Here is a 66,842-nt window from a genome sequence, read left to right on the forward strand (position 1 = left end):
CTGGATGAAATGATTCAAACATATTTTAGGGGATATTTAGTGATCAAATTTATTCAAGATATTAATTTGTGTCTTATAAATAGTCATACTTATAAATTAGGACCATTTCAGAGCCGATTCGCCCCATAAATGTTTCAATTAATGTTTCACAGGTCATATTTTCCTATTTACATAATATGGCCATTCAAAAACTCTTTAACCCCTCCTCCTGTCTTAAAGGATTATCTTTGATGATCAAGAATATAAGGGCTAACTGTATCAGGATTACGTCATTCCAATGGCATGACAACAGTCAAATCAGGTGGCATTTTGTCTTGACTGAGACCACAGAAAAAAGAAAAAATGTCTCTTAGCCAATGGCTCAGGGTCAGCATTAAAGCAATGAAGGTCACACGCTTTCCTTGCTCACAATTATTTTATTTGATCAAACAGATGCACAACCAAAATATGCAGCCATACAAACAATGGTAGATGACTAGAAACTGGAGCATCAAAAATGACAATTTCTGAATATATTCAAAATATAGACAAAACTTTGTGATTCTATAACTGAACAGCCTGCGCATGCTACCCATGCATTTATAGTTGGTTATAAAATATAGTCACAGTATACATTTTATGTTATAGTAGTATGAATGCAGTCCATTTGTTGAATTAACTTCACAACTTCAACTAACTTCAATTAACTTCAATTGACTTGTTGTAGTGAGGTTGGCATTTTCGTTATGCACTCAGAAATACATGAGGATCACTTTGATTTTTCATGTGTACCACAGGACCTTCAAGTATTTCTAGTTAAACAGTTTAATGTCATATAGAAATCTGTACAAAACATTATAATGGCTTCATCTCTGATGGATGCCACGTTGTGGTTCTTGTTACGGCCATTTTTATACATAACTGATGTAAATGCTATGACAAACGACTTCCTATAGTTGGTCCGGTAATGACCGCAAACACTACAATCAAGACTCACTTATTGTTATTAATCAAATGTATGTTTTGGAAAGCATTTGATGTAGTGACATGTACATAAGTGGCTCATTCCAAAGATTAGTCACACTATCAAAATTGTGTGACTCCTGTTACTGCCTCTCTGCTGTGCAGGACAAAGTGTGTGTGAACTGTAATATCACAGACTCTGTGGATCCAGAGTAGCCAACATATTGTCAATAAGAGAAGGCCTGGCCTCTTTCCACTTTAGCAGGACTAAGTGTTTCTGATCTCCCAGTCAATGGTAGCCAACTCAGACGACGTCTCACAAGTCACTGCTGCATCCTCTTCTCCATCCTCCGACAACTGAAGGAACTCCTGACGAAGCACTAAAAATAAAGAAACTCTGCCACAAAGTGAACTAAATACTGTAGGTGATATGGCTTAGGACTGCACAACAGCCTGTACACTTCTGCCTAATTCAACTATAACAACAACTATAAATGTCAACTTAAAAAATGAAATCAACGTATCAATGTAGGTAAAGTACCTTTTGTTGGGTTGACACTGGCAACATCACAACTAGGTCCTTCACCTGGACATTGATGCTGATTAGTTGACACTAAAAAAAAAAAAAGAGATTGAATATTTACTTATTGAAAATCTTTGGTGAGCATGAATACTGACCATGTGCCACGCCACTAGTACTTCAACTGGATGAGGCCTTGAGGAGTAACATCTCCCGTCTGTTGCGTTTTTCCAGCGCACTGGTCTTGTCTGAGGTTCACCCTGTGCCTCATTCTACACAATTAACAAGAAAAAATTGCAACACTTAAATTACAGTCCATGATTAAAGCAAAGATTATCAAACATCTTAAGTTAATTTCACAGAAATTGTATGTATACACATATGGTAGCTGTAGAGTATGCAGAAAACAATTTGATTCTTTTGTTAATTAAGTTTTATAAATCTGACTATGCAGAAATGAGTTGGATTCTGACTTGGCTTCAATAATTTTGTTCTATCATTTAGTTTCAATCATTAAATAGAATGTAGTAAAATAACAACAAAGTAATGACTGATATATGTATTTCAACAAATGAAAATAAGAAGAAAAATGTAGACTTCCGAGTTTACGGGATGTACTTGAATGCACCATAAAACCGCTCAAACGGGCACTCGATTTTCAAGTGTAGATAGCGCGACCGTGCCTCGCCGAAGCGCAGATGCGTGACTGTAGTCTATAACTGAATCAGAATCAGCCTTATTGGCCAGGTATGTGAACACATACAAGGAATTTGACTCCGGTCACTTTGTTCAATGGTGCAACAATAATAATAATAATAATAATAATAATAATAATAATAATAATAATAATAATAAACAATAACAACACTGTAAGCATAAAAATAGAACGTATGAAAAAAGAATAGAAAAACTGTACAACATAAATAGACTTTCAGAATTAAAAAATAGAATATACATCTATGCATCTGTATATAGTAGTCTATATACAGGGAGTATGAGCATGAATCATGTTGTCAAAATGTAATGAGAGTTATTATGAGAATGGTCACGTGCTCTGTGACCGCTCAGAGTTCATCAGAGCGACAAGAAACTGTTTTTGTGCTGGGTGGTTTTGGCATACAGTGCTCTGTAACGCCGGCCTGAGGGGAGGAGTCTGAATAGATAGCCTATATATCCTTTTAAATCTACATCCGTTTAAAAAACAATAAATAAAAGTACATAGTCTAAGCCCAACTTCATATATGACAAAATATCAAATAAAACTTGACATTCAATTGTAAATTAGTTTTACTGATGTATTTTCCCAGTTTGATAAGAAAGCCAGACGAATTCAAATCATGCTATACAGGAACTCATCTCAAGTAAAAAAAAAAAATAAATTAAAAAAATTAAAAAAAATTAACTGCTTTCCTCTATCTGGGCTTACAAAGTTGTGTAATAAGTATGATTGTAATGTTGCTTTATCTTCCCCTGCATTATCTAAATTAAAATGTGTGCTGTTCCTTCTTCTAGCAAATGAACTTTTCAAGGTGAGGGGGAGGTTTGTGGAAAGTGTGTCCAGCGCACTTATCAGCCAGCTCCTGGATGACGTTTTAGAAGACGGCATCTTGAATGATGGGGAGAAAGAGTGGATAATCGAGGAGAACCGGTCCCGGACAGAGAGAGCTCGCGGTCTCATTGACACTGTGAGAAGGAAAGGAGAAGCCTCTATGAAGTTCATCACTCGCCTTCAAAGCAGAGATCTTACTCTTTCCTCTGAGTTGGGTCTGTCCTCTGATTAACCAGGTGAGCTGCTGTACTTGTGTGGAGCTACCAGGTGACCTTAATCCAGATTTTGTTCAGCAGGGTGACAGCCCAATGTTGTGCTTTGACACCGTCGTAGTGCACCTTTTTTTTTTTTTATTCAAGTGACAAAGCTTTTCAGGAAGTCCGTGACATAGAAGCAAAGTGATCATATCGTCTTTTCAAATTCCCATATATATTAAATAATTTTTTTTTATTATTATTTGATTTATTTATTTGCTGTGCAACGGCACAATGAGATTTGGAGAAAACTGAAGATATGCAAAATCCACTTACTGTCAACGGACTCCGTGAAACAATAAATTAACAATGTCAGTGGGTCAGAGCATGTGCACTGCAGTTTTAATTAAACTACTTTCAACTGCGGATCCGGCAAGGGAAGGTGCGATGTCAGCTGTTGAGAAGGAAAGTTTCACCCACAACAGTGCGGCACTTTTTTTTTTTTTTTTACCAGTGGTTGGACCGCCATGGAGCACAGAGAAACAGCAGTAGACCGTGGTCTCATTAGAAAGCGCCGGATCATTTCATTGTTGGGTTGAGTTATTACATGGGATGAGTTCACAACAAGAAAAATGCAGGACAGAATAGTTCTGAACAGAAACCTGAAGTGATTTTGTGCATTGCTGTTTTTATCCACAGTGATTCCACAGGAGGAACGCAGCTGCTGATCCACATTCAACCCAGTCGAAGAAATGAAAAAAGGCCTCAAGTTTTCCGTCATGCAATTTTAAAACCAGATGCAAAACTACTACCATTGTATTGTGTGTCCTCATTTCTAGTCCAGATGTCATAACTTCTCCTGGCTGGTGATTGTGAGTGATATGTAATTTTTCACTTGAATGATCTCATTACATTTTTAATATGATTTGATTAAATCTTTTTCAACAAACAAATACGTGTGTCAATTAGTCCTTCTTTTTGCCAGGCTATGAACCCCTTTATTCCTTTTACAGCCAGTGGGTAAACATTAAATTATTACCTCCGGTGATATAAGTGGCATATATATAGCCTCTAGTCAAATGATTGAATGATTGGCCAAGTTGAATAATGCGATGTAGACGGGCACTCGATTTTCAAGAGTAGATAGCGCGACCGTGCCTCGCCGAAGCGCAGATGGCGTGACTGCAGTGAAGGTTTCGAGTCTCCAAGAGCTCTGATGTCCTGTGGTCATGTCCCATGGCTAATTTCCAACTATTTGCTTTTTCATATTTTAATAAAGGGTAAAAGCAGATTTGTGTGTGGCCAGATGAATTGTGAGGTGGAGTGGTCTTATGAGGAAGTTTGTAAAATGGCTCTTCTGACCCCTGAAGAAAAGAAGTACTTTGAAAAAACCATGGCCTCCAATTCTCTCAGGACTTACTTTGATACCAAAAAAGTAAGTGCCTCATTTCTAAACCACTTACTTACTGTATGTGGCATTGTGTTACTTACAATGTGTTATTTGCGTTGCATCAAATAGGGACATTAAACGATGTCTCTCTGTTATGATTAATTTAGTGTCCTGGCTGCAAGTCTTCTGTTGTGAGAAAGAATGAAAATAACCTGAATGTCTGCTGCAAAGTGTGCGAAGCAAACAAGGGAAAGACTTATGAATTCTGCTGGCAATGTCTGAAGGAATGGAAAGGTCCACGACCCCGGTCAGACCGCTGTGACAATGATGGCTGCGACAACGAGGCTTTAAAAATATTAAAGAACTGTCCAGTTATGGTCTTTGAGTCTGTGAAAGGAGTCAATGATTGTCCGTCTATCCGTGCCTGTCCAACTTGTGGCACATTAGTGAAACACAGCACAAAAAAATGTAAAAATATTGTCTGTCAAGGATGTAAAGTGGAGTTCTGTTTTGTGTGCCTGAAGACCACTAAAGAGTGTTTGGAATTAAAACCAAGTGGTTATTTTACACAGTGCTCCAGTGATGTTGCACCGAGACAGACCTCTATACCTGTGCAGAAGAAGTGAGAAGAACACGTGCTGTATGTGCTTCAGTTTCTTTTGATAATTTATTGTGATTTTGTTTTTCATTGAACTCCAGTGCCCATTGTTGTGTTTTCCGTCTGTCTGTGTTTGAACATTTGAAATCAAATTTCTTCATACAACTTTATGTCTACAAATATTACACATATTAGTATCAGAATCGCCAAATATTATCTGTGTACGACGGTGTAAAGGAATGACAATAAATGTGAATCATTTAATCGATTCATGAATTTGAATGAGAGCATATTTGTGCCATTCTTTCTTCGCATCCACCAATATATAATCATTTTATGTAAAAAGCCTCAAACAGGCAACAACCTACACCACGAGCAAGTTAAATCAGAATGATCATACTTTATTAACACTCATAATACTTTATCGATCATTACAGGAACTTGTGGTTAAAAAACATCAAATTAAAATTTTGGGATGATGCAGGCCACAGATTACTATTATTGGAAGATTATTTTTATTTGCCGAAAGGAACAGACATGAATTCTGGAGATATTTCACACTGCACAAAAAATAAATAAATGAATAAATAAAAAACCTACAGATATACACCATGAACAATTAAATAAATAAATACCTTAACATATGACATAAATGCTATTTATTTATTGACGCACTACTTCACACGCACAACGAAATGTTATACAGATGAGGGGGCTGTCCACACTGGCTGAACTATCTCCAATTGGTTGATTGATGAATGCACAGATCGACTGCACATGCCTTGCATTTCACAGCCACGTAGTTTGATTTGAAGTGGCGCAGCAACGGTAGGCAGGAGCTAAGATAGACATACTGGTAATAAAGAGTAGATGCCACATTCATGAACATGATGAAGACTAGATACAGCATTGACTGCTCCAGTGTGAGAAATGTTTTCTATCTTGGACCCGTCTGACTCCTTGAATATATTGAATGAAACCCTGAATATATTGCATGAAACTTTGAATATATTAAATGAAACCTTGAATATATTGAATGAAACTTTGAGTATATGGAATGAAACTTTGAATATATTAAATGAAACCTTGAATATATTGAATGAAACTTTGAATATATTAAATGAAACCTTGAATATATTGAATGAAACTTTGAGTATATGGAATGAAACTCTGAATATATTGAATGAAACTTTGAATATATTGAATGAATCCCTGAATATATTGAATGAAACTTTGAATATATTGTAGCGACCCTGCATTAATGTGTGGTGTTATAATGTGTTATAATGTTCTGTTATAATGTTCAAGAGTAAAGAAGATTTCGGACTGTCCATGAATGTGTATAGTACGAGCCTGTATGTGGTTGGATGAGAAACCGAGGGGGTGGAGATGAGTGTGAGGGGATTGAGACCGGTGTGTGCGAGGGGGTGAGAAAGAAAAGGGAGACGTGAAGGCAGTCAGATAAATTTGTGTTGTTTTTTTTGGTGTGGTTGCGGTCGACAGTAACCTATCTTATCTATTCCTTGGTGAAAAGGTTTGAACTCATTGAACCATTGAAAGAGGACAGTTCTGAGTAGCATATTTCTTTTACTGCCACTCTGAAATGTAAGCGTGGTGAGTTTGGTGACGTGGTGAAGCCTTTTTTTAAGGAACATGGACAATCATCCCCTCTGTAGGGAAAATACACACAAAACATACAGTACATGAAAAAAATAAGAAATATATTTGAAGAATTCATCGTAATTAGAAAAGCATGAACTCTACCTGAGGATTGATTGAATTCAACATCAGCTCCAAGTGATCCTGGCTGCACCTGTATCATATAGCATAGCATATTTACTCTGAACCAACAAAAAACTTAATGTTATTGTATATGAAAGTAGGTTGACGTGGTATGTGTAGAATGGAAATTGTCTCAAGACACTTAACAAAAACTGGCCTGAAACCTCCAGAGTAGCCTGAAGGTGAAGGTGTAACTCCCTTCTGGTCACACTAGGCTTTTTTCTTTAATGACATTCATAATGTCAGCTGTAATCGACATTTTTGTTATAGATACATGGTTTATAAAGTTTCATAGATTTAACTTTCATAGCATAACTTTTATAACTAGCACTAAACGAGAGTTAGCTACAGTTAGCTAGCCATGGTTGAACAGATTATTACAGAACAGTAACTATGGAAACGACTAAATACAACCAATAGAGATGTTCAATCTGATGTGTGAAAAGTAATTCCTCATGTCCTGTTTTGTTCGATCCGCTGATTTTACAGGAGAAGCTGCATAGTGCTCCGGTTTAGTGCTTTAGTACCGTAGCAGCTGCAGCTGGAGACCGATCCAAGATAGCAGCAACGTTTCTCACACTGGAGCAGTCACTGCTGTATCTAGTCTTTATTATGTCCATGAATGTGGCGTCTACTCATTATTGTCCATGAATGCGCTGGCCTCTAGTCTTTATTACCAGTATGTCTATCTTAGCTCCTGACGTCCGTTGCTGCACTATTTCAAATCAAACTACCTGGCTGACTGTGAAATGCAAGAAATGTGCAGTCGATCTGTGCATTATTCCGAATAATCAATAGGAGAATGTTCAGCCAGTGTGGACAGCCCCCTCATCTGAATAACATTGCATTGTGCATGTGAACTGTGTGCATCAATAAATAAATAGAATCTATGTCATAGATTTAGATATGTATTTATTTAATTAATTATTTCTGGCATATATTTAGGTATTTATTATTTATTTATTCATGTATTTTTTATTGTCAGAATTGGTCCTCCATAACTATCATGCAATGTTCCAAAGAAATTTCTCTTACTTCCAGTTTCTCTCCAGCTTTTTACTAGAAGTCATGTGACTGCAGAAGGACAGCCTGTTTTCCCCTCATCTATTTCCGTATTGTTCAGTCTGGGGTACTTGCATTATTAGCAACTATTGTGATTGATTGTGAGTTTGTGTATTGCTTTGAGTGACATAAAACAAAAGAATGTGCAGTTTCAAGTTGAGTTCTTTTACTGACAATAATAACATTTGTACAAAAACACATTTGTGTACTGAGCTCATCACAATGTACAGATTTCAGGTTCACTTGAAAATGTGTTCTGTGTGAAGTTTTCAAATCTCCAAGATGTTGGACCCAGGACCCTGATATATCTCACCATGCAGTGTGGCAAGTTTAAGTATGTATGTTCCACACAATTAAGCAAAAAATAAGATGTAATATGTGATCTGATTTACACACATTAATCATATCAGGCACAGTGTTGTTAAAACAGTGGCAGTGGTGCTCATGTTTTGCAAAACCTCCGGTGTCCCACAAAGGTGCACTTTGTGATCTCCATAGGCATTGGGTTTGAAGTTGACACAGATATTTCTTAGATGCTAAGCATTCAGATAGTTTGAAAATATGATAATCTGTCAAGTGGTTGGAGACACTGCTTTATATACAATTTAATGAAGTGTTCTGTAAACTCTGAAAGAATGAGATGTAATTTTATTTATTTATTTAAAAAAAGCATGAATCTAGTGTAGGAAAAAGGTATCATGCATCTACATGCTGGAGTGCTTCTCAAAAACTTTGGGCTCCTGAAGCTGGCTCCCTCCCTCACTTGAATGGAATTACAAGTTATACCTCATTCCTTTTTATGGACTGAAAGCGATAGCTATATAAGAGAATGACCATGGTCCCTACTGTAAAACTCTGGGTTTATTGTCTGCAAGATAAGTATATCTGTGAAAGGTACAGTCAATAGATGGAGTGGGAAGAAGAATGACTAAGAGTAGGCTATAGACTAATGTAACCTGATTACAGATGTCCCACTTTCAAATGATCCTACTGTGAAAACGAAAGCATCGTCTCATTCTTTGACATTCATTAGATCGCCTTAAACTCTCATCACACCCTCAGAGCTAGTGAGCATCAGACAAACAAAGCAGAAATGAATAAGATCATTCAGGTGCAGATGTATGGGATAAATCACGAGATGAAGACGGTGGACCTGTGCAACACAGAGGAGCAGCTGAAGACAATGACTGTCCAGCAATTAAAGAAGAAGGCATCAGAGAAGTTCTCTATGAGTGCAGGTAAACGTAAAATACACTTTAGGCTACATTAACCCATTTACTTTGCAATACGTTTCGGTTTTCTTCTGTAGCCTATGCTGTGATGATCCAATGTGCCTCATACACTGCCAGTTAAGGGAAACACTGCAGATATCAAGGAAAGGATGGGTGTGGTACGCTGCTTTTATGTGATGCCTTTAGTATTTATTAACGTACTAATTTTAAAAGGAAGTTCTCTGACAGTAGTTTACAGCTGGCTGTGACCACAGGTGAAAGCTGCTGCTTGGTCTCTGTGATCTCTGAAGCATGTGGCTGGACATGGTTATTATTTGACCCTCGGCTGCTGATTGTTCAGCCTATAGAGCTATGTATATGTTCAGCTGTATACTATACTATCCTGACAGAGCCAGTGCAGCCTGTGTTATTGGTAAAATAGTCCTGAGCAAAATAAATTCTATTTTGATGTCGCCTCATTTTTGAACATCCTGACTCTTTAATTTATAAATATATGGCCAATATGCAACTTTCCTCATGTAACTTTAAACAACTTCTTTTTCAGAACAATTACAATTAATACCATGAATTAAGGTTCAAATACATTCTTAGGTATTATGAACAATGTCTTCGGATATTATGAACAAATCTTTACTGTTTTCATCTTGTTTCTCCACTCTGTTTGTGTGTGTGTGTGCGTGTGTGTGTGTGTGTGTGTGTGTGTGTGTGTGTGTGTGTGTGTGTGTGTGTGTGTGTGTGTGTGTGTGTGTGTGTGTAACATGATGCAGATGAGCTGGAGATGATCTTCACAGACCGGAGGCTGGATGAGGACAACGCCCTTCTGTGTTCATATGGAATAAAGCACATGTCCGTTATCTATCTGGTGTTAGTAGTTCATGGAGGATTGACAGCTTGACAGAGAGGACCAGAAACCAACACCCTCCTCCTTCTTCTTCACTTGATGCCACATCTCATGACCTTTTATTGCTCTCTCTGGGTTATAGGGTTCTATGACACAGAAAGCACTTTTCCAAGATCTCTTCTACTAGATCGTCTAACAAGTGGAAAACTGAAATTTATTTTGAATGTTTGAAATAGAATCTCTTCTTTCAAGCATATACCCTACAAATATAAAAACTTGATGTTCAGTTGTTTTCTAAATTTGCACTGAATGTTATTTGTATAAACCGATGTAAAAGGATGACATCTGAAGCATTTAAGGGATTCATGAATTTGAATGAGTAAGAGCATACATACAATATTTGTACCATACTTTCTGTACTGTCTGTCCAATTATCATCTTTGAGTGTGTGAAAGGAGTCAGTGTTTGTCCCTCCATTTGGGCCTTTTGATGAACTTGTGGCATTTTGGGGAGAAATAACACAAAATATTGTATTTTCCATCTGTCTCTGATTTTAAAAGTTTGAAATCATATTTCTTCAAGCAACTATATATCCCACAAATCTAATATGGTGCTAAATAGTATCTGTTCACAATGGTGTAAAGGGATGACAATATATCTGGAGGTTTTTAATTGATTCATTAAATTGACTGAGAGCACATTTGTACCATTCTTTCTCAGCATCCACCAACACATAATTATTTTCTGTTAAATGCTTAATCAGAATCAGAATACTGTATTAATCCTTATAGGAACTTGTTAAAAACATAAAATGAAAGTTTTGGGATGATGCAGGCCACAGATTATTATAATTTGAAGATTGGTTTTATTTGCAGAAAAGAACAGACATAAACTCTGGAGATATTTCACACTGCAACAACATCTAAAGCTGTACAGTGCAAACTGCTTTGAAAGTTGTTTTGACAAATGAGTTCTGTCTCTCTTCTTGTCCTGGGCCTGTGTTGTAAACCTGTGTTGTAAAGTCAACCTTTGGCTCTACCTTCATGGAATTCCCCAAACATTTTTATTTATCTCTTATTACTTCAGTTTCTCCCAGCAGTTATAAGAATTCACGTAACTCACACTATAAATAATTATTGCATCTATAACAAGTACCTGGTGTTCCTGTACTGCTTTTAAAGCCTAAGGAGTGGAAGGGCACTTTATTGTTCCATGATCTCAATAAGATGCAGGAAAGTACATCATCCACCACTCTGGGCTGAGGCCACTGTTACTATGGGTGACCGGTTGCCCTCAATTATTTGCTAGTGTCTATTCAGTCACTTCTCCAGGCATTAGTCATAAAGCTGACATGACAATCATAACATTTCACTAACAGACACCTTTAACAGACTCGGTTGGTGTTTTCATGCACAAACACAAACTAATGAAGTGCACCTTCTTAAATCACGTACTGCAGACTGGAGACAAACTACAGCTGCATTTTTATTTTATTTTTTTTATCATTATTTTTCTTATTATTATTGTTATTATTCTCATCATTATTATTGTTTTGGTCAATTTGACTATTTCCACCTTTTCTTCTTCATCCCCTTGTAGCATGTGCTGTCTGATGGGTCGGGCTGGAGGATCTTGTGTCAGGTCTTGTACTGTCTGTGTGTTTAGAACACGCTGTGCTTACTTTACAGTAAATGACTGCATGATGTCATCTATTGCACTGAGATTGTTTTAAACACTCATTTCATATCTATGATGAAAGGAGAGCAACAGAAGAGTATAGAGGAGAAGGAAGGAGTGCAGGTAACCCCAAAACAAATACACTATAGGCACCATTGAGCAACTGTCTTAACATACCAATTGCTAACAGACTGTAACTGGTTTGATATTATTAATTACAGAATTAGCTGTACATGATCAATCCAAGGACCAGAATCAGCTTCATAGCACCGAGGCGACCCATTTTGTATCATTTACGCCACACAGCATCATTCATCTTCTACGAATGTTTTTCTTGAAGTGACTTTGTAAGATCTGGAAACCTGGGAACCTCCTCCTTCTTATTCACTTGATACCCTATCTATGACCTTATATTATTGGAAACAAACTTTGTGTCTGTATCAAGGAGTAGGTCTCCTAGTGCAGATAAAATCACTCAGTACCATAACCCACAGCTTTGCAGCAATCCGTCTCATCTGGAATGACTGCAGCTCTCTGACAAATCTAATATGAGGGACTTGAGCAGCACAGTCTCTGGTTTATGTACAATATGAGGACCAACAACAGGCTTTCTGTGGGCCTGTAAAACCAAACAACTATTCTCTTGTTTGTTTGAAGGGATCTGTGATATTTAATCTTCTGGCAAAAGAAGAAACAGGCTTTCTATGGGCCTTATAGATCTCAGGCTGCATGACAGAAAAAAATAAGTTAAATCTTAAAAAAATATATAAATGTGTTTTCCATCTGTCTCTAATTTTAAAAATTTGAAATCATATTTCTTCAAGCAACTATATATCCCACAAATCTAACATGATGCCAAATATTATCTGTTTACAATGGTGTAAAGTGATGACAATAAATCTGGCGGTTTTTAATTGATTCATTAAATTGACTGAGAGCACATTAGTACCATTCTTTCTCAGCATCCACCAACACATAATTATTTTATGTTAAATGCTTAATCAGAATCAGAATACTGTATTAATCCTTATAGGAACTTGTTGTTAAAAACATAAAATGAAAGTTTTGGGATGATGCAGGCCACAGATTATTATAATTTGAAGATTAACTTCATTTGCAGAAAAGAACAGACATAAATTCTGGAGATATTTCACACTGCAACAACATCTAAGTTTGGTATTGAATATAATAAAATACAATACAATAAGATACTGAGGTAAAAAAATAAAAGCAGAAATAAAAACAAAAACAGAGAATAGGACAAGGACACTTATATACAATATACCTAAGTAGATGCAGGTGCAGTGGAAAGATGAAGGCAGTTGTACATATGATACAATGGTAATGTTATTGTAACTAAACAGTATATAATAGTAGTATAGTACATAATAATAATAATAATAATGTAGGGGAGACCGGGGATGGTTGTAACAAAGGGATAGTTGTCACGCTCTCAGTTTGACCAATCAGAAACAAGCTGTGGTGATGTCATCAATACAGTCCTTGCCCACTTACAAATTGCCCTCACTGGCGACGTCTCATGTAGTTGAAAACTACCTGTTCTGGAGCCAAAAAACGATTTTTCAGGTAAGAAAGTAAAAATTTCCATCACAACTATTTTTTGTATTGTGTCCATTGTGTTGTAGATACAGTTGTTTCACTTACATATGATCAAGTAGTAGTTTCTCTAATTTGGTGTGTTGCATTAGTGCCAGCTTTGAAGCTAAATGCTAAAAAAAGGTTAGCTTTTTAATGGCTACCTGGCATGGGGAGGTTTGTAACTGTTCTTAAAAAGTGTTACAACCTTCCCCTCATGTTGACATTTTGTACTGGTCTCCTTTTTACAGCATGCCCGCAGTGGTAGCGGAAAACAGACAGGGGTGTCCCTGCAGAAGTTCTCCAGAAAAAAAGCTGCAAAGAAGCTAAGAGAAGAGGGTAGCGGTGAGAAACCCCATGTAGGCTATCATAGTAGCCAGAAGGTCTTCAGTGAGGAACATGGCATGTACTATGGCATAAACCCTCGAGAGGTAACAAGTGCTTGCACTTTGCAAAAGGATTCACGAAAGTGCAACAGTAATAAATAATAGCAAATAAAGAGTTGATAACGTGTATTTCTGATGTGTGACTTAGGTCAGGAAGTTTGCCTACCGGTTGGCAGTTCGATATAACTGTAAGCACCCCCCCCCTCCTGGGATGAGAACTCCATGGCAGGACCAGACTGGTTTTCAAGCTTCACGAAACGTCAACCCAATCTGGCCATCAGAAGGGCAGAACCAACTTGTCTCGGGCCACAAGCTTTAATCGCACAAATGTAGAGAGATTCTTCAAGAAGCTTAGAGATGTCATTGAGAAGCATAGGCTGGATGGAAATGATATCTGGAATGTAATTGAGACAGGTGTCACAGTGGTCCAGGCTCCTGAAAGTGTCATTAAACACCATGGTGTCAAGCAAGTTGGGGACATGACGTCAGGAGAAACAGTTGTTCTGGTGTCAGTAGTCTGGGCTGTGAATGCGCTGGGAAATGCCATTCCTCCAGCCCTTGTCTTCCTATGTAAAAGGTGCAATGAGCACTTCCTAGATGGCAGACCACCAGGTAGTGTTGGATGTGGCAATGCCTCAGGATGGATGCAGGAAGAAGAGTTTATTGTCTTTTTGAAACACTTTGTGAAGCATACAAAGGTCACTCCTCAAAGGAAGGTGTTACTGTTGTTAGACAACCACAGCTCACATATCTCAGTGCAGGCAGTCAGCTACTCCAAAGAAAATGGCATTATCCTTTTTACATTTCCACCGCACTGTAGTCATAAGCGTGTATGGTCCATTTAAAAAAATTATCAACACAGCTGGTGACACATGAATAAGAATGAATCCTGCTAAAACAACGAGCATCTACAACATCCCAAGTCTGGTTAATACTACATTCCCCCTCGCTGACAACTCCAAACAACATACAAGCTGGATTTAGATGTACAGGAATCTGGCCTTTTAATCCAGACATCTTTCAGGAGTACGACTACGCACCTTCGCAGGTTACAGACCGCCCAGATCTATCTGCCTTTCCTGCCACCTCAACTCAACAACCAGGCCATGCCTCCACCTCAACTACCCTGGCAGCTGAAGCTTCAGCCTCAGCTAACCTGAAAGCTCAAGGCTTCAGTCCAGCTGCTGTCCATCCATTTCCTAAAGCAGGAGCCAGGACGAATCCTGCTGGGAAAAGAAAGAAATTACAGTCAGAAGTCCTCACAGACACACCAATAAAACAGGCACGGGAAGAGGAAGAAAAGAAGAGAAGCAGTGCAAAAATGAAGTATCAGGGGCAAAAGAAGAAAATGACAAGCAAGAAGAAAGCGGCAAAGAAAAGGCCCAAGCCTGAGGACACTGAAGATGCCGACTCCTCAGACAATGAAAATGTCTGCATTGTGTGCTTGGAGCACTTTGACAACTCACAGCCAAGGGAAGTTGCTACAACTGTCTATCTAATAATTAATTATTTCCTATTTAGTGCAGCTTTGCATCACGCTGTTCAAAAGTGGTTTGTTCCACAGAAATTCAAGTGTTCAATACTTTTTCTCATGAACCTGTTTCATGTTACAAGACACACACACAACACACACCACTTTATACTTTATTATTCTTTATTTTATTTTATTTTATCTATGTTTATTTATTTTATTGTATTTATTTTTAGTTTATGGTTACTTATTTATTATTCATTAAAGTGCTTGCATACATTTTAAGTGTGGATCCTTTTTTAGGTATAATAATTTAATTGTTACATCCATCCTCAAATAGTGTTACAATTCACCCCGGTATTGGGGTAGGTTGTAACAACAGACCTCTTTGTGTTGACATTAATTTACATAATGCAGACAAATATGGGTACCACATGTCAAAGTTTGAGATCACTAGCACCCCTCTCAACACCACCCTTTTAACTCTGACTGTATATGAAACGACTGTACACGAAACTATCAACCCTCATTTCAGGGTTAATACTAAACCTGCTTTGTGAAATGGACCCCATGTGTTTCATTACTCTAAATCTGCTTTAAAAAATATTCAATATGTCCGTGTTGAAAATGTGTGCTTGTTTGACATTTCAGTTTTGATACTGAACACCAAACTTTGTGAGATGTGTTTTATTTTGGTCATAGGTACCTCAGCTAAAACATTCTGCAAGTAATTCTATAAATCTAAAGTATCTACAACACAATGGACCTAAATGTTAGCTAAAGCTAGCTAGTTAGTGATACCATAATGTGAAACGTGTTTTGCTGTCAATTTAATTTCTTACCTTCATAGTTGTCAATAAAACTCAAAAGGTACATCTTCTCCCCGTTTCCTGTGATATGAAACCAAAGCATTTTGACCATAACTCACACAGCAGTGTTCACTGCAGTTAGGAGCTTGTTCATAGCTCATCAGACATGGATGTGAAAGGATTACGCTCTAAAAGCTCCTTCTGTCACCGCTATTTCACAATCCGTTTAGGAATCAGGTCACATTTGTTTGAACCCATAAGGTTCAACTTTCATGATTTCAACAATCATATCTGGACCAGTTATACAGTCATTTCATTTGTTTATGTTTCACATAAGTCATCCTTTAATTCAAGTGAATAAATGAACAAAATCCGACACACCCTGAACGCAGCATTCCAGTACCAAGTGAAAGGAAAAGTATTCGAGGGGCTGTACTTCGCAGGAGACAGATGGATATAAAGCGGTTTCTCGACAACGACCTGAACTGTTTCCCACGAACCTGTGGACATTTGAAGGCGTATATTTGACTGAAAGTAGTCAAACAATTCTTTTGTCTTGTAAGGCCTCTTCAAATGATTTTTTTTTTACACCTGTCAGCAGAAGGAGACATATCGCTGAACGGGACTTCAATGATCGAAAGAAGAATAGAATACCTCTCCGGGTAATTATGCAGGGAATTTATTCCCTTTCAACCTTTTCACACTTTTGGGTTATTTGGTGCCAGCTCAAGCGTCCATAAATCATATTTCATTACTTTGAAAGTCATTTTTTAATCAGAACGACAGAGGTTTGAATGCTCGGATATCGTTAAATGCAGATTGAGCTGTCATCACCTGACCTGACCACAAGGGGACATCATCTCATCTTCTAACGTTTATTCTCACTAGGGTCGCTGTCAGATGCTGATCGCCAGTCTATCACAAGGGTAACAGAGACAAACTAGTATTGACACACACACCTACGATCAATTTAGAATCAACATGCTGAAAGGAATAAGTAAGAGAAAAGGTGAGAGATCTTTATTTTATTTTAGACTCATTAGAGAAAATGATTAACTAATGAAGACAATTCTGTATTATACATAAAGAAGAAAAAAAAGAGCTGCATTTTATTTCGAATGACCACATCAAGCTGTTCAGTACTTGACCTTATTGTAAACTTAATTTTGTTGCAATGCAAATGCTGATACTCAAGATGATCAGGAGGAGTCCCAGGACCAGGGTCAAAATGCTGACAATTCAGGATTAGGCACTGTTAGACATGGAACTGAAGATACAGGTGATAAAGTGAAAACAGGACACGTTAACACAACCAAGGGAAATAAGAAAACAAACAGAGATGGTGAGTCAGAGAGAGAGACCCAAACCAGTAAAGTTGGCTCTGGGGTAAAAAATATTGACAAAATATGATCTATGCAAGTGACTGTGAGTGTGAATGGTTGTTTGTCTTAGTGTTAGCCCTGCGATAGTCTGGCGACATTCTGGGAGACCACATGAAAGACAGACAAATGTCAGAGAAAAGCAACAGATCAACGAGGAAGAAAAGAAAGAACACAGTCACAGCAAAGAACATTTTCTGGGAGTAATGTCAAGATATATCTCATTAACAATCTCCTCTCTGCAGATGAAGTTCAGTACCACGGCTTGATGAACCAAGGATCAACATGTTACTTGAACAGTGTGCTGCAGGTGCTGTTCATGACCAAAGACTTCAGAGAAGCAGTGAAAAGGTTTGTTATTGTCCAAAGTCTTTAAATTAAACTTATGTTCATAGTGTGCTTTGCGTCACTCGTGGCCAATGTGTCTGTTTGTTTATTTTTTCCAAGGAAAAGTGACGAAAGCACTGAGTTTATACATCATCATCTTCAGAAACTGTTTGATGACCTTAAAAAAAACACAAAGTATTCATAATTTGCAGAGGGAGGATGATCACAAATAAATGACAACAGTCTAAAATGTTAAGAGTGTTATGAGTGACCAACACTCAGAGAGGAGTGGTTAAGTTTGAAGGCCACAACTGAACGTTATCACCATAATGTACAGTTAAAATCCAAAACTACATCATTCATTTTTTACATTGTGTTAAAGAAATCCATGTACATCTATCTCCACCCAGTGTATGAACAGCAGGATGCTGCTGTGTGCTTGGAGAAGATTTTAAAACTCACTGATCCTGAGGCATCAAAGGTAAAGACTTTATCAGTAACAAATGGAATCAACAGGTTGACTTTATTTATTTATTTCTTCAGAGATCACTGTGTATTTATGTTTCAGATCTTTAATGGAAAGTTGGCATACAAGACCAACTGTGCTGGTTGTGACAACAGCACTGAGAGAGTTGGGTCATTTTGGCATCTTCCTCTTGCATTGGTGGATTCTGGCAGAAGAACCTACAGTGCGGTAAAAATCATTTTTAATTTTAATTAACTAATTAGCAGAGTGAAATACGTAAGCAACATTAACAATAACACACACACGCATAATAAGAAATGTTCTAAGAGCTACTATCAGAAACATATTATTTCAGGAGGACGGCATCAAAGCTTATTTCAAGGCTTCACATCTCAGTAAAGAAAACCAGCTGTACTGTGACAACTGTAAAGACAAAAAGGATGCTACTACTGTGAGTAAAGAGAAAAATAGTTCTGATTTGGTAATGAATAGTTGTAGAATAGTAAAATGTCCATCATATAAACTAATTAACAACACACATTTGGGGGGAACCATGTTTTTTTCAGACACCTGTGATAAAGCATCATCCAGATGTTCTGGTGTTGCTACTGAAGAGGTTCAAGTATGACACCTACTACAGGTCATATGTGAAAATCAACTGTGCTGTGGATGTTCCCTACAGCCTACAGATACCAGAGGTATATTTACAGTAGGTCTCACTATTTGATCACTGACCCCGTCTTGTTCTTTCCTGATTCCTCCTTTTTTTACTTTGATCAGAATCAGACGTATGAACTGTATGCTGTTGTGGATCATGTTGGTGATATGAGAAGTGGACATTACACTGCAACAATCAAAGAAGAGAATGACCATGGAGACAGATGGTACAAGTTCAATGATAGCTGGGTCTCACTGGTAAGACGTGTCACTTTTCCTGTTGCTGAAAGTTGTTCCAGAACCACTGTTGCACAGTTAAGTTGTTCCAAATCATGCTGTTGATGTTTTTTCCATTTACTGTGTTATTACCAGCCATCCAAGAGGGACACCATTGAGAGGTAGGTTTAAGTCTTTTTCTTATCATATATTTTTGTGATTTTGCCTTAACTGAAATGTCATAATTGTAGGATTGTTATGCACACTGGTAATAATAATAACAATATTATTAACAATGAATGACTTTTTAAAAGTGTATTTGACAAACCTTATGTTTGAAACAACAATCCAGACCTCTAAAATAAATCAGAAACAGCAGGAACTGGACATGAGTTTTCTTGGAGACATTACACCTCATCCAAGTTACTACTACTGTTCTGATGACTGGTGGGAGTTTAGTTAAATACAGGAAAATACAAGTCCTTTGTGGAGAAAGGGGGTCAGAACAAACTTTGTGTCATTACAAATAGTGTCTGAAAATAATGTGAAGCCAGTTAAACTGGACGTGGACCTTTCAACAAGATAATGATCCTAAACACATTAATGACCCAGTAAAATTCCAAAACTATATCTCACTGAAATGTTTTGAGGCAATTTGAATCAAACAGTACATACAGTAATCTTATGTGAGTGTCCTGAAGAATATTACTTTTATTTTAGTTGTATTAATATTTTGGTGGAATAAATGATTCCCTTATATAATATCTTTAGGTCTATGCATTGTTTCAAAGAGCATCAATTGTTTGTTCCAATGACGTTAACTCCAGAAAAACCCCTGTTTACAATGTAAGCCATACACTCCAGCTACAGCTGAACATGACCTCTTTTCATGTTTCTCCTACTAGATCCCAGAGGGCTTATCTTCTATTTTACAGAAAGGAGAAAAGTAAGAGATGCATATTCATTTGAATGACCACATCAAGCTGTTCAGTACTTGACCTTATTGTAAACTTACTTTTGTTGCATTGCAGATGCTGATACTCAAGATAGTCAGGAGGTGCCCCATAGTGAAGTCCAACCCACTATTAGTAACAACAATGACCAGGATGAAGATGCTGAAAAGATCAGAGATAGAGACAAGAGTAATGATGCTGCAGAAGATGGTAACACCACTGGAGCATCTGTTTCCATCGACAGAGCAGAAGAAACGGAGCAGAACCGTGCAGTTCCTAAAGGAGCGTCATCTCAGGGCTACGGATGCTGACAATGCAGGATTAGGCACTGTTAGAATAAGATACAGAAGATACAGATGATAAAGTGAAAAGAGGACATGTTAACACAACCAAGAGAAATGAGAAAACAAACAGAGATCGTGAGTCAGAGAGAGAGACCCAAACCAGAAAAGTTGGATCTGGGGTAAAAAAAAAAAAAAAAAAAAATATTGACAAAATATGATCTATGCAAGTGACTGTGAGTGTGAATGGTTGTTTGTCTTAGTGTTAGCCCTGCAATAGTCTGGCGACTTGTCCAGCGTGTACCCCGCCTCTCGCCCAATGCCAGCTGGGATAGGCTCCAGCAACCGCCGCGACCCTAGTGCAGGATTAAGTAGTAGAAGAAGATTAGATGAGATGTATACAAACTGCTAAAGATCATAATAATAGAGGAGTTGATAAAAAAATGACGTGTCAAAAGGTGGACTGGAATGTAAATAGGGAAGAAACAGCAGGTGAAATATAGAAAACAAGCAACAGAGAGAGGAGGAGAGAAATGTAACAGGAGACAAAGAACAGACGAGAAGAAATGATGAACATGCAAGAGGAGAGAAGTCCACATTAAAACAGTACAGTTCAGTCAGCAGTCAGGCACCATGGAAGTACTAAAACATGGTTGATTGTCCCTTTGGTCTCTTTTCTGTGCAGTTTTCTGTTAAATTCTTGTTGCATGCACAGCCATTGTGTAATACAAATCAACTAAAATGAAATGTGTAGAATTTTTCTTCAAATTATTCAAATTGTTCAGAGACACATTACTAGATAGCACACAATGTAACAAGGTTTCAGAAAAGAAGCTGGGTGAATTGGTAATTCATTTTAAATGAATATCTTGGTACAAATGTTTATCTCCTTTGTTGTCTGGATGTTAATTATGGTTTCAAATTAATTAGGCTTTTGGTGTTGGTTTACTGTAACAATGTCCTACACGTGTAAATTATTGTCATCATGTTTATGATTTTGAACTACTGTGTCATCATTTATCTTTGTCTGACCTAAAGAATCTTGATTTTTGTTTGCAACAGTTTGCTGATATGATTAATCATTTTTCAAGCTAATGTTAAGGATGGGATTCTGTGGCCTTTCACACATATAAACCATCTTTCGTGCTTTGCCCATTGACAGCCGTATAAGCACTAGTTTTTAATTCATTATGGACAGATCATGTTGACAGTGTGCTTTTGAATATATCTGCAGCAGATTATGGGTTAGAATATATTCCAGTAAAATGTCATTTTACAGTAGTATGTACAGTGTGTATGTACAAACAACAATATTAAACATAAATAAAATGGTAAGCTGATTTTTGTGGGAAAAAAGGAGTTGTGTGATGTCTGAGCTACTAATCACATACTATATATAATAGAACGTGGCCAAGCTGGTAAGAAAAATAAGGAATGTAATGGTCATTGCACACAAGTTACAACGGAATTTTGTTTGGCAGCAATCTCTAGTAAAAGCTTGATGTCAAGTGTTTAAAGGTAATATATTCATTAGATATATAAATATATATTATCCTGGGTGAGTGGGGTCCCTAAGGATCTTTGTGGCCTGCAGGAGGCTCGAGTAGACCTTGTCTAGATGTGGAAGTGGGGACCCTATAATCCACTCACTCCACCGCCTCTCTTTTGATATATATACTCTACTTTCTATTGATTTCCATTTAAGAGGTGAACGGCAAGATATGTGCTATTGATTCACTCTATAAAAACACTTTCTATAATCTACAACTTTAGTCAATCATGACACAAGATGTTCTTCCAGTCACAGACACTTATTTCTCTTGCAATACGCTGAAGGGAATGTTGTAAGAACTAAATAAAAAACATAAACATAAATTAGATTCAGGTAACACAGAATGAGTTAAAAGCACAGTATAAACAATAATAATTTATTGACCTTAACTAAAAGGAGTTAAGGAAACTTAATTCTTCAACTCTCAACTGCTTCTTTCATACTGAACTTGCTACTGACCACCACTCTGCTAGTGATGCGTTGATCATGAATGAGCCTGCTCTAAGTATCTGTGAAGGTTCTCAGTCATCCAGGTCATAGTAACCAAGAAATCTTCAAGAAATTTCTATAAGTCTAGTTGCCTTTTGGAGTTTGAAGTGAACGGCTGGAGCTAGGATTCATTTTTTCTTGTCTTTTTTTCTCATCAGTTGAAAAATTGACTCGTGCCCGTCAAGAACAATTACTGCTAAGTTGATGAATAACCGGCATTTTAAAATTTTTTTGCATTTTTAAGCATTAGCTATCAGAGGTACACTCTTACACATTGTTATTTTTACATTTGGTTTGCATGAAATGTCGATGTTGATGTTAAAAATGTCATGGATTTAGGGACCTAATTGAAAGCTTGGTAACGGAGGCTAACGTGAGGTAATTAATTAAAGTCCGTTAACCTTTTGTTGTCAGGTGACATTATGTAAAGTTGTTTTGATCGTTTTAAAACATTACCAAAATACTACCACTACTGCTAATACTAAAATGCTACTGCTATTATTGCTACTATTACTTAAATGCTAGCTATTTTACTCCTGCTGCTGCTAGAACTACTACTACAATAATAATAACTTATAATAAGGTTTTGTATCCTGTTGTGCCTGCTGTAAATCGAATTTGAATTGCCTTTCTGATGGTGTCATTGCCCCACAGAATCACCCCTTTTTTCTTTTGGCTGAGTGCATGAATCTGGTCCTGATTGAAAGTAAACCTTTGTTGAAGGTTGTTGTTTCTCCTCCTAAGTGCCAAATTGATTCTTTTTTGTCGTGCTAGAGCGCTCTCTGCTTTTATCCTCATATTTCTTTCCTTTTTTAATTCCCTCAGCAGGTCCTCCACACTTGCCCTGTCATGACTGGCCCCTGGCACACTGGTTCCTGGATGAGTGGCCCCTGGACTGACTGGCACCTGGCTGTCTGCTGACCTCTGCTTCATTGTCACCTGGTACATCCCTCTCACTCGCCTCTAACTGCACCTCAATTTCTCCCTCAATATCTGTAATAACATTGCATTGTTGGTGTTATATGTATTTATGCCACCTACACTACATCCCTAGAGGAAGTGAACCTGTAGCTTGTTTTTGAAATACATGAAATGGGAAAAACTGTGGAAAGACTGTTCACTGGTATCATACCAAGGTTTGATTTTGTGCAGTAAGTGTGGTCATCAGGTGTTTTATCTTCTGCAGAAGCCATCATCCTCAAAGGTGTTTTCCTTCTCTTGGGCTTGGGGCGCTGGATAAAGAGGGTTGGAACAGCATCTGGTCTCAACTTCCATGTGCCTCTTTTTGTTTCCATGAACTGGTTGTCCTCAAAGTGTAACTACCGGGAGGTAATGATGTCATAAGTCCTAGGCTAAGTTCAGTTTCCCCCGCATACTTCACATTTTCTGTTGCACTATACTTGTAATGTTCTTTACATTCAGGTGTACAATGCCCTTTGAAATTTTAGTAAATGTATCCTAAAACCTCTGTGGCCATTACTTACTTCACAAAGTTTTCTGTTGTTGTTGTCACCTTTAATCTGAAAGTTTTGCCTGCTGACCATCGCCAACCACCTTTTCCGGTGGTCAGTGTCCTTGAGGAAGCCATACATCTGGACTCCTTTCTCGGATCGATTGCTGCATCCAAAGGCTGCACAGCCAACCATGGTAAAACCACTGATCTACAAAACGATGTAACCATAGCTGTCTTGAACTTGGACAATATCAAAGATCACAGGCTTCTCTCTAAGCACTAATGTCAATCAATCAAGGGGGTAGTGGGGGGTCATTTGTTTATCTGTTTATCTAGCAGTCTATCTCCACCCATTGATATGATGCTGGGAATGTGTTATATCAAGTACAGATTTGGATAAAGGGGGGTTGGAACAGCATCTGGTCTCAACTTCCATGTGCCTCTTTTTGCCATGAACTGGTTGTCCTCAAAGTGTAACTACCGGGAGGTAATGATGTCATAAGTCCTAGGCTAAGTTCAGTTTCCCCCGCATACTTCACATTTTCTGTTGCACTATACTTGTAATGTTCTTTACATTCAGGTGTACAATGCCCTTTGAAATGAGCAAGATCTTGTGACCCTGCCTTCACCTCTACAATCTCTGGCAGTCTTGAGTGAGGCGGCTGTGAGGGCATTCTTTCCCCTTTTCCAGAACCGTCTGTGTGTGTTCATGGTTTTGTTGGGTTTTAAACCGTTTGATAAAACTATGGGAGGGTCACACGGGGTCTAGCCCATTGACTGCCTCACTACAGAGACTGTTTAAACAAGCCGTGATAAAAGGACAAACAGGTGAGGTTAGAGAAGAAATGGAGAAATCGGTAGCCGGAGATAGCATGCCCCTGGAAATGTGGATTGCTACTTTGGTTCACCACTCAGGTCAGGAAGATAAGAGTAAAAAGAGACATGACAGGGAGTTTGAAAAACTTAATATGCAGCTGCTGCAAGAACAGTTGAAGGAGCTGAAAGACAAGGTCACTGATAAAAAGAAAGAAACCCAAGAGATTAAAGCCCAAATGCCTGCTGTGTCTACAGCGCCGCTTAGTGGCCAAATGCAAATACCCCTGCCAGCAGATGAAGGGCCGGTACGCATATATCAAATGTATTGGCCCCCAGGTGGCCAATACAGGGGAAGCTAAGAACTTAGGACCTATGATAACACCAAAGATAAGCTATTGATGCAAATGATTGGCAGGCAGTGACAGGGACCACGTATATTGAATACAGTCCCTCTTGCAAATGCTACAAGCTAAAGTATAATGGAACATTTCAGTGTGAGTTGGAAAAAGTTGAAAAAAAGCAGAACACATGTCAGAGAAAACACTGACTCTGAATTGGCTATGCAACTCTTGAAACAAATACCAGACGAAGTGTGGGCGACTGGACCTTTTGATGTAGGACATTGCAAAGAAATACCTCCTATCATACCACAGATGAAAACACCAGAGATCATAAACCAACCTCAATATCCCCAATCGAGTGAGAAGGCAAATGGAATCAGGGGAACGATTGAAGGCCTGCTTAAATCTGGAGTATTGATACCATGCAAGTCCGATTACAACACACCTATCACTCCCGTGGCTAAACCAGAGAGGGTGGATCATAGATTGGTGCACAATCTCAGAAAAAAAATGCCAGAGTGTAGACACCTTTTTGCATTCACTTTTGAAGGGAAGCAATATACCTACACTAGATTACCACAAGGCCTCACGGATAGTCCTTCCCTTTTTAACCACTCACTACAGGTTCTAATGTCCAAATTCCAAAATCCATCGTTGCAATCATGTTGTATATTGCAATATGTTGATGACATTCCGATCGCAGGCGAGACTGAGGAAAACGTAGCACAACTGACAGCCGCTTTGCTCACATGGTTAGTGGTGAAAAAAGGGTTTAAAATGTCCTACTTGCACCAGAGCATTATGTGCTATAGCTAAAACGCCAAAAGGGACAGCTCACATCACACGATGTCAGGACATCACAGTACACACAAACCACACGGTAACAAGTTACATGTAAAGCTCACCTTAAGCCAACAAAGGACCAGTAGAATGCATTATGTCACTTCATGAAGGAAGAAATGAATGAGACTATGAAACAGAAAGTCATTAGTGAAGTAAGAGTATGTAAGAGAATGAGTATGTTGAGTATGCAAGCTAAAGCAGCCTCTCATGAGAAACCAGCGTGGGTTGACAAAAGAAAAAAATGTTAAATAACGGGCTTATGGAGGTCAAATGGGAGAATTGTCACCTCCTCCACCTTGCTGATGACGTTATGTGAAGAGGGACATAAAAGGGGACATCAATCAGGAAGAAGGCTTACTGAAATGATAGGGGCAAAAATGGTGGCATCCTTATCTATCAGAAGTGTGTAAATATTTTGTAGATACATGTTCCAGTTGCTCCAAGTTTAACCCACGAGCAACTTTTAAGATGGGGATGGGAGTGTTTCCCATCCCAAACAGACCATGGCAAGAAGTGGTGATTGACCTCACAGACATGGGAATTAATCAGAGAGTAAAAGGCTGTAGATATTTGCTTGTTTATGTTGATACTTTTACTAGATGGGTGTAAGCTTAACCAACCAGAACTGAGACAGCTCAAGAGGCCATAAATTGGTTGATATATGACTTAATACCTCGCTACGGGGTCCCAGCAAGTATCCGTTCGGATAATGGGACCCATTTTACAGAAGAGTCCTTAAAGTTGGACAGAGGCTAAACCTCTGGTCCTATTCCCATTGAGATCCAGCCCAAGCGACACAACAGGACTCTCACCTCATGAGCGGTTGACAGGAAGAAAAATGCCCCGTCCATTCACAAATAACCTGCATAGTGGTGAAGCTCCTGACCCGGCCACTCAGGAGAAAGAGATTGCAGGAAGCTGTTTAGTTTTTGTCTCCCTAGGTACAGAAAATCCTTATAAAGGAGCCCAGTGGAGCTCCACCAGAGGAGATAACAGAAGGAGAGTGGATTTACAGAAGAGTGTTCCACAGGACGTGGGAGGAGCCAAGGTGGATCGGCCCGTTCAAAGGTAGTATCATCAACCACATACGCTGTGAGAGTCTGGCTGAATGAATAGTAGATTAAGGTAAGTAAATATTGGTGCAAAATACACTGTAGAAAAGGACAGCCGTCCCCAGAGAGAAACCCTAGAGAAATCAGAAAGCACCTAAGGGACATGGGCGAAGAAACAGAGGGAGAATAAATTGTTGACCTACAGGTCATGGCTTACACTGGCCTGTTTGGCAGTGGTAAACCTGGTAGTGATCACACCGTTATTATGGCTGAATGTAGAGGAGAGATCACAGATTAAGGAAAAGGATGCTGTAAGTATCCCCCACAAAATAATTATTCCAACAGGGGGACCCAGAATTCGAACACGACGAGAAACTCACCAAGATCAATATATATAGAAGTACGAGTGCTTGAGCTTTATTATGAACGGGGAACCAGATAAGTATAAATTAGCTGATCAGATCGCAGCCGGGTCGGGATCCATATTCCTCTGGATCACCCCAAACAACAATGTGGATAGAATAAATTATTTACACTACAATATGCAGAGGTTGGCAAACTATACAAGAGATGGGTTTGAGGCTGTTCATGGTCAATTAACTGCGACCTCTTTTACATCACACCAAAATAGACTTGCTCTCAATATGAGCCTAGCTGAAAAAGGGGGTGTCTGTAGCATGTTTGGAGAAGTGTGCCGTACATTCATCCCCAATAATACAGCCCCTGATGGATCCCTGACTAAAACCTTGAGAGGCCTTAAAGCCCTCTCGAATGAATTAAAAGAACATTCTGGGATCACAGACCCCTTATCTGGCCTGTTTGACAAATTCTTCGGTAAATGGGGAAAGTTGGTAGCTAGCGTAGCTACCTCACTGGCTATTGCATTTGTGGTGTTGCTCTGTGTGGTTGTTGTTGCATCCCATGTATTAGGGCTCTCATCGTGTGGTGTATCGACAAGGCGCTGGGGAATATGGAGTCCAAGGGAGCGCCACCAGCGAATCAGATGAACCAAGCAGAGGGCGTGCTTCTGCTCGACCCAAGTGCCGAGATACAGGAGAGGCCATTCCAATATTCAAATGGGGACTCTGACAACGAGCCTGACCTGGATGATGTAGTGTGAGCTCAGGGTCTACAATAACTGATCTTACTATGTTAGAATAGCATTTTGCCTTGTGGCTTGCTTCTAGGCTTTGACTTTTGATATATACAGTACGTATATATCCATTTTATACACATATAGTGAATGTTTTCCAAACAATTTTCCAAAGATGTTGCACACACAACCTGAACCTACCGGAGAGATGGCAACGTGTTTGGGGGAGCACGTTCACGTGACCGCTGGAAGGAGACCCGGGTTACAAATATAGTTTAGATTGCATCCATACACCCATTTCATACAGGATTTTTACATTACATGATATTTTTAAGGGCACTTAAGGCACGCCACCCCTTCAGCCTGTGTATAACCTTGGGAAGAATCAGGAAGAGTGCTACTTCTGTTAACTCACCATATAAGGAGTTGTCTTCCGCTTTGCTACAGCTTGCTCACAGACTAGGACACATCACACCCTGATATCTCACACGCTGGAGACCAGATAAAGCCAATCGGCTACACATAGAAACTCACTGACACATGAGAGGCAGTACTCCTCCCCATTTTCTTACGGGCGGGGTCTAGGTAGAATAAGGTCACTGTACGTCCCTGAAGTGGGGCTTTTGGTTCTTTTTACCCCTAAGGTGAACTGACTGAAGCCTCTGCGCTGAAATCAATATCTATTCTCTGTGTAGCAAATAAATATCCAAAATGTGAGAAATTGTCGGGTGATTTGTGCGTAGGAGAACTACCCTTTCCAAATGGTAAAAAGATCCTGGGCTGAAGGAGAGGAAAAGATCCTCCTTCAACAGTTTCATTACCTCACTTTGTTCGTCTGTTAATGGTTTTTGTTTGTTAACACACACACACACACTGCTGTTATTGTTCTTATTATTCTTTATTCATAATAATGATAATAATCTAATAATAATGCCGTATGTATGGTTGTTGGAATTATTGTACATAAGTTATCCCATATTTACTCTGAGTGTTTAAGTGTCTATTAATCTCCTAGTATGCCAATGTGCAACAGTATATGTCTGTAGAGTTGCTTTGTAGCAAGAAGTAGGAGGACGTGATTTCTGCTGAGTAATCCCAGAGTCATCAGTGACATGCAGTTAGTGCGTGTTCGCCGCAGAAATACGGCTGAAGGCGGAGCATACAGTCCTGAGGACAAGGTCGAAGTGATTAAACATGAACCAAGAAGAAGATAGTGTTTGTATTGTTTGAGAAGTTGCAGCTATGTGCTCCCCTCCCCATTAGCGCTGCAACTTCTGTTGTAACCATATCATGCAATAGCTCACTGTCCCATACAAAACAATAACCGCTTTGACAGCTTGCGGATTGTTTGGAACTATTGAGGCTTACGTTAACCATGTGACAGCCCTAGCGGCGACATCAAAGTGTGTCGCAACTCTGTTTCACTCAAAGCTCTGGTGGTGTCATCTGTGTATCCACACTTAGCAGGGGGAGGGGTTAAAGACACACGCAACACAGGCAGGGAGACAGAGACCGAAACTACATATATTAGAAAGGATGCAGAAAATGAGTGAAAGAAAATGGAGTAAAGTCTGGGCACATTTTAATGCACTTGATAGTACAAAGATGAAGACTGTGAGTTAAAACTGAAACTTGGTGGTGTGGTGGTTAGTGCGGATGCCTACCAGCGACAAGATTCCAGATTCAGACAACCCTCCAGATGACTTTTTTTTTGGCAGCAGTTTAATGAGGATTTAAATAAAGCTATTTAAATAATAAACAATTGTTGTGATGTAATTCCATTATTAATTCCCTTTGCACTATACATATTATTTGTTTATAAATGAATTATAAAGAAGCGACACAAAATCTGAGGAGTCAGTTGGGAGCTGAAAGAGCCGGATCTTTTTAGGGAGCTGAACCAAAAGACCTGGCTCCCTAAAAAGGGCTGGAATTCCCATCACTACGCTCTACTTTAAGCATGGTGCAGGTATGGTGCATCAAAAACAAAACCTGTCACCACCAAAACTCCATGGGGACCAAAGCATAATTAGATGTTGGGGCCCTTTATTTCTGCCAATAATATGGATTGTTGATATGCACACACCTACTATAAACTCATCGCAGCTCTGATTATCCTGTTGTCAGTCTGACATGTTTTTACAATGTATGCTATTTTTGTTGCAACAAGCACAGTCAAAACTACCCTGGATCAGTTAAAATATACAGACATTATAACTTGATTTATTATGTTTGGTTTCAAAAAATTGCTACAGCAATGTGAAAAAATAATTTATAGTGCAACAACAAATAAAATCCCTTACATATGTAAACAGTTACAAATTCAACTGTACAAAACAGACAGAATCAAATAAAATAAACAATAAAATATCAAGCAAATAATGACATGAGTTCTCTGAAAAAATAACAAGAATGGTTTAAAAAACACAAAGTTAAATAATTAGGTCTTTTGTAATGACAATTGATAATTACATTTGTAATTATGAGCAAGAGAAAAAAAAAGAGAGATCAAAATAAACTACCTTAATCCACACATTTGACTTTTTTAATGTGACTGTTCTTCCTCAACACTCCACACACTCATAAAAAGGAGGCAAAGTCATTTATGACATCGCTGTAAGAAATCTGAGACGACCAACTCTGTTGTTAATTCTTATCACTGCCAGTCCACTCATCCTTCATTTCTGTCTTTTAACCCTTCATATGCCAATGTTTGTGATGGCCACTCAACTAGCCTGAGTGGCTCAACTCAAGAAGTTTTATTTCTACTAGCCTGTGTTGCTCATTAAGTGTAATAAATTGCGGCATCTTAGTGCACAATCTAAGAGGAAGAAATCTCTTCATCGTAGTTTGACAAACAAAGGGCCCCAAACAACATTTTGCTTAGGGCCCCCACAGAGCTAGAAATGGCCCTTCGTAGAACATCTGGATCACCTGGAGGAAAACCTGCTCCAATTGCCTGTTTGCCTATGGTTCTAAATGAGATGAAGAACTGCACTGCAAAAATTAATTAATAGTCTTATTATAAGAAATAAATACTTGGTTTGAGCAGATATAGACTAAAATTAAGTGAAATAATCTGCCAGTGCAGTAAGATAATCACACTTGGTAAGATTTCTTAAAATAAGAAAAAATAAATACATATTAGGCAAGTGAGAAATATCTTAAAATAAGTGATAAAAGACACATCTCATGTACTGTATGCAAGTACCGTATGCAAGTCAAATAATGTCAAAGCTAGCTTTTCGATTCTTATTTCACTTTTTGTTTATTACTCAAATTGAGTGAAAAAAACTAAATCCAGAGCAACTTAACAAGACGATTCTTCTTAATTCAAGAATTATGATTAGCTTTTATATTAAATCAATACATTTAAAATCATACACAAAGAACATTTATTTGAAGAGTAATAATAATAATAGTAATAATCATAATTCATCTCAATTCAAGCACATTTATCTTACTGTAAGCTCTACAATAATGATACTGTTCTAGATTTAAGACAACCAACTACTTGAATGAAAACAAGTCTTGCATTAAACAAACAAATATTTTATTTTCTCTGCATAAAAAGAACATGTCTTTTTAGCTCTGAAATGCAGGAGTAAACAGTTCTTACAATCCAGTGCAGTTAGTCAGTTCGCTTTTGTTGCAAGAAGTTCTCTGGGCCTGAAATGTCCTGCAGGTCTTCATGAGACAGAGTGCTGATCGTTCCTTCACTTATGTTTGCAGCTGTGACATAATGTAAGACACACATTGCAAGATGAGTTAGTGCCATAGAACAAACTGTATGAAACGGCTGGCTAGCGCAGACTAGTCGGTGCATTAACAATAGATTACATACCTCAGTGGACTATGCATCACCATATCAGAGTGGTGAATCAAACATCATAATCGGTCGTAATTCTGAAGCGATTTTAATTGAAATGTATATAGCAATCTTCAGTTTTGGAGAAACTCAAAAGCATAAATTCTAAATAATTTACATTTCAAGTTGTGGATATTCAGAAGGTTAATGTTTTAGTATAGAATTGAGTAGATCCGCCCCAGTAACTGGATTTAATGGAAACAATTAACCAGTATCATGCTCAATTTATCCAATTTATAATGAAACCAAAAAGATTAAAATCAGTTCAGAATTCAGAGATATGGCGTAAAAATAAAACAATAACTACGTGCAAAATGTATATTTGACTACATTACCTCTTAAAGTCGACACCGTGGCGTCATAAAGTTCGTCCATGCTGTTAGCGGTTTTAGCTAGCAAGTTAGCTCAGGTAGCGTTAGCTCGTGCTCGGCTGCAACAGTGTACACAACAAATACACATTAAAACATCGATAATATTTAAAACGTATGTGACTAAAAAACACGAGGTATTCGATACAACTTAACCTGTAATGAAATACAAATTCAAAACGTCACAGACGAGGTAGCTTTATTACGTACCTGTAACGTTCCTTCCAGAGAGCCGTACTCAGTAAGACCTGGATCCTTCCAGTGGCACTGACACCTTGTGACTCCTCCCTGACGCTCGATGACACCTACTGACACACTACGACTGAAGTGAGAAAGTAGAATTTTGAGTATGGCTCTATCAAGCTCTGCATGTGGTCACTGACTGTGACCACATGTGAGAATGTCAGGTCAGATGTGTCAATGTCAAATCTTGTCAGTGGCACTGACGCCTTGTGACCACTAGGGTTAATCCTGGCACTGACGCTGACGCCTGGGCTCGACTGACACTGACGCCCCGTGCCTTGCTGGCAATGGGGCAATGGCTCCTTCTCTTTCGGGGGACTGAATATATATAACATTTAGAAAATGTGATATATCTAAATATTACATATAAATGTTAAATGTTGTAGCTAAATGTTAAAGCCTATATCTAAATGTTATATGTTACATGTAAATGTTAAATGTTGTAGCTAAATGTTGAATGTTATGTCTAAATATTAAATGTTCTATCTAAACGTTGAATGTTATATCTAAGTATTAAATGTTGAGTCTAAATATAAATGTAGCTCTTGGAGCTGATATTCTAATCGGCGCCGCCGTTCAGCGGAAGTACCAAAATAAAAGCTTCATTCTGAGGAGTGTTTTGATATGACCGCATCTCTATGTTGGCCTCTCTCTCCGTGCTGCACTTCACTGACTGACTGACTGCATGTGCCCGATTCACTCGAAAATGTCGGAAGAGTGATTTTGAACTGAGATTCAGATTTTCATCGATGCATCCACATGTTCGACTGCAGCACGGCGACTCCTTCCACCTGAACCACAGAACCGGTCCTCCAACTAGCTTAGCATGTGTAGCGTGGAGGTACAACTAGCTAAACTAGCAGCAGATGTAGTCGGCTTTTTGACGGATTAGTAAGCAATCAGTGCTCCGTGTGTCCTCAGCGCTCCACCAGTGCTGAACATGGCGCTGCTCCGTGGTCAGTGACACCCACGGTCTCTACGGGAGTAAGCTCAACTAACTGTGCTTTTAATCTTTGTGCGAGATGTTTACTAGTATTTAAACACCAGTATTTATCTATAAACAATGTTTTATGAATCTCTTGTAATGTAAATGTGTTCGTGCATTTTCATTAATTTCCGGGTTCGGTAGCTCTGAAAAATTGTGTTTACTTATTATTATTCTTTTTTATTATTTTTATCTTTCAGGCACACCAGATGGATGCACACGATGTAGCTACATCATCCACTTGTCAAATGGAGGTGTGCAACATTGTAAACCGAAGACTGCTTGTGAAATGTAAATTATAGCATTTCAGTAAGATAATCATGAACTCTGAGCTATTAAATGCCATATTTATCATTCATGAAGTTAATCGTCATGTTTATATCTCAAACACAAGAATGTAATAGTATATGTGCTTACTGACATCTTACCCATTCCTGTACCTACCTGTTACTAGTTCCAAGCACAGGAAACTGCTGCTTTGTCACCACATTTCCAATATAAAAGCCATCAATTACACAATATGTTGTTGACACGGTCATCTAGTCATATACTCTATATTTCTACACATGCAGTTTCTATATCTGATGATTATTATAGTGCTGCTCTTATTTGGCATAGTCATTTTTAACGTGTGTGAAAATAATAATCAAAACACCAACTTTAGATATCAGGTGACAGAACATGCATCATTTCCAGAATACTCATTGGGTTTCAGTTCATAAAACTGGCTGTGTAACCAAAGCTGCAGTTGTTCAAGTATCTGTTAAAACACTCAGTCCTTTGGTTGTGCACATAATAACACAGTCATCGCTCATGAAGTTCTCTGGAGGCATCAACAGACACAAGAAATCTGGACACAATGTCCTCGTTTAACTGCAGCTGTTCTTCTCCTGGATGACGCACCTGCTGAGTCCATCCTTCACAGTCACGGTCTTAGAAGATGAACCACAGCCTTTGAAGCACAGATCACTTCTCCAATATTGGGATGGCCAATTTTGTTGTTGATGCAACCTTGTTTATCCTGAGGGAGCCCTGACGAGTTAATAATAAATAAATAAATAAATAAATAAATAAAAAACCAACACAGTAAGTTTTACAATATATAAACGAGAGTGAGCTCTTACATGCTTTTTAAATAGTTTGGCCTTGTTCAGGGCTGGTGAAGCCCTGAGGAAACATGTCTGTCCGGGCACTGCAGTCACGCCATCTGCGCTTCGGCGAGGCACGGTCGCGCTATCTACACTTGAAAATCAAGTGCTCGTCTACATCGCGTCGGACGGTAAAGCGTTAATGATAATCAGATTTAAAAACTTAATTAAGAAAAAAATCTAATTCAACTAATTTCACTGCATCATTTTCAAATTGTTTTCTGCAAACTCCACCAGATTCTTGTTATACATGTCCCCAGCTACCTCTCTAGTGATTTCCAACTTATTTCACTGCATAATTTTCAAATAATCTGATGTTGAAATCATGACTAATCATCATGTATATAGGCAAATTAAAAAATGCTGTGGTGTAACAGAAACAGTGATATATCCTAAGTTGTTTGACACATCTCGATGTAAATACCAGTAAATAAAAGCTGACATTCTGAACTCTTGTCTCATACTCATCTTTTGAGCTTGTCAAAAACAAGGGGATTTGCCTTGTTGTTCCAATACTTTTGGAGGGGATTGTATATTTGTCACATCCACTGTTGCTCTGAGCTCTGGATTTGCCACTGTACATGGTGCTAAAGTTCCAAAACATCACATCGCAGTGAAAGAATTTGAAAGTCACTACAGAAGTAGCTGGGGACATGTACAACAAGAATCTAGTGGAGTTTGCAGAAAACGATTTGATTTTTTTTTTTAAATAATTTTTTAATCCGCCCATATACATGATGCATTGGGTATGATTTCAACATCAGATTATTTGAAAATGATGCAGTGAAATAACTTGAATTTGAGTTTTTTTCTTAATTAAGTTTTTAAATCTGATTATGCAGAAATTAGTTGGATTCTGAATGTGCTTTAATAATTTTGTTCTATCATTTAGTTTTAATTATTAAAAAGAATGTAGTAAAACAACAATAAAGTAATGACAGATGTATGAATTTCAACAAATGAAAATAAGAAGAAAAATATAGATTTATGAGTTGACGCGATGCACATGAATGCACCATGAAACCGCTCATACGCTTTACCGTCCGATGCGATGTAGACGGGCACTCGATTTTCAAGTGTAGATAGCGCGACCGTGATTCTCTGAAGCGCAGATGGCGTGACTGCAGTTCTGATTCGATCACAGAATGTCTCCAGATGTAACACACTGTAGTTGGTGTTTCGTGGGTGAAAACTGCGCGCGCATTACTTGAATGTACAACTATGTGTCTGGCGGTCTGTGTATTATTCATTTTACGGCGCAAAGCTGCTGGATAGAAAGATAAAAACATGTTGAGCAGCTAGTAGTAGCTACTAATGTTTATATATATATATTCAAACCACCGTTACCGTCGAACTAAAGATTTAGCACCGGATGAAACGTTCTTTGTCACAACTTTAGAAGAGAAGTTAAAGCAGCAAAGCAAAACATGTCCTCAAAGAGTTATGACCCTCGGGACTCCACACTGAAATTTGTCGACAGAGAGGACGAGTTGGAAAATGTGATATTTTTGAATCTAGTATAAAAGGCCAGTTACTTTGTGTTTGTGTGTCCTCAGTTCTGTGTGAAGGTTTCGAGTCTCCAAGAGCTCTGATGTCCTGTGGTCACGCTGTGACCCCGATGTCTCTCACTAAGTGGTGTCGCAGGTTGTTGGACGAGGTAAGATCATCATGTCACAGCACTGTCTACCTAAATTAAATGGATGTAGCAGAAAATATATGTAGTCTATATTTTCTCAAAACTTTATTGATCAGTGTCTTCCAAACATATATGTTTTTAGTGCATATTGTGTCTATTCCACACACAGTCTTCCTCCCACACACTATTGTGGTTTTAGTTTTACATTTGATCTGAACTACTCCTAACAAAAAAGTTTCATCTCATTTCTCATGTGTGAAGTTATGCTCCCTAGTTGTATTCAGAATTGTTAACATGTCCCATGGCTAATTTCCAACTATTTGCTTTTTCATATTTTAATAAAGGGTAAAAGCAGATTTGTGTGTGGCCAGATGAATTGTGAGGTGGAGTGGTCTTATGAGGAAGTTTGTAAAATGGCTCTTCTGACCCCTGAAGAAAAGAAGTACTTTGAAAAAACCATGGCCTCCAATTCTCTCAGGAATTACTTTGATACCAAAAAAGTAAGTGCCTCATTTGTAAACCACTTACTTACTGTATGTGGCAATGTGTTATTTGCATTGCATCAAATAGGGACAATGTCTCTCTGTTATGATTCATTTAGTGTCCTGGCTGCAAGTCTTCTGTTGTGAGAAAGAATGAAAATAACCTGAATGTCTGCTGCAAAGTGTGCGAAGCAAACAAGGGAAAGACTTATGAATTCTGCTGGCAATGTCTGAAGGAATGGAAACGTCCACGACCACGGTCAGACCGCTGTGACAATGATGGCTGCGCCAACGAGGCTTTAAAAATATTAAAGAACTGTCCAGTTATGGTCTTTGAGTCTGTGAAAGGAGTCAATGATTGTCCCTCTATCCGTGCCTGTCCAACTTGTGGCACATTAGTGGAACACAGCACAAAAAAATGTAAAAATATTTTCTGTCTAGGACAGGCATGTCAAACATACGGCCCGCGGGCCGGACCCGGCCCGTTGGGTCATTTAATCCGGCCCGGCATAAATTTCTGAGTATGTCAAAAAAAGAAGCGAGTCTCTAGCTAATTTCTATTAAAAGTTGTGATTTTTTAAAATAAATACAAACCAAATGCTCCCTCCGGCCGCTAGAGGGCAGTAAATGTGTAAAAGCGCTCACGTCAAGCATGCGGCACTGACACGAGTTAGTCACAGGAAATAAACATTCGCAACGTGATGTGTCCAAGTAAAAATAAACCGGCAATCTTGCTTCACCATTCACCACTACTAAACAAGTTATCGGTCAACACACCCTTCCCAAAATGGCACTGTCAAAAAAAAGAAGAGTGGACACGGGGTGCAGAGTTTTCCAGGAGAAATGGACCGAGAAGTATTTATTCACAGAAGTGAATGCAAAACCAGTGTGCTTGGTATGTAATCAGCAAGTTGCAGTGTTCAAAGAGTTTAATATTCGGCGCCACTCATCATAAAGACAAGTATGTCATATTAAAGACAATTAATATTGTGCAGTATATTCTCAGCTTCAGTAGGCCCAGCATAGTAGTTTGATCTGATGTAGTCTAATCTTATTGCCCATGCACTGCTATAACTTTTTTATTTATTTATTTATTTATTTTATTTTATTTTGTATTTCTTTTTTCATTTATTTCAAAGCAGTATGACAATTAAGGCGAAAATATTTTTTTCATAGCTCCCACTTGAGTTTGTTTAGTGTGGTGAGTTGATTCAGGTGTAAAACTGCATTCACTCAACTGTTAAAATAAACCAGTTGTTAACACATTCACGGCCAAACATGAAAAATCTTTTTTTTCCCATTGGTTTTGAATAAATGTGTTGTGCTTAGAAAAGATCCCTTGTCATCCGTGATTATAATATGTAGAGTAGGCTACAAATGTAGGCTGAATGATAAAGCATAGTACTGAAAAACAAAGCTAAATATTTGGAGTTGACATTCTTTTACTGATCCGGCCCACCTGAGAACAGAAAGTCTGGATCCGGCCCCAGAGCCAAACTGAGTTTGACATGCCTGCTCTACAAGGACAAAAAAACATATCAGTCTTCAGGAAGGTCTTACGACGCCCACGGTCTGCTTGTTTTTCTGACAGGAGCTACGTTTTGTCACAGTGAGCCCAAATGTGAGACCAGCGAAAACCGGCAAAATCTCGCTCTTTTCTGTGTCTCGGCTCCGCGCGCTTCCGTCGTCATTGATGACCACTTTGGGTTGCCACGGCAACCCCTGAGACCAATGATTGAAGAGCGATCACAGATTGTATGCAAATCATTCAGGGCTCGCTGAAAGCGGGAGAGACCGTGGATTTATTTCTTTTTTCTTTTTTAGAGAATTAATCTGGAGCACATGGTTTATTTTCTGCAGATTTTTAAAGATGACGTTAGACTCGAAGCGATGTTGATGAAATTTCATGAAATTGGCCGTTAAATTTTCGATATGTTATTTATATGGGCTCCTGAAGCTGGCTCCCTCCCTCACTTGAATGGAATTATTCAATTCAATTCAATTCAATTCAGTTTTATTTATATAGCGCCAATAACAATACAAATCATCTCAAGACGCTTCACAAAAACCAGCCTGCAACCTCCAGAGCAAGCCTGAGGGCGACGGTGGCAAGGAAAAACTCCCTTTTAACAGGAAGAAACCTTGAGCAGAACCCAGCTCATATGGAGGGACCCATCTGCCGAAGGCCAGCCGGTTAGAAACAGAGAAGATAGAGAGAAAAGAAGAGCAGGAGAAACAAGGTAAACAAACTTCTGTCATAGATACATACATCAAGCGGAAGGAAACATGTAGGGTCTAGTAATATAACACATAGCTGATGATCTGTGACAGTTTGTGAGTATAACAGGAATCATGCAGGTAGGTTGGTGAATTGTTCATCTAGGTAGGAGTGGACAACTGGAGGAGGCCATGACGACTGGGGCAGATGCAGTTTATGGAGCTCCACAGGTCTGATACACAGCACTCCAGACCATGAAGACTGGGCTGGTTGATGAGGCCACGGCAGCAGATGTAGCTTAGAACTCCACAGGTCAGATATTCAGCACTCCAGACCAGAGACCCTCACAAGATGATGGAGGGGGAGGGGAGCGGAGGGGAGAGAGTAAGACACAGTGATTAGTAAATTATAAGAGATAGAAAATAAAATGATAAGATATTAGAGGACAGGAGCCAGAGAAGAAAGAGGAGAGGACATGTCCTCAGTGCATCCTCCCCCTGCAGCCTAGGCCTATAGCAGCATAACTAAGGGATGGTTAAGTCCAGCCCTAACTATAAGCTTTTTCAAAAAGGAAAGTCTTAAGCCTGACCTTGAACGTAGAGACTGTGTCTGCCTCCCGAACCCAAACTGGGAGCTGGTTCCATAGGAGAGGAGCCTGATAGCTGAAGGCTCTACCTCCCATTCTACTTTTGGAAACTCTAGGAACCACAAGCAGACCTGCACTTAGAGATCGTAGTGATCTGTTGGGACAGTATGGTACTATGAGGTCTTTCATATATGATGGAGCTAGGCCTTTCAGGGCCTTGTATGTAAGGAGGAGGATTTAAATTCAATTCTAGATTTTAAAGGGAGCCAATGTAGAGAAGCTAAAACTGGGGTAATATGATCTCTCTTGCTAATTCCTGTCAGTGCTCTTGCTGCAGCGTTTTGAATCAATTGGAGGTTTTTTAAAGAGCTACTTGGACAGCCAGACAGTAACAAGTTATAATAATCCAGCCTGGAAGAACATGAACTAGTTTTTCCGCATCACTCTGAGAAAGGATGTTCCTAATTTTGATGATATTACGAAGGTGAAAGAAAGCAGTCCTGGTCACCTGCTTTATGTGAGAATTAAAGGACATATCCTGGTAAAATATAACACCAAGGTTTTTCACAGTAGTACTGCAGGCCAAGGTAATGCCATCCAACAAAAGCAGGTGATTAGATATTGAATCTCTGACATGTTTAGAGCCAAATACGATAACTTCGGTTTTGTCTGAGTTTAAAAGGAGAAAATTACAGGTCATCCAAGCCTTTATGTTTTAAAGGCATGCTTGGAGTTTAACAAGTGGATTAGTTTCATCTGGTTTCATGGATAAATATAGCTGGGTATCATCTGCGTAGCAATGGAAGTTTATGCCGTGCTTTCACTATGGTATTGTAAGTTATACCTCATTCCTTTTTATGGACTGAAAGCGATAGCTATATAAGAGAATGACCATGGTCCCTACTGTAAAACTCTGGGTTTATTGTCTGCAAGATAAGTATATTTTTGAAAGGTACAGTCAATAGATGGAGTGGGAAGAAGAATGACTAAGAGTAGGCTATAGACTAATGTAACCTGATTACAGATGCCCCACTTTCAAATGAGCCTACTGTGAAAACGAAGACATCGTCTCATTCTTTGACATTGATTAGATCGCCTTAAACTCTGATCACACCCTCACAGGCAGTGAGCATCAGACAAACAAAGCAGAAATTAATAAGATCATTCAGGTGCAGATGTATGGGATAAATCACGAGATGAAGACGGTGGACCTGTGCAACACAGAGGAGCAGCTGAAGACAATGACTGTCCAGCAGTTAAAGAAGAAGGCATCGGAGAAGTTCTCTATGAGCGCAGGTAAACGTAAAATACACTATAGGCTACATTAACCTCGTCGTTGTTCACACTTGAGATGTACAATTTCAAATGTTAATAGGTTTTAATTGGCTTGATATAATGAATTACATAATGGCACAAGCTACACATGACCAGTATGCGAGGGGTCATCGTCCTGTGGGTTTCAGTCGTCGTTCAAAAATATTTTTCTTGGATTGTCTTATGGACCCGAAACGTCTTTTCACCCTTTTACTTTGCAATACGTTTTGGTTTTCTTCTGTAGCCTATGCTGTGTTGATCCAATGTGCCTCATACACTGCTAGTTAAGGGAAACACTGCAGATATCAAGGAAAGGATGGGTGTGGTACGCTGCTTTTATGTGATGCCTTTAGTGTTTATTAACGTACTAATTTTAAAAGGAAGTTCTCTGACAGTAGTTTACAGCTGGCTGTGACCACAGGCCAAAGCTGCTGCTTGGTCTGTGTGATCTCTGAAGCATGTGGCTGGACATGGTTATTATTTGACCCTCGGCTGCTGATTGTTCAGCCTATAGAGCTATGTATATGTTCAGCTGTATACTATACTATCCTGAAAGAGTCAGTATAGCCAGTGTTATTGGTAAAATAGTCCTGAGCAAAATAAATTCTATTTAGATGTCACCTAATTTTTGAACATCCTGACTCTTTAATTTATAAATATATGGCCAATATGCAACTTTCCTCATGTAACTTTAAACAACTTCTTTTTCAGAACAATTACAATTAATACCATGAATTAATGTTCAAATACATTCTTAGGTGGTATGAACGATGTCTTCGGATATTATGAACAAATCTTTACTGTTTTCATCTTGTTTCTCCACTCTGTTTATGTGTGTGTGCGTGTGTGTGTGTGTGTGTGTGTGTGTGTGTGTGTGTGTGTGTGTGTGTGTGTGTGTGTGTGTGTGTGTTTGTGTAACATGATGCAGATGAGCTGGAGATGATCTTCACAGACCGGAGGCTGGATGAGGACAACGCCCTCCTGTGTTCATATGGAATAAAGCACATGTCCGTTATCTATCTGGTGTTAGTAGTTCATGGAGGATTGACAGCTTGACAGAAAGGACCAGAAACCAACACCCTCCTCCTCCTTCTTCACTTGATGCCACATCTCATGACCTTTTATTGCTCTCTCTGGGTTATAGGGTTCTATGACACAGAAAGCACTTTTCCAAGATCTCTTCTACTAGATCGTCTAACAAGTGGAAAACTGAAATTTATTTTGAATGTTTGAAATACAATCTCTTCTTTCAAGCATATACCCTACAAATATAAAAACTTGATGTTCAGTTGTTTTCTAAATTTGCACTGAATGTTATTTGTATAAACCGATGTAAAAGGATGACATCTGAAGCATTTAAACGATTCATGAATTTGAATGAGTAAGAGCATACATACAATATTTGTACCATACTTTCTGTACTGTCTGTCCAATTATCATCTTTGAGTGTGTGAAAGGAGTCAGTGTTTGTCCCTCCATTTGGGCCTTTAGATGAACTTGTGGCACTTTGGGGGAAAATAACACAAATAGTATCTGTTTACAATGGTGTAAAGTGATGACAATAAATCTGGAGGTTTTTAATCGATTCATTAAATTGACTGAGAGCACATTTGTACCATTCTTTCTCAGCATCCACCAACACATAATTATTTTATTTTAAATGTTAAATCAGAATCAGAATACTGTATTAATCCTTATAGGAACTTGTTGTTAAAAACATAAAATGAAAGTTTTGGGATGATGCAGGCCACAGATTATTATAATTTGAAGATTGGTTTTATTTGCAGAAAAGAACAGACATAAACTCTGGAGATATTTCACACTGCAACAACATCTAAAGCTGTACAGTGCAAACTGCTTTGAAAGTTGTTTTGACAAATGAGTTCTGTCTCTCTTCTTGTCCTGGGCCTGTGTTGTAAACCTATGTTGTAAAGTCAACCTTTGGCTCTACCTTCATGGAATTCCCCAAACATTTTTATTTATCTCTTATTACTTCAGTTTCTCCCAGAAGTTATAAGAATTCTTGTAACTCACACTATAAATAATTATTGCATCTACGTCAAGTACCTGGTGTTCCTGTGCTGCTTTTAAAGCCTAAGGAGTGGAAGGGCACTTTATTGTTCCATGATCTCAATAAGATGCAGGAAAGTACATCATCCACAACTCTGGGCTGAGGCCACTGTTACTATGGGTGACCGGTTACCCTCAATTATTTGCAAGTGTCTATTCAGTCACTTCTTCAGGCATTAATCATAAAGCTGACATGACAATCACAACATTTCACTAACAGACACTTTCAACAGACTCAGTTGGTGTTTTCATGCAAAAATGCAAAATAAAAAAGTGCACCTTGTCACACCGCGATGTGGTCATGTCTTATTTTGGTGTGTTTGTCATGTCATTTCCTGCATTATTTTGGAAAGTAACTCTCCTCTCGTTTCAGGTCACTTTCACTTCCTCATGTGTCACCAATCTGATTGTCTTCCCTGATTCCTGATTGTGTCCACCTGGTGCTCCCTTCCCTCCATGTGTTTAAGTTGTCTGCGTCTCCCTTGTTTTGTGCCAGTGTGTTTGTTATTTTTGTCTGTTCTACCTGTGCCTGCAATCCATGCCACAGTCTGCCTTGCCCTGCTGCCTTGAGTTTACCTCAAAAGAGTGATTCTTCTTTGTTACTTCCTAGCTTAGTTCTAGTGATTAGGTTTTCTGTTTAGAGATAGGTGTTTTTGTTTCCTCCTTCTGGAGTGATTTTGTGTTTAGTCTTTCTTTGCTTTTCCTCCTGTTATTTTGGAGTGATTCTTTGTTTTCCTAGTTTTCCTTACCAGGTTTTGCTTCCTCCCTTTTGGAGCGCCTTTTGTTTGTCAGGGTTTTATTTTTCCCCTCCCATTAGGTCAGGTTAGTTTGTTCGTTAGTGTAGTTAGTATTGTGAGTTTCCTCCCTTTTGGAGCACCTTTTGTTTGTTAACTTTCATAGCCGTGAGTATCCCTGTTTTTCCTCCTCTGGAGTAATTTTACTTTGATAAGATTTCATAGCCACGTCAGGAGTTTGCTTCATAGCACTTTTATTTACACTCTGTTCGAATATCCTCACCCTGTTGATTCTGTGAAATGAAGTCACCTTAACTGCCACCCCTCTGCATCTGAGTCCTGCTTTGAGCCCGGCCTGACACACTTTCTGGGAAATATTAACAAAAACATAAATGAATGGTACAAATGTCCTCTCAGTCAATTTAATGAATCGATTAAAAACTTCCAGATTTATTGTCATCCCTTTACACCATTGTAAACAGATAATATTTGGCACCATATTAGATTTGTGGGATATATAGTTGCTTGAATCCCTCATTTTGTAGGGTATATGCTTGAAAGAAGAGATTGTATTTCAAACATTCAAAATAAATTTCGGTTTTACATGTGTTAGACAATCTAGTAGAAGAGATCTTGGAAAAGTGCTTTCTGTGTCATAGAACCCTGTGACCCAGAGAGAGCAATAAAAGGTCATGAGATGTGGCATCAAGTGAAGAAGGAGGAGGAGGATGTTGGTTTCTGGTCCTCTCTGTCAAGCTGTCAATCCTCCATGAACTACTAAAACCAGATGGATAACGGACATGTGCTTTATTCCATATGAACACAGGAGGGCGTTGTCCTCATCCAGCCTCCGGTCTGTGAAGATCATCTCCAGCTCATCTGCATCATGTTACACACACACACACACACACACACATATAAACAGAGGTGAGAAACAAGATGAAAACAGTAAAGATTTGTTCATAATATCTGAAGACATTGTTCATAATACCTAAGAATGTTTTTGAACAATAATTCATGGTATTAATTGTAATTGTTCTGAAAAAGAAGCTGTTACATGAGGAAAGTTGCATATTGGCCATATTTTTAAAAATTAAAGAGTCAGGATGTTCAAAAATGAGGCGACATCAAAATAGAATTTATTTTGCTCAGGACTATTTTACCAATAACACAGGCTGCACTGGCTCTGTCAGGGTAGTATAGTATACAGCTGAACATATACATAGCTCTATAGGCTGAAAAATCAGCAGTCGAGGGTCAAATAATAACCATGTCCAGCCACATGCTTCAGAGATCACACAGACCAAGCAGCAGCTTTCACCTGTGGTCACAGCCAGCTGTAAACTACTGTCAGAGAACTTCCTTTTAAAATTAGTACGTTAATAAACTCTAAAGGCATCACATAAAAGCAGCGTACCACACCCATCCTTTCCTTGATATCTGCAGTGTTTCCCTTAACTGGCAGTGTATGAGGCATATTGGATCAACACAGCATAGGCTACAGAAGAAAACCAAAACGTATTGCAAAGTAAATGGGTTAATGTAGCCTAAAGTGTATTTTACGTTTACCTGCACTCATAGAGAACTTCTCCGATGCCTTCTTCTTTAACTGCTGGACAGTCATTGTCTTCAGCTGCTCCTCTGTGTTGCACAGGTCAACCGTCTTCATCTCGTGATTTATCCCATACATCTGCACCTGAATGATCTTATTCATTTCTGCTTTGTTTGTCTGATGCTCACTGGCTCTGAGGGTGTGATGAGAGTTTAAGGCGATCTAATGAATGTCAAAGAATGAGATGATGCTTTCGTTTTCACAGTAGGATCATTTGAAAGTGGGACATCTGTAATCAGGTTACATTAGTCTATAGCCTACTCTTAGTCATTCTTCTTCCCACTCCATCTATTGACTGTACCTTTCACAGATATACTTATCTTGCAGACAATAAACCCAGAGTTTTACAGTAGGGACCATGGCCATTCTCTTATATAGCTATCGCTTTCAGTCAATAAAAGGGAATGAGGTATAACTTGTAATTCCATTCAAGTAAGGCAGGACGAGATGCTACAATCTCTTGTGCCATGATCTAAGGCAAAACTCCTTTGGAAGCCCAGTCCAACTGGAAAACGACCATCAGACCAGTGGTCAGCTGTTAACTAGCCTAGCCAGCAGGAGTAGGTAACAGAGATGATGGGAATGTGACTACATTCCAACCAAATCTCTTCCTTCTGCCTATGTCAGAGATGAGATACAATTAGCCTAGCCACAGAAATAAAACACTAGAAAACACCAGCTAATTAGCCTAGCCACCAGCAGTAGGCAAGAAATTATGGGAATGCAACTATACTCGAACCACATCATTGGGGTTTTCAAGTGGGCACCTCCCTTCACCGATGTTTCGTTAAGTTAGAAGACGTGAGCAGTGAGCTCCAGCGTCCCAGAGTCACCCTCCTCATTTCAGCCACCACGCTACCGTGTGCCTTTCAACCGACAGATTAGATTAATCTTACTACAACTGGTACCTATTGACATTATATAGCTAGCCTTACCTTTAGCATGCTCCCCAGTTAGCATTTTTCCTCCGTAGCCACAACCACACCCTCGCTCGCTCCGCTGCCAGATACATATTCTTTACAGCAGATGGTGGATTCTGCAACAAATCCACGGCAGCCAACCTCCACTGGGCACAACCGGGCGCTCCAGCCTCGCTGCTCTGCTTCTGATGCCAACTCCGCGTATCTATCTCTCTTGCGCTCATTTGCCTCCTCAACTCTGTCTTCCCCTATCTCAGACCGGTCTTTTGAGGGTCACAGCTATCTGTTGTGGAATGCTCAGCTGGCCATCTAAGTCGGACCTCAGCTCCAGGCTCTGCCCACACTTAGCTGCCCCGCGCTATGCCTGATTCTTGCTGGTCTGGCCTTATCTCCCTCCTGAACAAACATAATATGCCTATTCTCTTTCTTTGCTTCAATCCTCTTTTCCTCAATTGCAGCTGCTAAGCATTCAGAACCTGGTTGTGACACCAGGTGTTTTTCCCTTGGGAGAGGCTAACCCTGCAACCTGTCAAAATGCAGCTAAGCGTACAAACACAAGAACAAGGTGGGCAGGCAGCATCCTCCCCTAACCACTGGTTTAGGTGTTGCGGAGATGGCAGCACATCATAAATTGCCCCATCATGAATCTAATCCTACTAGCCTCCATGCTCCACAGCTTTCTCCAAGATACCTTCCTATTCTCTACACTCTCTCAGTTCATCCACTGTCCTTTTAGCCTGCGACACAGCCTTAGTGCATCTCATTGCTTCCTCTTGCCTATGAATTACTTCCTCTACCATCTTCCTCTTTTCCGCTGCAGATGCCTTGCTCCACAGAGGTTTCGGTGCACACAGTCCCAGGCCTCTACGCCCTTGCTGTACATGCCCTGTGATATCCCTAAGCCTGAGGGCAGCCTGCGCCTCCTGAACCCAGTCTCTCTGATTCCTCTCTTCCCTGTTTTAACCGTGGGGGCTGTACGCCTGACTACTGGAAGCCCTCCATGCAGCTTTTCTCCACCTACCACCCATTTCGAGGCCCTAATAATCACCTCCATTGCCATTGTAAAGGCTAGTGGAGAGATTGTACACCCTGCCATGATGCCTACCTCTAGCTGCTGTCATGCTGTAGTATACTCTGCTGTGGTAAAGCAGAGCTGTATATCTGCAAAGTATGCTTTGACTAGGCCTTTGATACTGCCCGGGACTCTAAAAAAAATCAAAAGCTTCCCATGACAAACTGTGAGGAACTGAACCAAATGCATTAGCCAGATCTAGAAATACAGCATGCAGGTCTCTCTTCTCTCGCGTTGCTAACTGAATTTAGTGCCAAATCTTACTGGTGTGCTCTAAGCATCCAGAAAAGCTGAGCATTCCGGCCTTTGCACCGATGTATCAATCAAGCCATTTTCCTCCAAGTGACTGGACAGCCTCTGTGCCACAACACTGAAGAACTGAAGAAGACCTTCCCCTCAACATTAAGCAAACTGATTGGTTTAAACTGACTTATCTCTACTGAGCCCTTCTCTTTGGGAATGAAAATCCCCCCTGCTCTATGCCACGCCTTGGGGAATGACCTGTTTCTTCCAAACTACCTTCATCAATTTAGTTTAATTTGATCACATTTTATTTTATCTTATTTTATTTATCTTTCTTGTGGTTTTGAGTGTTTACTTTTATTTTCAACAAAGCTATGGTGACAAAATAATTTCCCTCGAGGATCATTAAAGTCTGTCTAAGTCTAAGTCTAAAGCAAGTGTCTCCAACCACTTGACAGATTCTCATATTTTCAAACTATCTGAATGCTTAGCGTCTAAGAAATATTTGCGTCAACTTCAAACCCAATGCCTATGGAGATCAAGTGCACCTTTGTGGGACACCAGAGGTTTTGCAAAATATGAGCACCACTGCCACTGTTTTAACCACACTGTGCCTGATGTGATTAATGTGTGTAAATCAGATCACATATTACATCTTATTGTTTGCTTAATTGTGACATACTTAAAGTTTTTTGTGGAAACTTGTGTATTAACATTTACCTACCTGGTCCTGCAACTTGCCACACTGCATGGTGAAATATATCAGGGTCCTGGGTCTGACATCTTGGAGATTTGAAAACTTCACACAGAACACATTTTCAAGTGAACCTGAAATCTGTACATTGTGATGAGCTCAGTACACAAATGTGTTTTTGTACAAATGTTATTATTGTCAGTGAAAAGAACTAAACTTGAAACTGCCTAAAATACCAGCTTCAGTCACTACCTACTTGGTAGTGGTGGTGAAACACATTCTTGTTTTTATGTCACTCAAAGCAATACACAAACTCGTGATCAATAACAATAGTTGCTAATAATGCAAGTACCCCAGACTGAACAATATGGAAATAGATGAGGGGAAAACAGGCTGTCCTTCTGCAGTCACATGACTTCTCGTAAAAAGCTGGAGAGAAACTGGAAGTAAGAGAAATTTCTTTGGAACATTGGAGGACCAATTCTGAAAGAATAAAAAATACATGAAAAAATAAATAATGAATACCTAAATATATGCCAGAAATAATTAATTAAATAAATACATATCTAAATCTATGACATAAATGCTATTTATTTATTGATGCACACAGTTCACATACACAAAGCAATGTTATTCAGATGAGGGGGCTGTCCACACTGGCTGAACATTCTCCTATTGGTTATTCGGAATAATGCACAGATCGACTGCACATTTCTTGCATTTCATAGTCAGCCAGGTAGTTTTTTTTAAAATGGTGCAGCAACGGCAGGCAGGAGCTAAGATAGACATACTGGTAATAAAGGGTGCTTTGCATCATTTCAGTGGTGTACTACTTAATGACTTTATGAAAATGCTGGTAGATGCAGTCATCATTTAATTGCGTTATTGTTATTTATGTCATACAGCTGAAAACAATGTCTCTCTGTAGGATATTCTTGTTTTCCTCACTGACAGCGTTCCAGCACTGGGCTTCTCTCCAAAGCCAAGCCTGGAGTTCCCCAAGTTCATTACTCATTCCCGATTTTCACAGGCTAATACTTGTGAAAATATTCTTCGCATCCCAGTTCATGCTGAATACACTGCTTTAAAATCCAACATGGATTTGCCATACCCAATTCACCAGGGTTTGGAAGAGTGTGAGATGTAATATTATGGAGGGCTTTTAGAACTTGAATTATGATGAAGATGTTTGTTTGTTTTTTCCAAAATAATTTCTGCTATTTCGTTATTAATATAAGTAGAAATGTTCTTTGTTACCTTGGTTTTGTGTTTTCAGATTTAAGAATGTGCACTTGGTGAACTTTTAAGTAGGAACGTCCGATATTGACTTTTTGTCGATATCCGATAGCCGGTATTGCCCAAATTCTTAATTTCCGATTCCAATATCAACCGATATGGTATACTGATATGTGCCAGAGTAATTTTAGGTCACATGTCTCCTGCTGTGGAATTAACACATCATCTACTTTTATTGTGGCATTATGTTATCTGTTTTCATTATTGGTGGTAAAACTGATAACGACATGAACAGATATTACAAAAATAGGCTAATATCGGCCGATATTATCGGTTGGCTGATATTATCGGTTGGCTGATATTATTGGACATCCCTACTTTTAAGTTGACAATGTCATTTATCTACAGACCCTGATGTGACACAGAGCAGCAATTGAGTGATTAACATAGATTATTCCCTCTAAAGGTTATGGTAAGGCCTTAATAAATGGTTTTGTGTACCTGCTGGTGGACTGGCGCATTGTCATTTTAGTGTCTACAGGATATGAGAGGAACTTTGTACATCTACTCTGCTACATTTCAGTTTGTGTCAGTTAAGGGGTCCTGAAGTGAAAACATATCTATACGGTGATACATCACATTTGTTTGAAAAAACAAAGTATATTAAGCAAATTTTTGGTCCTAGGACCTGTACACTTCTTTTGTCCATTAGCATCCCTTAAATGGTACCGCTGAAAGATTAGTCATTTCAAACTAAGATCTGAAACCAAATAACAGTGTTGAATTTTGCGAAATTTCTCAAAATGACTTGTTTATATCTGGGTCTATATGTGACAATGTATGACCACACAATAATATAGTAAACAACTGAATTGCTTAAGCTGGTAGACTATCTCTCAAGCAGGTCACATGCTCTGACAGAAAGTTCAGCTCTGTGATTTCCATCATCAGTGAAGTCAATTGTCCACAGTTGCAGTGGGGGCTGACTCTCCATTGCTCTCAAACTGTGGTTATTCCACTGGTTCACAAACTCATCCACAGATCTGTTTATTCTTCGATGATAAACATGGTAAAGAGCTATAATTTGAAGTGGGCAAGTGCTGTCTAAAAGTCCAGGGTTCTAAATCATGAACCATTTAACATCAATGTTCTTATTACCACAAATAAATTCCACAAAATCACAAACTCATCATTGGCACCTTCCAAATTCACACCAAACTCCAAATTCCAAAACACATAATCCATAACAACACACTGGTCCCATTACAGGAACAACCAGTTTCTGGAATACCTTCAAGTCAAACCATCAATTCATGCAAAATACAATATCAAAACCATTAATTTAGATTCACCCCCACCAATTTCGAACCTGATTAACATTCATCCGAAAAAGAAATTTGATATACTCCTGAAATTCCTTTCAAACCGTATCAAATCTTTATACAATCTGACACAACCCTATCCATACCTACATCCAAATGGGAAAAAGATCTGGCAATTGCTCCTGATGCTGACTTCTGGAACCACATCTGCAGAAACATTTACTCCATGTCTAGAAATGCAAATCTATAACTTATAAAATATAAAATACTTCAGAGGATTCACTGCACAGAACAGAAACTGGCAAAAATGGGATCCACATCAGAAATCTGCACAAACTGCATGCAAAATAAACCGGACACTTACCTTCACGCATTCTAGCGCTGCACACCTGTCGAACAATTCTGGAGCGAGGTCACCGATTCACTTTCTGTTTTCTTGGGTTGCCATATCCCCCTGTCTCCCTCCCTCTGTTTACTTGGTGACACCTCTGCAGCAAACCTGACAAACCCGAACAATAAACTCCTACTGGTGGCCCTAACCATCGCCAAGAAAACTATCCTCATGAACTGGAAGTCCAAACACAACATAAACATAACTCACTGGAAAAATCTCTTATCGGACTACATCTCAATGGAAGACTTCAATCAACAGCTTGCAAGGGAACCTCTCTCTATTTGGTCACCACTCATTTTCTCTTCACAAAACAGTCCTTCATGATGCCTGAGAGCCAATTCCACTAGAAGCATCAATATCATTACATCAAGTCTTTGCATCTCATTACAATATCATAGCCAGAATATCATTAACTTACAACATACCTGTAGCTCCACAGTTATTGTATTATATTGTTTTATATAGATAGTATCATTACTAATGAATTATAGTATAGCAGTGTTCCTCTCCATTTTTTATTTTAATTTTTATTTATTTTAGTTATAACTTATTTTCCTATCGGTCCTCCACTCCCCCTGTCCTATAATTTCTTGCTGTTGTTATTGATAATGCCTTAGGCTGGTTCCCAGTGGGTCAGCAGGAGCCCAAGGCACCATATTAAAATGAATGAATAACTAAATCAGTGTCATAGAAGATTTATCTTCCCTATCCTTCCTCCTCCCCCTCCACTATCTCCTACTGTCCTTCACTATAGTAATTATTATCACTTTAATTATTAATTGTTTTGTATTTGTCTGTTTGTTTTATTTCTTATCATTATTATTTTCCTTTAAAATAATTATTAATGGGGGATTATTTTACTACATATATTCTTTATATATCCTTACTATAATATAAATAACACTGTAATGTGTACTGAGGCTACAAGTCCTCTGCAGGGGACACAGCTTCGACTCCTGTGGCTCTTTGCTGTGCATCTCCCCCTCTTCCTGTCTCCTCTACAGCTGCCCTATCAAGTAAAAGTAAAAAGCCCGCACTCCACCGCAAGAAAATGAAAAAGAAAGGAAATGTTCCAACCCCAGAGATTGTTGAAATGTTTAGATTTTTAAACATTACTGCACATTTTCATGTGTATCTTACATACATAATGTAGTTTTGGCCCTCCTGAATGCTTGTATCAATCTTAGGGAATTGCGTCATTGACCAGCTAAAACAACACATACTGCACCCAGGTTCATTACTGGCAGAGTAGACCCTCTACAATGTTGATTCGCCCTCTGTCCGCTCATGTCTCGTCCCACAGGATGTACTGTTCTTAAACACACCTGCCAACGCTGAACTTTGATCCCTCTTCCTCTTAAACTATCATCATGTAGCACAATTCACTCGCCTTAGAGGTCAGTCAATGACCACAAAAGCAAACGGCTGCAGTTGCAGAGCGCACGTTCAGCTACACCCTTGTACAGCAGTGTAATTTCTCCATCAGTTTCTCACAGACAGTTCAGAGAAATCACTTCAGCAGCGAAGCCTATTTCACCCACCACTCACATCTCTGAGGATCAGCACACAAGCTGCGCAGGTAAAACCCAGTCTGATTCGATCACAGAATGTCTCCAGATGTAACACACTGTAGTTGGTGTTTCGTGGATGAAAACTGCGAAACACCAACCCATTACTTGAATGTACAACTATGTGTCTGGCGGTCTGTGTATTATTGATTATACGGCGCGAATCTGCTGGATAGAAAGATAAAAAAATATGTTGAGCAGCTCATAGTAGCTACTAATGTTACTACTACTGCTACTAAAACCCCACCTTTACTGTCGAACTAAAGATTTAGCACCGGATGAAACGTTCTTTGTCACCACTTTAGAAGAGAAGTTGAAGCAGCAAAGTAAAACATGTCCTCAAAGAGTTATGACCCTGGGGACTCCACACTGAAATTTGTCGACAGAGAGGACGAGTTAGACTGTGAGTATAAATGATCGATTGTTATGTATTAGATCACAGCAACAATAATTAAATAATAGGAGGATAAACCACTGGTGGAAAATGTGATATCTTTGAATCTAGTATAAAAGGCCAGTTACTTTGTGTTTATGTGTCCTCAGTTCTGTGTGAAGGTTTCGAGTCTCCAAGAGCTCTGATGTCCTGTGGTCACGCTGTGACCCTGATGTCTCTCACTAAGTGGTGTCGCAGGTTGTTGGACGAGGTAAGATCATCATGTCACAGCACTGTCTACCTAAATTAAATGGATGTAGCAGAAAATATATGTAGTCTATATTTTCTCAAAACTTTATGATCAGTCTCTTCCAAACATATATGTTTTTAGTGTATATTGTGTCTATTCCACACACAGTCTTCCTCCCACACACTATTGTGGTTTTAGTTTTACATTTGATCTGAACTACTCCTAACAAAAAAGTATCATCTCATTTCTCATGTGTGAAGTTATGCTCCCTAGTTGTATTCAGAATTGTTAACATGTCCCATGGCTAATTTCCAACTATTTGCTTTTTCATATTTTAATAAAGGGTAAAAGTAGATTTGTGTGTGGCCAGATGAATTGTGAGGTGGAGTGGTCTTATGAGGAAGTTTGTAAAATGGCTCTTCTGACCCCTGAAGAAAAGAAGTACTTTGAAAAAACCATGGCCTCCAATTCTCTCAGGACTTACTTTGATACCAAAAAAGTAAGTGCCTCATTTCTAAACCACTTACTTACTGTATGTGGCATTGTGTTACTTACAATGTGTTATTTGCATTGCATCAAATAGGGACATTAAACAATGTCTCTCTGTTATGATTCATTTAGTGTCCTGGCTGCAAGTCTTCTGTTGTGAGAAAGAATGAAAATAACCTGAATGTCTGCTGCAAAGTGTGCGAAGCAAACAAGGGAAAGACTTATGAATTCTGCTGGCAATGTCTGAAGGAATGGAAACGTCCACGACTACAGTCAGACCGCTGTGACAATGATGGCTGTGCCAACGAGGCTTTAAAAATATTAAAGAACTGTCCAGTTATGGCCTTTGAGTCTGTGAAAGGAGTCAATGATTGTCCCTCTATCCGTGCCTGTCCAACTTGTGGCACATTAGTGAAACACAGCACAAAAAAATGTAAAAATATTGTCTGTCAAGGATGTAAAGTGGAGTTCTGTTTTGTGTGCCTGAAGACCACTAAAGAGTGTTTGGAATTGAAACCACACAGTTATTTTGCACAGTGCTCCAGTGATGTTGCACCGAGACAGACCTCTATACCTGTGCAGAAGAAGTGAGAAGAACATGTGCTGTATGTGCTTCAGTTTCTTTTGATAATTCATTGTGATTTTGTTTTACATTGAACACCAGTGCCCATTGTTGTGTTTTCCGTCTGTCTGTGTTTGAACATTTGAAATCAAATTTCTTCATACAACTTTATGTCTACAAATATTACACATATTGGTATCAGAATCGCCAAGTATTATCTGTGTACAACGGTGTAAAGGAATGACAATAAATGTGAATCATTTAATCGATTCATGAATTTGAATGAGAGCATATTTGTGCCATTCTTTCTTCGCATCCACCAATATATAGTCATTTTATGTTAAACGCCTCAAACAGGCAACAACCTACACCACGAGCAAGTTAAATCAGAATGATCATACTTTATTAACACTCATAATACTTTATTAATCATTACAGGAACTTGTGGTTAAAAAACATCAAATTAAAGTTTTGGGATGATGCAGGCCACAGATTACTGTTATTTGAAGATTATTTTTATTTGCAGAAAGGAACAGACATGAATTCTGGAGATATTTCACACTGCACAAAAAATAAATAAAAGAATAAATAAAAAACCTACAGATATATGCCATGAACAATTAAATAAATAAAAACCTAAACATATGACATAAATGCTATTTATTTATTGACGCACTACTTCACATGCACAATGAAATGTTATACAGATGAGGGGGCTGTCCACACTGGCTGAACTATCTCCAATTGGTTGATTGATGAATGCACAGATCGACTGCACATTTCTTGCATTTCACAGCCACGTAGTTTGATTTGAAGTGGCGCAGCAACGGCAGGCAGGAGCTAAGATACGTTACTGGTAATAAAGAGTAGATGCCACATTCATGAACATGATGAAGACTAGATACAGCATTGACTGCTCCAGTGTGAGAAATGTTGTCTATCTTGGACCGGTCTGACTCCTTGAATATATTGAATGAAACCCTGAATATATTGAATGAAACTTTGAATATATTGAATGAAACTTTGAATATATTAAATGAAACCTTGAATATATTGAATGAAACTTTGAATATATTAAATGAAACCTTGAATATATTGAATGAAACTTTGAATATATTAAATGAAACCTTGAATATATTGAATGAAACTTTGAGTATATGGAATGAACCCTGAATATATTGAATGAAAGTTTGAATATATTGAATGAATCCCTGAATATATTGAATGAATCTTTGAATATATTGTAGCGACCCTGCATTAATGTGTTGTGTTATAATGTGTTATAATGTTCTGTTATAATGTTCAAGAGTAAAGAAGATTTCGGACTGTCCATGAATGTGTATAGTACGAGCCTGTATGTGGTTGGATGAGAAACCGAGGGGGTGGAGATGAGTGTGAGGGGATTGAGACTGGTGTGTGTGCGAGGTGGTGAGAAAGAAGAGGGAGACGTGAAGGCAGTCAGATAAATTTGTGTTGTTTTTTTGGTGTGGTTGCGGTCGACAGTAACCTATCTTATCTATTCCTTGGTGAAAGGGTTTGAACTCATTGAACCATTGAAAGAGGACAGTTCTGAGTAGCATATTTCTTTTACTGCCACTCTGAAATGTAAGAGAGGTGAGTTTGGTGACGTGGTGAAGCCTTTTTTTAAGGAACATGGACAATCATCCCCTCTGTAGGGAAAATACACACAAAACATACAGTACATGAAAAAAATAAGAAATATATTTGAAGAATTCATCGTAATTAGAAAAGCATGAACTCTACCTGAGGATTGATTGAATTCAACATCAGCTCCAAGTGATCCTGGCTGCACCTGTATCATATAGCATAGCATATTTACTCTGAACCAACAAAAAACTTAATGTTATTGTATATGAAAGTAGGTTGACGTGGTATGTGTAGAATGGAAATTGTCTCAAGACACTTAACAAAAACTGGCCTGAAACCTCCAGAGCAGCCTGAAGGTGAAGGTGTAACTCCCTTCTGGTCACACTAGGCTTTTTTCTATAATGACATTCATAATGTCAGCTGTAATCGACATTTTTGTTATAGATACATGGTTTATAAAGTTTCATAGATTTAACTTTCATAGCATAACTTTTATAACTAGCACTAAACGAGAGTTAGCTACAGTTCGTTAGCAATGGTTGAACAGATTATTACAGAACAGTAACTATGGAAACGACTAAATACAACCAATAGAGATGTTCAATCTGACGTGTGAAAAGTAATTCCTCATGTCCTGTTTTGTTCGATCTGCTGATTTTACAGGAGAAGCTGCACAGTGCTCTGGTTTAGTGCTTCAGTACCGTAGCAGCTGCTGCTGGAGACCGATCCAAGATAGCAGCAACGTTTCTCACACTGGAGCAGTCACTGCTGTATCTAGTCTTTATTATGTCCATGAATGTGGCGTCTACTCATTATTGTCCATGAATGCGCTGGCCTCTACTCTTTATTACCAGTATGTCTATCTTAGCTCCTGACGCCCATTGCTGCACCATTTCAAATCAAACTACCTGGCTGGCTGTGAAATGCAAGAAATGTGCAGTCGATCTGTGAATTATTCCGAATAATCAATAGGAGAATGTTCAGCCAGCGTGGACAGCCCCCTCATCTGAATAACATTGCATTGTGCATGTGAACTGTGTGCATCAATAAATAAATAGCATTTATGTCATAGATTTAGATATGTATTTATTTAATTAATTATTTCTGGCATATATTTAGGTATTAATTATGTATTTATTCATGTATTTTTCATTCTTTCAGAATTGGTCCTCCATTACTATCATGCAATGTTCCAAAGAAATTTCTCTTACTTCCATTTTCTCTCCAGCTTTTTACTAGAAGTCATGTGACTGCAGAAGGACAGCCTGTTTTCCCCTCATCTATTTCCGTATTGTTCAGTCTGGGGTACTTGCATTATTAGCAACTGTTGTTATTGATTGTGCGTTTGTGTATTGCTTTGAGTGACATAAAAACAAGAATGTGTTTCACCACCACTACCAAGTAGGTAGTGACTGAAGCTGGTATTTTAGGCAGTTTCAAGTTTAGTTCTTTTCACTGACAATAATAACATTTGTACAAAAACACATTTGTGTACTGAGCTCATCACAATGTACAGGACCCTGATATATTTCACCATGCAGTGTGGCAAGTTGCAGGACCAGGTAGGTGAATGTTAATACACAAGTTTCCACAAAAAACTTTAAGTATGTCACAATTAAGCAAAAAATAAGATGTAATATGTGATCTGATTTACACACATTAATCACATCAGGCACAGTGTGGTTAAAACAGTGGCAGTGGTGCTCATGTTTTGCAAAACCTCTGGTGTCCCACAAAGGTGCACTTGATCTCCATAGGCATTGGGTTTGAAGTTGACACAGATATTTCTTAGATGCTAAGCATTCAGATAGTTTGAAAATATGAGAATCTGTCAAGTGGTTGGAGACACTTGCTTTATATACAATATAATGAAGTGTTCTGTAAACTCTGAAAGAATGAGATGTAATTTTATTTATTTATTTAAAAAAAGTATGAATCTAGTGTAGGAAAAAGGTATCATGCATCTACATTCTGGAGTGCTTCTGAAAAACTTTGGGCTCCTGAAGCTGGCTCCCTCCCTCCAGCAATTAAAGAAGAAGGCATCGGAGAAGTTCTCTATGAGTGCAGGTAAACGTAAAATACACTTTAGGCTACATTAACCCATTTACTTTGCAATACGTTTTGGTTTTCTTCTGTAGCCTATGCTGTGTTGATCCAATATGCCTCATACACTGCCAGTTAAGGGAAACACTGCAGATATAAAGGAAAGGATGGGTGTGGTACGCTGCTTTTATGTGATGCCTTTAGTGTTTATTAACGTACTCATTTTAAAAGGAAGTTCTCTGACAGTAGTTTACAGCTGGCTGTGACCACAGGCCAAAGCTGCTGCTTGGTCTGTGTGATCTCTGAAGCATGTGGCTGGACATGGTTATTATTTGACCCTCGGCTGCTGATTGTTCAGCCTATAGAGCTATGTATATGTTCAGCTGTATACTATACTATCCTGACAGAGCCAGTGCAGCCTGTGTTATTGGTAAAATAGTCCTGAGCAAAATAAATTCTATTTTGATGTCGCCTCATTTTTGAACGTCCTGACTCTTTAATTTTTAAATATATGGCCAATATGCAACTTTCCTCATGTAACTTTAAACAACTTCTTTTTCAGAACAATTACAATTAATACCATGAATTAATGTTCAAATACATTCTTAGGTGTTATGAACGATGTCTTCGGATATTATGAACAAATCTTTACTGTTTTCATCTTGTTTCTCACCTCTGTTTATGTGTGTGTTTGTGTTTGTGTGTGTGTGTGTGTGTGTGTGTGTGTGTGTGTGTGTGTGTGTGTGTGTGTAACATGATGCAGATGAGCTGGAGATGATCTTCACAGACCGGAGGCTGGATGAGGACAACGCCCTTCTGTGTTCATATGGAATAAAGCACATGTCCGTTATCCATCTGGTGTTAGTAGTTCATGGAGGATTGACAGCTTGACAGAGAGGACCAGAAACCAACACCCTCCTCCTTCTTCTTCACTTGATGCCACATCTCATGACCTTTTATTGCTCTCTCTGGGTCACAGGGTTCTATGACGCAGAAAGCACTTTTCCAAGATCTCTTCTACTAGATCGTCTAATAAGTGGAAAACTGAAATTTATTTTGAATGTTTGAAATACAATCTCTTCTTTCAAGCATATACCCTACAAATATAAAAACTTGATGTTCAGTTGTTTTCTAAATTTGCACTGGATATTATTTGTATATACCAATGTAAAAGGATGACATCTGAAGCATTTAAACGATTCATGAATTTGAATGAGTAAGAGCATACATACAATATTTGTACCGTACTTTCTGTACTGTCTGTCCAATTATCATCTTTGAGTGTGTGAAAGGAGTCAGTGTTTGTCCCTCCATTTGGGCCTTTTGATGAACTTGTGGCACTTTGGGGGAAAATAACACAAAAAATTGTATTTTCCATCTGTCTCTAATTTTAAAAGTTTGAAATCATATTTCTTCAAGCAACTATATATCCCATAAATCTAATATGGTGCTAAATATTATCTGTTTAATATGGTGTAAAGGGATGACAATAAATCTGGAGGTTTTTAATCGATTCATTAAATTGACTGAGAGCACATTTGTACCATTCTTTCTCAGCATCCACCAACACATAATTATTTTATGTTAAATGCTTCATCAGAATCAGAATACTGTATTAATCCTCATAGGAACTTGTTAAAAACATAAAATTAAAGTTTTGGGATGATGCAGGCCACAGATTATTATAATTTGAAGATTAACTTCATTTGCAGAAAAGAACAGACATAAATTCTAGAGATATTTCACACTGCAACAACATCTAAGTTTGGTATTGAATATAATAAAATACAATACAATACAATAAGATACTGAGGTAGAAAAATAAAATAAAAAAAAAAAAAAAAAAAAAAGAATAGGACAAGGACACTTATATACAATATACCTAAGTAGATGCAGGTGCAGTGGAAAGATGATGGCAGTAGTACATATGATACAATGGTAATGTTATTGTAACTAAACGGTATATAATAGTAGTATATAATATAATAATAATGGAGGGGAGACCGGGGATGGTTGTAACCAATGGATACTTGTAACACTCTCAGTTTCACCAATCAGAAACAAGCTGTGGTGATGTCATCAATACAGTCCATGCCCACTAACAAATTGCACTTACTGGCGACATCTCATGTTACTGAGCTGAAAACTACCTGTTTTGGAGCCAAAAAACGATTTTTCAGGTAAGAAAGTAAAAATTTCCATCACAACTATTTTTTTGCATTGTGTCCATTGTGTTGTAGATACAGTTGTTTCACTTACATACGATCAAGTAGTAGTTTCTCTAATTTGGTGTGTTGCATTAGTGCTAGCTTTGAAGCTAAATGCTAAAAAATGTTAGCTTTTTAATGGCTACCTGGCATGGGGAGGGTTGTAACTGTTCTTAAAAAGTGTTACAACCTTCCCCTCATGTTGACATTTTGTACTGGTCTCCTTTTTACAGCATGCCTAGGCAGTGGTAGCGGAAAACAGACAGGGGTGTCCCTGCAGAAGTTCTCCAGAAGGCAGCAGCTGAAGTCATCCAGGGAACATCTGTGAGACGAGTCACCAAGGACCAGAAAATCTGCCATGTTACCTCATACAGGTATTGTAAAGCTGCAAAGAAGCTAAGAGAAGAGGGTAGCGGTGAGAAACCCTATGTAGGCTATCATAGTAGCCAGAAGGTCTTCAGTGAGGAACAAGAGGAACTTGTGGCTGAATACTTAAAGGAAGCAGCTGACCTGTACTATGGCTTAAACCCTCGAGAGGTAACAAGTGCTTGCACTTTGCAAAAGGATTCACGAAAGAGCAACAGTAATAAATAAAAGCAAATAAAGAGCTGATAACGTGTATTTCTGATGTGTGACTTAGGTCAGGAAGTTTGCCAACCAGTTGGCAGTTCAATACAACTGTAAGCACCCCCACTCCTGGGATGAGAACTCCATGGCAGGACCAGACTGGTTTTCAAGCTTCACGAAACGTCAACCCAATCTGGCCATCAGGAGCGAGAACCAACTTGTCTCGGGCCACAAGCTTTAATCGCACAAATGTAGAAAGATTCTTCAAGAAGCTTGGAGATGTCATTGAGAAGCATGGGCTGAATGGAAATGATATCTGGAATGTAAATGAGACAGGTGTCACTACGGTCCAGGCTCCTGACTGTATCATTGCACGCCATGGTGTCAAGCAAGTCGGGGCCATGACGTCAGGAGAAACAGTTGTTCTGGTGTCAGTAGCCTGGGCTGTGAATGTGCTGGGAAATGCCATTCCTCCAGCCCTGGTCTTCTCACGTGAAAGGTGCAATGAGCACTTCCTAGATTGAAGACCACCAGGTAGTGTTGGATGTGGCAATGCCTCAGGATGGATGCAGGAAAAAGAGTTTATTGTCTTTTTGAAACACTTTGTGAAGCATACAAAGGTCACTCCTCAAAGGAAGGTGTTACTGTTGTTAGACAACCACAGCTCACATATCTCAGTGCAGGCACTTAGCTACGCCAAAGAAAATGGCATTATCCTACTTACATTTCCACCGCACTGTAGTCATAAGCTACAACACCTGGATCGTAGCGTGTATGGTCCATTTAAAAAAATGATCAACACAGCTGGTGACATGAATAAGAATGAATCCTGCTAAAACAATAAGCATCTACAACATCCCAAGTCTGGTCAATACTGCATTCCCCCTCGCTGCAACTCCAAACATACAAGCTGGATTTAGATGTACAGGAATCTGGCCTTTTAATCCAGACATCTTTCAGGAGTGTGACTACGCACCTTCGCAGGTTACAGACCGCCCAGATCTATCTGCCTTTCCTACCACCTCAACTCAACAACCAGGCCACGCCTCTACCTCAACTACCCTGGCAGCTGAAGCTCACCTGAAAGCTCAAGGCTTCAGTCCAGCTGCTGTCCATCCATTTTCTAAAGCAGGAGCCAGGACAAATCCTGCTGGGAAAAGAAAGAAATTACAGTCAGAAGTCCTCACAGACACACCAATAAAACAGGCACAGGAAGAGGAAGAAAAGAAGAGAAGCAGTGCAAAGATGCCGACTCCTCAGACAATGAAAATATCTGCATTGTGTGCTTGGAGCACTTTGACAACTCACAGCCAAGGGAAGTGTCGATCAGATGTCAGTATTGTAGATTTTGGGCCCATGAAGTCTGGACAACTACATTTGTTACAACTGCCTACATAATTAATTCATTCATTTCTATTTAGTGCAGCTTTGCACCACACTGTTTAAAAGTGGTTTGTTCCACCGAAATTCAAGTGTTCAATACTTTTTCTCATGAACCTGTTTCATGTTACAAGACACACACACAACACACACCACTTTATACTTTATTATTCTTTATTTTATATATTTTATGTTATCTATGTTTATTTATTTTATTGTATTTATTTTTATGGTATTTAATTTTTTTTTATCATTATTTTTGTATTCTGAGAAGTTTATGGGTCCTTATTTATTATTCATTAAAGTGCTTGCATACATTTTAAGTGTGGATCTTTTTTTAAGTACAATAATTTAATTGTTACATCCATCCTCAAATAGTGTTACAATTCACCCCGGTATTGGGGTAGGTTGTAACAACAGACCTCTTTGTGTTTAATTCACATAATCTGTGATGGTGTAGTAGAAGTCCAAGTCATTTACAGTAGACAAATATAGGTACCACGTGTCAAGATTTGAGATCTCTAGCACCAACAACCATTGAGTTACACTTGCTCAAACAAAAAGTGTTATTATCATCCCCGGTCTCCCCTATAATAATACCAGTATAATAACAATAATGACAGCAAAAGTATGTAATAATAATAGTAATGTATAATAATAATGATAATAATAACAGTATATAGTACTAATATGGCAGCAACAGTTATGCAATAAATAATAATATACACAGAAATGTGTCATGTGTCACATGTGCAAGGTGAGCAGGGTATACGGTGCAAAGGTGACAGGTAGTAAAAGGTGACAGGTGGATTTAATGCAGTTCTGTGATGGTGGCTCTGACAGAGGTAGATGAGTTGTAAAGTCTTATTGCAGTTACTAGAGCAGTGGGGTTGAACGAGTCTGTTGCTGAAGCTGCTCTTTAGCTTGTCCAGTGTTTTGTAGAGGAGGTGAGAGGGATTGTCCATGATTGCCAGCAGCTTTGCCAGCATCCTGTCCTCCACCACCTCCTCCAGGGTGACAAGCTTAGAGCCAACAACAGACTCTGTCCTTCTGATGAGTTTGTTCAGTCTGTTGGCGTCCTTTGCCTTGATGCCCGCACCCCAGGACACCAAAGAAGATGGTGCTTGCCACAACAGACTGATAGAACATCTGCAGCATGTTGTTGCAGACGTTAAAGGACTTGAGCCTCCTCAGAAAGTAAAGCCGGCTCAGGCCCTTCTTGTAGACGGCCTCTTGTACGCAAGTACCATCTCAACATCCGTCCCACCGATGCAGACAGGAGAGGGCTTGTTTAGATGGGCTTGTTCCTCCTGAAGTCCAGCACCATCTCCTGCGTCTTCGTCAAGTTCAGCTGCAGGTGGTTCTCCCCACACCACTTCACAAAGTGGTCAACCAGGTCCCTGTACTCAGCCTCCCTCCCCCCCTCAACACACCCCACAATGGCCGTGTCATCAGAGAATTTCTGCAGATGACACGACTCAGTGCAGTACTGAAAGTCAGCAGCGTATGTGGTGAAGAGGAAGGGGGACAGTACAGTTCCCTGAGGGGCCCCGACGTTGCTAATCAGACGATCAGACACACAGGTCTGTAATCTCACAAACTGTGGTCTGCCCGTCAGATAGTCATCAACCCAAGTGATGAGGGGAGCACCCACATGCGTGTTCTCCAGCACCTACCTGCATGTTCTGTGGCCTTCAGGTGTCTGGACTGGATGGTGCTGAAGGCCCTGGAGAAGTCGAAGAACATGATCCAGACTGAGGTGTTGGGTCTGTCCAGGGAGGAGTAGGCCTTCGGCATCAGGTAGATAATTGCATCACCCCAACATGGGGCTGATATGCAAACTGCAGGGGTCAAGGTCTGAGGTGTGCCAGACCTTGGTTGCTCGGAGAAGCAGTAGAGGGGCCACTGGGGGTGTGGAGGTTAGAGCTGAACCTAGTGAAGAACAGGTTCAACTCATTCGCATGTCGTTTCCCTCCACTGCTCCCCCACCTCTCCTCTGGAAGCCAGTAATCTCTCTCATCCCACTCCAGACGTCTCTGGTGTTGTTTTCTTCCAGTCTGTGCTCCAGTTTTCTCCTGTAGTTGTCCTTGCTCTCCCTGATGCTGCGTTTGAGCTCCCTTTGTACTAGTTTGAATTCTGCTCTGTCCTGTGATCTAAAGGCCCTCTTCTTCTTGTTGAGAAGGGCCTTCAGGTTGCTGGTTACCCATGGTTTGTTGTTTGGGTAGCAGCGGACCTCTTTAGTGGGGATGGTGTTGTCAATGCAGAACCCAATGTACTCAGAGACACAGTCAGTCATGCCATCATTTTCCTCACTATGTTGCTCGTCAAGAGCATCCCAGTCAGTGGCCTCCAACGCTCCACGCAGTTTATCCATGGCCTCACTGTGACTGGGTGCTGCTGAACCACCAACCCGTTCTCATTCCCAAGGCGCAATATACCGACGATTTGTCACGCCCCCTAGACGCCTGATACTGATGCAAAAGATACCCCTTCCACATCTGTATGAGACGCTCTGGGTTCTCAATTGATCGATGTGAACCCGCTCGCGGCGATAAGAGACGCTTAGAGCAAAGGCTCCAGTCCTCCATTCACTACAATAATAACCTGTTCAGGGTAAAATATGACGCTGCAGGCTTCAATCTGATTGGAGAATCAAGGACACTCAGTGTTTTTCTCACTATTTTAAGCATTTCTTTTAATGATATCGTCAATATTTCTCAACACAAACACATCCGAGTATCACTGCTAATTCAACAATAAAGAAGCTTCATGTTGTGGCCATCACTTTTAATTTTTCCTCCTTCGATTCTGAGAAATAAACTTTTATTCGTGTTTTGGATAGCGGGAAAGCCTAAACTACCCACAATCCTCTACCCCCAATGATTTGTCACGCCCCTAGACGTCTGATACTGACACAAAAGGTATCCTTTCACCTCTGTATGAAACACTCTGCAATCACATAGTGTTTTCCAGACTGATCAGGGTCTGAAAGTGAACAGATTTAACGTACATAATGCTTTGTTAGGTTTATTATTTTCTTTTCACACGTAAAACACATTATAGATTCATTCACCACTCCCGTCAGCTTTGAACTCCAACCAATCAGACGCAACCAGTGTACGCAAAGGTTGATGGGAGGACGGAGAGACATTCTTAAAAGAAGAAGAAGAAATTGATTGATTGATTGATTGATTGATTGTAACGCAGGTATGTCATTTTTTAAGTTGACATTTATAGTTGTTGTTATAGTTGAGTTAGGCAGAAGTGTACAGGCTGTTGTGCAGTCCTAAGCCATATCACCTACAGTATTTAGTTCACTTTGTGGCAGGGTTTCTTTATTTTTTGTGCTTCGTCAGGAGTTCCTTCAGTTGTTGGAGGATGGAGAAGAGGATGCAGCAGTGACTTGTGAGACATCGTCTGAGTTGGCTGCCATTGACTGGGAGGTCAGAAACACTTAGTCCTGCTAAAGTGGAAAGAGGCCAGGCCTTCTCTTATTGACAATATGTTGGCTACTCTGGATCCACAGAGTCTGTGATATTACAGTTCACACACACTTTGTCCTGCACAACAGAGAGGCAGTAACAGGAGTCACACTATTTTGATAGTGTGATTAATCTTTGGAATGAGCCACTTATGTACATGTCACTACATCAAATGCTTTCCAAAACATACATTTGATTAATAACAATAAGTGAGTCTTGATTGTAGTGTTTGCATCAGTTATGTATAAAACTGGCCGTAACAAGAACCACAACGTGGCATCCATCAGGGATGAAGCCATTATAATGTTTTGTACAGATTTCTATATGACATTAAACTGTTAAACTGGAAATACTTGAAGGTTCTGTGGTACACATGAAAAATCAAAGTGATCCTCATATATTTCTGTGTGCATAACAACAATGCCAACCTCACTACAATAGTGTGAAGTTCATTCAACAAATGGACTGTATTCATACTACTATAACATAAAATGTATACTGTAACTATATTTTATAACCAACTATAAATGCATGGGCAGCATGCGCAGGCTGTTCAGACATAGAATCACAAAGTTTTGTCTATATTTTGAATATATTCAGAAATTGTCATTTTTGATGCTCCAGTTTCTAGTCATCTACCATTGCTTGTATGGCTGCATATTTTGGTTGTGCTTCTGTTTGATCAAATAAAATAATTGTGAGCAAGGAAAGCGTGTGACCTTCATTGCCTTCATGTTGATCCTGAGCCATTGGCTAACAGACATTTTTTCTTTTTTCTGTGGTCTCAATCAAGACAAAATGCCACCTGATTTGACTGTTGTCATGCCATTGGAAGGGTGTAATCCTGATACAGTTAGCCCTTATATTCTTGATCATCAAAGATAATCCTTTAAGACAGGGGGAGGGGTTAAAGAGTTTTTGAATGAACATTTTATATAAATAGGAAAATATGGCCTGTGAAACAACATTTATGGGGCAAATTGGATCTGAAATTTATAAGTATGACTGTTTATAAGACAAATATTAATATCTTTAATAAATCTGATCACTAAATATCCCCTAAAATATGTTTGACTGATTTCATCCAGCTTGGCCCAGAAAGAGGTCTTTGGATGTACACCTGAGACAGCCATGGCTGAGAGCCAGATGAAAATGAATAAATAAAATTAATAATAAAATTAAACAGTGATGACATCGTTGA

At 39.0% G+C, this 66,842-nt stretch overlaps 3 protein-coding genes and 1 long non-coding RNA gene across 7 annotated transcripts in view; all 4 read left to right on the forward strand.

Annotated features, from left to right (window-relative positions):
* Nucleotides 1–5,461, forward strand: part of LOC125011759 — a 7,376-nt gene extending 1,915 nt beyond the window's left edge. Inside the window, exons 4-5 of the mRNA XM_047591094.1 lie at nucleotides 4,394–4,640; nucleotides 4,763–5,461. Of these exons, the coding sequence (XP_047447050.1) occupies nucleotides 4,394–4,640; nucleotides 4,763–5,221 (706 nt within the window). The 3' untranslated portion in view covers nucleotides 5,222–5,461. The remainder of the gene's footprint in view (nucleotides 1–4,393; nucleotides 4,641–4,762) is intronic.
* Nucleotides 5,462–16,436: 10,975 nt separating this feature from the next.
* Nucleotides 16,437–18,155, forward strand: LOC125012279. Of its 2 annotated transcripts, XR_007113258.1 has the most exons (4): nucleotides 16,437–16,711; nucleotides 16,938–17,058; nucleotides 17,674–17,779; nucleotides 17,876–18,155. It is a non-coding gene; the product is annotated as an uncharacterized LOC125012279 (long non-coding RNA). The 2 variants fall into 2 exon arrangements; XR_007113260.1 differs by lacking the exons at nucleotides 16,437–16,711; nucleotides 16,938–17,058 and adding an exon at nucleotides 17,065–17,391.
* Nucleotides 18,156–35,800: 17,645 nt separating this feature from the next.
* LOC125011816 lies at nucleotides 35,801–38,423 on the forward strand. Its single transcript, XM_047591226.1, has 5 exons — nucleotides 35,801–35,812; nucleotides 36,060–36,236; nucleotides 36,560–36,715; nucleotides 36,817–37,117; nucleotides 38,308–38,423. Exons 1-5 carry the CDS (start codon nucleotides 35,801–35,803, stop codon nucleotides 38,421–38,423), a joined length of 762 nt encoding a protein of 253 aa, XP_047447182.1.
* Nucleotides 38,424–52,519: 14,096 nt separating this feature from the next.
* On the forward strand, nucleotides 52,520–54,637 carry LOC125012216 (probable E3 ubiquitin-protein ligase RNF144A-A). Of its 3 annotated transcripts, none has more exons than XM_047592038.1 (5): nucleotides 52,520–52,691; nucleotides 52,947–53,083; nucleotides 53,224–53,324; nucleotides 53,647–53,802; nucleotides 53,925–54,637. In XM_047592038.1, the coding sequence occupies exons 2-5, from the start codon at nucleotides 53,014–53,016 to the stop codon at nucleotides 54,381–54,383; spliced, it is 786 nt and encodes a 261-aa protein (XP_047447994.1). In that variant the 5' UTR covers nucleotides 52,520–52,691; nucleotides 52,947–53,013; the 3' UTR covers nucleotides 54,384–54,637. The 3 variants fall into 3 exon arrangements, with proteins under 3 accessions (XP_047447994.1, XP_047448013.1, XP_047448004.1); XM_047592057.1 differs by having other exon boundaries at nucleotides 54,330–54,637; XM_047592048.1 differs by having other exon boundaries at nucleotides 52,986–53,083.
* The last annotated feature ends 12,205 nt before the right edge of the window (nucleotides 54,638–66,842 follow it).

Source organism: Mugil cephalus, chromosome 1 (assembly GCF_022458985.1).
Source record: "Mugil cephalus isolate CIBA_MC_2020 chromosome 1, CIBA_Mcephalus_1.1, whole genome shotgun sequence".
Lineage (NCBI taxonomy): Eukaryota > Metazoa > Chordata > Actinopteri > Mugiliformes > Mugilidae > Mugil > Mugil cephalus.

Excerpts from the sequence above, each read along its gene's own strand:
- LOC125011816 (XM_047591226.1), top strand. Across the intron at positions 36,237-36,559 it reads GTCGCAGGTTGTTGGACGAG|GGTAAAAGCAGATTTGTGTG; the intron begins GTAAGATCATCA and ends ATTTTAATAAAG. Across the intron at positions 37,118-38,307 it reads GGAACACAGCACAAAAAAAT|TGAGCCCAAATGTGAGACCA; the intron begins GTAAAAATATTT and ends GTTTTGTCACAG.
- LOC125012216 (XM_047592038.1), top strand. The coding sequence starts at position 53,014 with ATGTCCTCAAAGAGTTATGACCCTGGGGACTCCACACTGAAATTTGTC. Across the intron at positions 53,325-53,646 it reads GTCGCAGGTTGTTGGACGAG|GGTAAAAGTAGATTTGTGTG; the intron begins GTAAGATCATCA and ends ATTTTAATAAAG. Across the intron at positions 53,803-53,924 it reads CTTACTTTGATACCAAAAAA|TGTCCTGGCTGCAAGTCTTC; the intron begins GTAAGTGCCTCA and ends TGATTCATTTAG.